General features: G+C 45.5%; 2 long non-coding RNA genes across 2 annotated transcripts; both read left to right on the top strand.

Moving 5' to 3' along the window:
* The first annotated feature begins 19,688 nt into the window (after positions 1-19,688).
* Positions 19,689-40,284, top strand: LOC120994195. Its single transcript, XR_005777357.1, has 3 exons — positions 19,689-19,700; positions 33,177-33,186; positions 40,142-40,284. It is a non-coding gene; the product is annotated as an uncharacterized LOC120994195 (long non-coding RNA).
* An 18,459-nt stretch (positions 40,285-58,743) lies between these two features.
* LOC120994194 lies at positions 58,744-71,631 on the top strand. Its single transcript, XR_005777356.1, has 3 exons — positions 58,744-58,760; positions 65,939-65,945; positions 71,448-71,631. It is a non-coding gene; the product is annotated as an uncharacterized LOC120994194 (long non-coding RNA).
* The last annotated feature ends 458 nt before the right edge of the window (positions 71,632-72,089 follow it).

Raw genomic sequence — 72,089 nt, 5'->3', positions numbered from 1 at the left:
GGATCTGCGGATGCCATCCCCAGATCCCCCATTAACAGTGCCATCCCCAGATCCCCCATTAACAGTGCCATCCCCATCTGGGGGGTTTCTTTGCTGGGCTGGACTTTTATAGTCCCCCCAAATTTTACTTGCATCCGTGTTCTCTAAAGGGCGGTTTTAGGAGGCGGTCCTAGGGGTGGGGAGGGGCATGGCCAGGGGAGGGGGGCTGAGTTCCACCACCTTTTCTCTGAGAAAAAAAGCCCTGCTGATAGATAAACTGCTTGTAGTCTGTAGGGGACTGGATCTCCATACAGGATCTGCTCCTTGCTGCTCTGAGGTGTTCACTCCTCAGCAGGCAGCCATAGACTCCAGGATCTTCCAGCCCTGACTAGCCTCATGGGACCTCCCCCTCCCTATACAACCATATGGGATTTTGCAGTACATGAACATAATACATGAAATCCAGTGATATTAACACGTTAAATGCTTTGCAGTGTGTTTCAGAACACTACAGATAGATAGGAAACAAATAGACATGGAATAGATAGATAGATAGATAGATAGATAGATAGATAGATAGATAGATAGATAGATAGATAATTCAGGGTGGAGTGTTCCTAATGTGCATCTCTCATCTCTATTTGCACTCTGCAGTCAGAACGCAGCTCAATAGATCACGGCATTTGTGTTTATTAGGTGTTTATTACTGTGAATATTACTTTCAATAATTCACAACTCTTCGACTTAATGAATGTGATTGAATGAGAACTTAGTATAGTGTCTGCGGAACAACCCATAGGTATCACAGAGCCTTAAGGTTAAATGTCTTCCTCCTTCAGAATATGGCGCAGTGTGATAGGATCTGCAGCACAGGATATCACACTTCCCCTCTTCAAGTCCTTGTCATATTTTCAAATGTTTACCGACTAAACAAATGAATCCAGTATATTAAGTGCAGCTCGCTATCTGCTGACAAGAAAATTAAACTATTAGTCATTTGGTGTTAGATGCCTTGCACAGAAAATTTCATATTAATGTAGATTAGTGGTCGGTTCAAAGAATTCTTGGTATCTGATATATTTTACAACCTGTGAATATAAAATACATCAGCAGCTTTGAGTGTGTTAACACTTTAATGCTTCCATTACCAAAGCTCGAAATGTGTCGACATAACTTTCTAATAACGCTTTCATTAGCAAACCTCAAAATGTGCCAGCCACACAATGTATTACTGGAACTCCTCCGTTACTAATAATCTTTTTCTCAATACAGAAAAAAAATTATTCCTGTCTGCAGTGGCGTACATAGAGAAGTAAGGGCCCCATAGCAATGATCAAATCAGACCCCCCACACAGGACAAAAGGGTTTCTGCCTAAACCCCTTTTAATGACCCGTGGGCCGTTTTTTCCACTGACTCATTTGCTAAAAGTTGTTCCTTTAGATTTAGAGGGTACAGCCTTGACCAAGTATTCACCTCCAGTAGAAGAGGGGATTATCCCAACTAAGACTGAGCCCCCTTTTGCCCTGGACCCCATAGCAGTTACATGGTCTGCCACTATGGTAGTTACGCCCATGCCTGTCTGCAACAGGAAGGCATTATTTTCCAGTTCTAGCATGTGACAAAAATTGGGCAACAGTAGCACAAAATGGAGTCAAATGTGTAGCACGAAAAGCTTCCACTATAGCTAATATTGTGAGTCCCAACCTTTTTCAAAGTAGGAAGTCTCGGACATCACAAGGTACATGGCTGTCGACAAAGGGAAACTACAAATGTGGGCACTCTATATGTACCTGTTGTAGATACATGAAAATCTCCCGAACCTTTGAGTCTAGTATCAATGGTCAGAGTTTTGTGATAAAATCCTTTTTGAATTGCAACACAACTTATGCTATTTATTTGATAACCTGCACTAAATGCACGTTGCAATACGTAGGATGTACTACCAATGCAATAAAAACACGAATCAGAAAACACATATCAGATGTGCCACACCATGAAAGCCGCAGTATTTCTGCGGCAAGTCTCCATTTCGCGATAATTCATGGTGGTGACACCTCTGATATGTCTCTGCAAGGCATTCAAAAGGTTAATAGACCAGTGAGAGGTGGCGATAGAAAAAGGAAACTTTTAAATAGAGAATCCTATTGGATTTTCCAGTTGGAAAGTCGCCAGCCCCAAGGTCTAAATAAAAGATTGGACCTAATCTTGCAATACTAACATCTATCTCCCTACTTCTTCAAGTTACCTAAATGATTTATATATGTTAATTTTAGTATGTTTTTACCTCTGTGCACCGATATAGGAGGGAGGGGCTCTTCCATACTTGATTACCCCAGGTGAGGTTCCCCCTTCCCCCTATAAAGGTAAATCTCTCAGTGTATCTGAAGCAGTCATGAGTAAGGGCTAAATTGTTTTCTGCCCGAAACGCGTAGACCTTGCATTCTGTACGTGGATGTTTTTACATCGAATACTAAATAAAGTGCCTTTGAATTACCAACAAGATGGGCTGAACAAACCTCTTTTCTTCATATTATCTTCGCTTGCTCCTAATCCGGGTGAAGGAGCTGTTCCATGCCTCAGCATTGGAATCCCAGGCAGGTGAGAGCCGCTCAAATAACTTTTACTTTTGAATGATTTAGATTTAGAGGGTACAGCCTTGACCAAGTATTCACCTCCAGTAGAAGAGGGGATAATCCCAACTAAGACTGAGCCCCCTTTTGCCCTGGACCCCATAGCAGTTACATGGTCTGCCACTATGGTAGTTACGCCCCCATGCCTGTCTGCAACAGGAAGGGATTAGATAACATCCCAATATTAACTCAAACCCAAAAATTAACTCAGACCCCTAAATGAACTTGGAACCCAGATCAAACTCACAAAAATGAATTCAGCTCCCAGACTGTGCCCCAAAATTAATTCATTGGGCATAAATAATTCACAGCCCAAACTAGAACAAAAATGAGGTCGCAAAATTCATTCAAACCAAAAAATTAATCAAACCCCAAATCAGACCTTAAAATAAAAATCAGATAGCTAATTACCCCTAAGTTCTTCACCAATGAACATTACAAGGCCAGATAAACTTAGCTGCTAGGAACCCAGGTTATGTCTGCGGAGTAAGGCAACAAAGAAAAGGTGTGAGCTCACTGATAGCAGATGTCTCAGAAGGGGTACAAAAGAGTAGTGAGTAAGCAAGGTCAAAATCAGGAGAGTCAATAGAAGCCAAACTAATAAACAAGAGGTTAATCCAGTAATAAGACAAAGTCAATATATGAATTCAGTAGGAGCCAAATTAGTAAACAATGGGTTAATCCAGAGACAAGCCAAAGTTTGTTCAAAGGAGAGTCAATAGAAACCAAATCAGCAGAGAAGAGTTTAATCCAAAGACAAGCCAAATTCAGTACATGAAGCTAATTTGTTGAAAGTAGCACAAAACACAAATGAAGTAACAGAAACCAGAACAAATATAAAATCACAGGAACTTATCTCAGCCTTCTGATCGGACGGCTTTGACTTCTAATTGGACATAAAACCAGACCTCGGAATGGCTCAGTGTTCCCTCTCTCTGATAGGCCACTCATCCGGGGCTTGGCTGGTCAGTATGGTGACCTTCTGGGTATGGCCATGCTACTGGCACACACATTGCTCCTAATTTCCTGGTGGCTCCTGGGAAGAGTAGAACATACCGCAGGATCATGGCTAATTAAACTCATAACACCAAAATTAATCCGTCTCCGGACCCGACCTCTACATTAATTCAGACCCAAGGCCAAGCTCAACATATAATTCAGGCTCTAAAAAACCATACCTCCAAAACAATTCAGATCTCAGACCAGACCCTAAAGTTAATCAGATAGCCTGGGCCCACCAGAGGATCTTCTGGTTCTCTCGTAGGAGAGTCTGATCATGAGTATAAGTTGATTGCCATCAGGAGCCATAGCAATAGCAGGGGACCAATGTGGTGGTCATTTACTCTCTCCAAGCCCTTAGATAAAGCCTGTCCTCACTGCGGATGGGGGGTAGGGGCACACCTCCTGTGCCTTTCCATGAGCACAGCTCTATGTCCTTTGTAGGAGCACATAACAAAAAACACTTTAAAGGGGTATTCCCATCTCAGACAATAGGGGCATATCGCTAAGATATGCCCCCATTGTCTGATAGGTGCGGACCCGCACCTACAATGAGAACAAATCAGGGAGCACTGTGGCTGGAGGACCCCGGATTTCCCGGGGTCCGTCCACCACCAAGTGCTGCTCCCATAGAAGTGAATGGGTGCTCCCATAGAAGTGAATGGGTGCTCCCATTCATTTCTATGGGGCAGAAGGCAATAGCCAAGCCAGTTTCTGGGCTATTTTTGGCGGTCCCATAGAAATGAATGGAGGGCGGCTGCGCATGCACAGTGTGCCCTCCGTTCATTTCCTCGCTCCGTTCTCATTGTAGTTGCGGGTCCCAGCGGTGGGACCCGCACCTATCAGACAATGGGGGCATTGGACATTCCCTCTTTTTTACAAGTTTTCCCTAATAATACAGCTATAACATGGTATTCTACTGCTGGAACTTCCAGCAATCGGTTGCAATCTCGGTGCAAGTCTTCAATTTCCCTGCAGCGCCACCACATGGGTAATGAGGTATTACAACATTTACCCTAAAATCAATGGGCTGTGTGTGTAAAATACAAACCTATTGGGCCCTCCAGAGAGCAAAGCACTCTTTCCCTCTGTATACAAGTGTCTATTAAAGAGGTTGTCCAGTATCATTTAATTTCCAAATGTGGCAGGACTGTGTTTAATAATAATTTTTAAAAATGGCCTCCAGTACGTGTAATGGACCAGAAGTGCGGAGGTCCCTTTTTGGTCACGGGGCTGCTGCAGCCACTCACTGGGCTTGCCAGTCATGTATGCAAGAATGACACGTCACTGTTCAGCCTTTTTAATCCTTCTAGAAATTCATGAGTAAATTCACAACTGGGTGTTACCATTTCCCTTGTCCGACTGTGCAGGGACACACACTCAACTAGTAACACCTATTTGTCAATGTAGTCATATAGTTCTAGGAGGAATAACATAGGAACACCAAGGAATAAAAAGAATTTAATGGGGAATACAATAGTATTTATTAAAATAAATAAATAAATAAATAAACATTTTAGGAGAGACAACCAGTCTTCTTTAACCCCTTAAGGACACAGCCTTTTTACACCTTAGGACCAGGCCATTTTTTGCAAATCTGACCAGTGTCACTTTAAGTGCTGATAACTTTAAAACGCTTTGACTTATCCAGGCCGTTCTGAGATAGTTTTTTCGTCACATATTGTACTTCATGACACTGGTAAAATGAAGTCAAAAAAAATATTTTTTTTGCACCAAAAAATACCAAATTTAACAAAAATTTGGAAAAATTTGCAAATTTCAAAGTTTCAGTTTCTCTACTTCTGTAATACATAGTAATACCCCCAAAAATTGTGATGACTTTACATTCCCTATATGTCTACTTTATGTTTGAATTATTTTGGGAATGATATTTTATTTTTTGGGGATGTTATAAGGCTTAGAAGTTTAGAAGCAAATCTTGAAATTTTTCAGCAATTTACAAAAACTAAATTTTTAGGGACCAGTTCAGGTCTGAAGTCACTTTGTGAGGCTTACATAATAGAAACCACCCAAAAGTGACCCCATCTAAGAAACTACACCCCTCAAGGTATTCAAAACTGATTTTACATATGTCGGTAACCCTTTAGGTGTTGCACAAGAGTTATTGGCAAATGGGGATGAAATTTGCAAATTTCATTTTTTTGTCTAATTTTCCATTTTAACCCATTTTTTCCACTAACAAAGCAAGGGTTAACAGCCAAACAAGACTGTATCTTTATTGCCCTGACTCTGCCGTTTACATAAACATCCAATATGTGGCCGTAAACTACTGTACGGCCACACAGCGGGGCGTAGAGGGAAAGGTGCGCCGTTTGGTTTTTGGAGGGCTGATTTTTATGGACTGGTTTATTTACACCATGTCCCATTCGAAGCCCCCCTGATGCACCCCTAGAGTAGAAACTCCCTAACAGTGACCCCATCTAAGAAACTACACCCCTCACGGTATCTAAAACTGATTTTACATACGTCGTTAACTCTTTAGGTGTTGCACAAGAGTTATTGGCAAATGGGGATGGAATTTGAACATTTCATTTTTTTGCCTTATTTTCCATTTTAACCCATTTTTTCCACTAACAAAGCAAGGGTTAACAGCCAAACAAGACTGTATCTTTATTTCCCTGACTCTGCCGTTTACAGAAACACCCAATATGTGGCCGTAAACTACTGTACGGCCACACAGCGGGGCGTAGAGGGAAAGGTGCGCCGTTTGGTTTTTGGAGGGCTGATTTTTATGGACCGTTTTTTTTAACACCGTGTCCTGTTTAAACCCCTCTGATGCACCCCTGAAGTAGAAACTCCCTAAAAGTGACCCCATTTTGGAAACTACGGGATAAGGTGGCATTTTTTTGGGGACTATTTTTAGGGTAAATATGATTTTTGGTTGCTCTATATTACATTTTTGTGAGGCAAGGTTACCAAAAATTGAAATTCTAAAATTTCATCTCCATTTGCCATTAACTGTTGAGGAACACCTAAAGGGTTAATAAAGTTTGTATAATCCGTTTTGAATACCTTGAGGGGTGTAGTTTCTTAGATGGGGTCAGTTTTGGGGAGTTTTTACTCTAGAGTGCATCAGGGGGGCTTCAAAAGGGACATGGTGTCAATAAAAAAGGCCATCAAAATCGGCCTTCCAGAAACCATGTCGGTCCTTTCCTTTTGCGGCCTCCCTTTTACTGATACAGCAGTTTACGACCACAAATGTGGTGTTTCTGTAAACTGAAGTATCAGGGTAATAAATATTAAGTTTTGTTTGGTTGTTAACCCTTGTTTTGTTACCGGAAAAAACGGATTGAAATGGAAAAGTGCCAAAAATAGCGGTTTTGGCACAGTTTTTTTTTTTTTTTTTTTAACCGTGTTAATCTAGGGGGTTAGGTCATGGGATATTTTTATAGAGGAGATTCTTACGGACGCAGCAATACCTAATAAGTCTACTTTTTTTTTTTACAATTATTTAGGTTTTTGACTGTATTATCTTTTTTGATACAAATCTTTTTTTGGGGTATCTCTAAAGTCTAAGGGTCATTTTTTTTTTTTTTTATCCAATTATCTCATGTGGGGGATCATTTTTTGCGGGATGAGCGGACGGTTTTATTATTTTGGGGGCTATATGACTTTTTGATCGCTTGCTATTAAACTTTTTATTATGTAAGGTGACAAAAAAAAAACTTTTTTTGCACCTTTTTTTTTTTTTTCCTTGACCGTGTTAAACTGGGGGGTTAGGTCATGGGGTAGTTTTATAGAGGAGATTATCACCGACGCGACGATACCTAATATGTCTACTTTTAATAAATTATTTTAGTTTTTTTGGGTGTCTCAAGTCTGAGAACCATTTTTTTTTATCCGATGTCAGTGCTAAATTGGGATATAAATTTAGTACTCCATGGAAGTGTGATACTCCCTGAAGCAACCGTCAATGCAGAGGCCCGGATGATCGGGGCACGTGTCGCACTGAGTAGTCGTGTCCTTCCGTATCCCCCTCCTGCGACGCACTTTTTTTGGGTTCGTCCCTTCTTTCCAGTATGGGGGACCACACCTGGAAAGTGTTGGCCAGGGACGATCCAGGCACCTACAGTTCCCGAGGTACTCCGGCCCCCCTGGGGGGTCTAGGGTCACACAGCTGTGCTGTGGACCCCAGACACCCTAACTTAGGGTGATGCAATAAAAGTTCAGAAAAGTTCAGAAACTAACTTTCCCTTTTTTTCCCCTGCCTAAACCAAACTTTCCCTATGCTGTCCCTATGTACCTGATGGGGGGTGCTGGGGCACAGATTGGGTCCTGGGGGCACAGATCGGGTCCTGGGGGTGCTGGCAGCGATGGTGGACAAACGTGCAGGCAGCTCCTCTCTCCTCCGGCTCCGGAACACAAAAGGAGGAGGAGAGGAGAGCCTGCCTCTTTTGAATCTGCCGCCGGACCGCCCACAGACCAATCAGAAAGCGATCCTGAGTGGTGATGTCACCATCACCACTCAGGATCGCTGGATGGTGATTGGTGGGGTGAAATCACACCACCATCACCATCCTGTTCCGGGTTATCGGGTCTTCAGAGACCCGAACAACCCGGAAACGCAGAAAACCGCAGGTCTGAATTGACCTGCGGTTTTCTGCGATCGCATACATGGGGTGGTCACCGGACCCCCCGGCGCATTAGCCCCAAGTGCCTGCTCAATGATTTGAGCAGGCACGGGGTTCCGATCACCGCCCGCCACGCGGCGGTGATCGAAAATACACAGGGCGTACATGTACGCTCTGTGTCCTTAAGTACCAGGGCACAAGGGCGTACCTGTACGCCCTATGTCCTTAAGAGGTTAAAGGTCTTATGCCATCATGGATGTAAAAAATGAAAATCATACATAATCTAGTACATGACAATGTCTTTCTAACAAAGCTAGAACCAGCCCTGTACCTCACATGGGTCCAGAGTTCTTCTTATCCACTGATCCAATTGCTCTGCTAGATCATCTTCAGTCTGGCAGCTCAGAGGTGTGTCCTTTCTTTAGTGGCATGTCCTTTCTGTTCAAGCTCGTTCCCAATAAATGCCACAGCTTCTAACAGAAGATGAGGCTAGTGAGAGTTGAAGAATTAAACTGAGTGCGTGCGACCACCTCAGTGAGGTGGGCCAAAAACAAGGAAACGAACAAACAGCAGGTGGCGCTATACAGATACATTTTATTGAATAACTCACTGGCTATACTACATTTTTAATTACAAAAATAATCTGATCCAGGTGCTAGTTTGAAAAATTTTGAATTTTGTTTGTAGCACAACCCCTTTAAATTCTTTTAATTGGTACCATTCACACCAAGTACTGTAGTTCTATGCTCTGATAACACATCAGTTAGTAAAATGTTAAATCCTTGAAATTTTGCTCTTTTCAGTATACAGATCTTATTTCTTGCTATTAGTACAGATGTGGCAGAGTTGAAACAGATTTAAATAGATTTCTCTGCTATGATTTATTGATCTGTTCAATGTCTCATATTCTCTTGTTATACAGTAGGTAGAGACGAGCGAATCGATTAAAAAAAATCTAATTCGTTTATAATTTCCCAAAAATTCATTGTCCAAAAGAAGCCAACATTTTTGTGATTTGATTCATACAGTACATCACAAGTATGTCAGTACAGAGGTGAGCAAAGCAGGGCAGGAGAGATGAAGATTGAGGTTGACATGACCCTGGGCAGGGCCCTGGCCAGCGAGGTCACCCATTACACATTGCATTAGGCCTCAGCCAATCAGGAGGGGCGATATAGAAATTATAGAAAGGAAATTATGTCATTCTGAGCTTGGACATTGATGAGGCAGGACGTCTCTGCCACACATATCTTTAGACACACAACCAATGCAGTGAATTCATGGTCTTATAGGGAAAGATTTAGGGATGTTTCACTAGATACATTTATTTATTAATTGAGTAGGGACAGAACATTTTGCGTATTAAATTCCAGTTTGCTGCAGCCAGCCATTGATTATCCTGTTTTCTAAAGCTACAGTACTCAAAGTTTTTTCAATTATTATTATTTTTTTTCATTTTTGCATCATCATGGTTAGCATATAATTTGGCTGCAGAATAGTGCAAGTGCACATTCGTTTCAATAAGCCTGCTGCAGTTTCCTCCTTTAACAATCAGTGCACTAAACCTGTGACTTCTCATTGTTAAAATAGGCTTTAAAATAAAATGAATTGAAAATTAAAGACCCGTCATCCGTAAGTGAGAATGTGGGTGGTTGTAGTAGTGAAAACAGCAGTAGCAGCCCAGTAGGCACTACCCATCCGGCCAGTAGGGGTAGTAGGCTACAGTTCTCTGTCTCTTCCGGTAGGTGCCAGTGCCACGGGCGTCTCCCCCCAGGGCCCTCTATATCGCGTCCCAGGTGAAGTAGGAATGCCCAGTGGTGTAATGCATCCTAAATGTCTCTTTATGTGTGTCACGGTGCTCCTACCTGGACAACTACTGGACTCCAGGCTTTGGCTTCGAAGCAATAAAAAGGGGGAATAATTGAGGAATTTGAAAGGATAACTTGAGTCCAGACCTTGAGATGAAGTTCAATGGCTGCTTTACTTGAACAAACGTTTCATCAAACAGTTTTCAGGCTTTGTCTTGGCTCCAGCAGGCTTTAGCATGAACTGGCAGGCAAACTCAACTCTGCTTTCTCTCTTTCTCTCTGTTGTACTAACAGGCTGTCTATCTATTTAAAATGTATCTATTTTTCTATCATCTATCTATCTCACATGTATCTATTTTTATCATCTATCTGTCTATCTATCTATGTACAGTATCTATCTATCTATCTATCTATCTAAAACAAAGAAAAACAGCAGCACAGCAAAAGTTTAAGGCCTCTTTCACACGGGCGTCATGGATTTGGGCTGGATAAGATGCGGGTGCGTCGCGGGAAAATGCACGATTTTTCCCCGCGAGTGTAAAACATTTTAATGCGTTTTGCTCTCGCATGAGAAAAATCGGCATGTTTGGTAGGTGTTGTGTAGATTGTGTAGATTGTATTATATTCCCTTATAACATGGTTAGAAGGGAAAATAATAGCATTCCTAATACAGAATGCTTAGTAAAATAGGGCTGGAGGGGTTAAAAAAAAAGAAAAAAAATTTAACTCACCTTAATTAGGGATGAGCGAACCCGAACTGTATAGTTCGGGTTCGTACCGAATTTTGGGGTGTCCGTGACACGGACCCGAACCCGAACATTTTCGTAAAAGTCCGGGTTTGGGTTCGGTGTTCGGCGCTTTCTTGGCGCTTTTTGAAAGGCTGCAAAGCAGCCAATCAACAAGCGTCATACTACTTGCCTACTATTGACCTTGCCTACTATTGGCATGGCTGTGATTGGCCAGTGCAGCATGTGACACAGCCTCTATATAAGCTTGGGTCACGTAGCGCTGCACGTCACTCTGCTGATTCAAGCATAGGGAGAGGTTGCTGCTGCGACGTTAGGGCGAGATTAGGCAGATTAACTCCTCCAAAAGACTTCATTCTGTGATCGATCTGCAGCTGTGGATCATTGAAGTGCTAATATCGACTTGCTCACTTTTTTTAGGCTGCCCAGAGCGTTTTTATATCACTTTGTTCTGGGGTGATCGGCAGCCATTTTGTGGCTTGTGGTGCGCCAGCACAAGCTATCACCAAGTGTATTTAACCATCAATAGTGTGGTTATTTTTTGCTATATCCTACATCAGCTGCAGGCTGAGCCTGTGTCACCGAAGTGCATTTAACCATCAACAGTCTGGTTATCCTCACTTTGAAGGAAATGGGGTTTGGACGGAGGATGATGGATTGGATTGCCACCCTATATAGGTCCCCCACGGCCAAAATAAAAATAAATGGTAGCCTCTCTCAAACCTTTTTAATGAAAAATGGAACAAGACAGGGGTGCCCTTTGTCGCCACTCCTGTTTGTGCTATCATTGGAACCCCTACTGGCCAGGATCCGTAATTGTCAAAAAATAAAGGGGGTCAAAATAGGAGAGGAGGAACACAAACTCGCTGCTTTCGCAGACGACGTCCTCTTCTATTTAGAGGAACCTAAAACATCAATCCCAAACCTATTAAACTTATGTAGCGACTATGGAGAATTCTCAAACTTCAAATTAAACATCACTAAAACGGAGATCATGAGTATAAACATAAGTAAGGTAGACGAGCAACTCCTGAAAGCGAAGTTCCAGTTTGCTTGGGTTAAAGAACTCAAATACTTAGGGATACTGTTAACCAAATCAATCAGGAAAACCTATGCGATAAACTTCATCCCCTTACTAAATGAAATTAAGACAGAAACAAAAAGGGTGGAAAATAGAGTAATATCATGGATAGGACGAATTAATTATTGTAAAATGGTCATCTTACCAAAAATTTTATATAAATTTCAGATGATCCCTATAGCCCTCCCAGGAACACTGTTCTCTGCTCTTAGAAAAGTAATTATGAATTACATATGGAGAAACAAGAAACACAGGATATCACTCCAGACGTTAAAACAACCAAAAAAAAGGGGGGGACTTGCGGTTCCGGACATTAAGGGATATTATGACGCAGTGGTACTGACAAGAGTGGTGGAGTGGGCCAGAGCCAACAAAGAAAAAAGGTGGGTAAGATTAGAAAATGAATTATCACAGGTGAGGTTGGATAAGATAATTTGGAACCCCCCAAAATTTAGGACACTAGAAAAAAATCTACACGAGATAACAAAAAATGCACTTAAAATATGGGACACTGTCTACAGGAAAACTGAGAAGGTATATAACTCACCTCTTATAGCACTGAAAAATAATGATTATTTTGCACCAGGCAAAACACAGGTAGGGGGAAATTGGATTAAAAAGGACACGGCACAATTAAGGGATATAATGAATGAAGGCCACATTAGAACACTACAGGAGTTAGGACTCCAAAAAAATTTAATGGAAATCAATGAATGGAGGTACCGGCAGCTAAACCATTTTATCCAAGAACTCCCACATCCATTGAGGCCAGGAGACCAGTTATCAGAACTGGAAAAAATATGCACCATGGATAGTTCTAAAGGAACTACCTCAAAGCTATATGGGATTTTACTAAAGACGGAGGAGCGGAGTATACCACCATTCATTGAAAAATGGGAAAGGGAACTTGGGACACAGCGAGATAAGGCCACAGTAGAGAAAATGTTGGCTCTGACACACTCCTCTGCGGTGGATAGCCGCACTGCGGAGATGAGCTTTAAATGCATAACCGGGTGGTATATGACACCAGATAAATTAAGAAAATTTAAAGAAGGGCAAACAGGGGACTGTTGGAGGGGATGCGGATCACTAGGAAATATGGCCCACCTTTGGTGGGGATGCCCTAAGGTTAAGAGGTACTGGGAAAAAATATTGTCCTGTGTGGAAGAGATCACAAAGAAAAAGATTGAGATGGACCCATGGGTTGTCTTATTCCACGGAGGGCAAGAAAGTATAAAAAACTATAGGAATACCCTTGTACCGCACCTATTGAACGCCGCAAAGAGATTAATCCCAAGGGGGTGGCAAGAGACAGAGTGCCCCCCAATTTGGGAATGGATCGATGCGGTTGAAGAAACCTATAAAATGGAAGAACTGAAAGAGGGAATAGAGGGCAACAACATTTTACATAGCACAAAATGGGACAACTGGAGAACCTTTAAGAAATCATGGAGCTACGCGGAAAAATTAAGGGAAGACTTTTAAAAAGTTATCCTAGGAAAAGTCAGAGAAAACCAGAGATACAAAGAGATTGTTTAAGGTGAGATAGGGAGGGGGGAGGGGAGGGGAGGACAAGGGGATAAAATTGTAACGGTATATTTTTTTTTTTTTGCCTTTTTCTTTCTTTGCCTTTTTAAGGTGAAGGGAGGAGAGGGATCAGAATAACAATATATATAAAAAAAAAAAAAAAAAAAAAAAAAAAGAAAATTTAATCACATAAGAAGAAGCAACACTAATGATGCGAAACCAAAATAGAGATGCAATGGGCTGGCATGCAGAACATGAGCATAAAATGCACACTCTATGAGGTAGAGTCTGAAGTGGAAAGAAAAAGTAAAAAGAAAAAAAAAAAAAAAAAAAAAAAAAAACAGTCTGGTTATTTTTTGGCCATATACTACATCAGCTGCAGGCTGAGCCTGTGTCACCGAAGTGCATTTAACCATCAACAGTCTGGTTATTTTTTGGCCATATACTACATCAGCTGCAGGCTGAGCCTGTGTCACCGAAGTGCATTTAACCATCAACAGTCTGGTTATTTTTTGGCCATATACTACATCTGGTGCAGGCTGAGCCTGTGTCACCCAAGTGCATTTAACCATCAATAGTGTGGTTATTTTTTGGCCATATACTACATCAGGGGCAAGTTGAGCCTGTCACCCGGCGCCTAAAAAATAGACGGCCTCTTGCCCCTGGATTATGGGCCATATACTAACTTTTAAACCCCTGAACCTATTCAAGTGAATTTTGGATAGGTTTGTCCCCAAGTTATACTGTTTAAATTTATATAAGTTATATGTATGGCCAATGTAAACTCACAAAGTTGTAACAATTTATAATAAGTGTAACTTGTCAGCTTGGGAGGAAATGCTGGGTGTGTTTCTATTGTGCCATTGTCCCATTGTGTGTTTAAAGGGTGATGTCTGTCCTATTGTCTGCACATGTGTATTGGTGACTTCTCTTTGTCTTGAGAGATAATTGGATTGCTCCTCAGGTTGTCTCCGGGACAGAGAGGAGGGAACCATGATGCATTGTGGGGATATGTTGTATTTGTCCTATGTCACAGTCTTCACTCTGGTCCTCTGGGGGTGTGAACGATTGGTTGCTGTAGTTACATTGTATGTGTTGTAAATTACTGATTGGTTGTATTTCAAACCCCCGTGGGCAGTACTATGTTTGTGGTTTATGAATAAAAGAGGCTGTACGTGAAGTACAGTCAGACCACTGCTTGACCCTCAACACGGAGCCTTGTCTCGTTATTGGGGGGATTCACTGTATGCTGTTAGAAGACCGATTGCCAGGAGTGTAAGCTGATCCCTGTTCGTCTGCTAGCAGCTATTCGTGAGGTTCCAGTTTGGAGTGCTATTTTGTATCCAGTTCGGGAGTTTGGTGTTCTGCAAGTAGCTGTGCCTGTCTCTCAGAAAGGGGCTTATCGCCTAAACGGATTTTAACCCCTTGTCTGCTGAAACGGTCCGTTACATTGGTGGCAGCAGTGGGATCGTTCCTACAGCCAGAAGAACAGCTACAGGAGACACCATTTCTGTGGATTCTACAATTTAAGGGCAACGCATGTCCCAGTACAGCGACCCTAAAAGCAGCAGGATGGAACCAGCAGTGTTATACGAGGAGGAGGACCTGGATGGCCGGGATGCATTAAGGAAAGGCATCTGGTACCAGGCCCTGGATAATCTACAATACCAGCAGGGTGAGAGTCTCCCCAGTGAAGAGCAGCGGTTGCAGAAGCAAGTGGCCCTGCGGATGCCCTTCCTGGGAGAGCAGCCCCTGGGGGAATGGGTGAAGGAACTAGATCATCGGGTATGGCTGGAGGATGCCTACCAGGCGCTTTGGTGGTATATGGCACAGTATATACCCTGGACAGCCGAACATGACAAGCCAGAGGGAGAGGAGTTTTATGGTCCTGGCTTGTTATGTTAGTCCTTTGCAGAGCCTGACTTCGGGAGCCCTGCACAGTCCAGACTTCAGGACATTTTTTATGAGAGGGAGGCTAGGCATGAGTGGGATGACCCCCATGAGGTAGAGCAAGACCTGGCTCACCTAGCAACCCTGGAGTGGGAACTGGAGCAGGACTACCGAGATCTCTTCCACTCCATTGAGAAGGCTTAGCAGGACGGTAAGGTGACAGACCCAGATCCAGACCCATTCAGCTGGGCAGATATTGTAGAGTGTTACTGGGAAGGACCCCAGGTGGCCGGTAGAGATGGGACTGAGGTCTCTCCACCGGTCCTGCAGGGAATTGGGAGCCCAGTCTCCATTCCCCAGCGGCAGTGTGAAGTGCAGGGAGAGGAGAGCAGCGTCCTCCCTCCTCAGCGGCATGCTGAGTTACAGGGGGCAGAGGTAGTTGTTCCTGACCCCCAGCAGCAGCATGATTTTTTTGGGAATTGGGAGCCCAGTCTCCATTCCCCAGCGGCAGGCGGAGTTACAGGGGGCAGAGACAGTCGGTCCTGTCCCCCAGCGGCAGAGTGTCCAGCAGGGAATAGAGAGCCCAGTCTCCTTTCCCCAGCAGCAGGACACTGTATTGGGAGCGGAGACGGTCGGTCGCCCTCCCCAGCGGCTGGAAGTATGTATGGGAGAGGAACTTGTTACCCCCTCTCCCCAGCGGCAGCTTAACGCACCAGGGGGAGACAGTAAGCCCCACAACAGTGCAGATGGGACCGTGGTCTCTGCACTTACAGCACAGGGGGTAGAGACAGTCGGTCTCCCCCTCCAACAACCAGGCTCCAACCAGGCTTCTTCCGTGGTAGCGCTGGCACCAGGGCAGAGTACCGCTGATCCCTGCCCACAAAGCAACCTCCACTCAAAGCCAGGGAGCAACACAGAGACCGGGAGTACCAGCTTCCAACATAACCTTGGTGGACTCTCTGGACAGAGACAGGCTACTAAATTCAACAGGTCCAGTATTGGGTTGTGGGTGGGCTGCCAGACTAACTCAGGTACCGACCGGCGTGAGGTCAGGTATCTGGTTAGTCTTCCCTGGGGGGGGGGGGAGATGTGTGGCGAAACCAACCTCGCCACTAGGTTTTGGAGAGGACTGGCTGCTGGCCTCTTGCCCCTGGATTATGGGCCATATACTAACTTTTAAACCCCTGAACCTATTCAAGAGAATTTTGGATAGGTTTGTCCCCAAGTTATACTGTTTAAATTTATATAAGTTATATGTATGGCCAATGTAAACTCACAAAGTTGTAACAATTTATAATAAGTGTAACTTGTCAGCTTGGGAGGAAATGCTGGGTGTGTTTCTATTGTGCCATTGTCCCATTGTGTGTTTAAAGGGTGATGTCTGTCCTATTGTCTGCACATGTGTATTGGTGACTTCTCTTTGTCTTGAGAGATAATTGGATTGCTCCTCAGGTTGTCTCCGGGACAGAGAGGAGGGAACCATGATGCATTGTGGGGATATGTTGTATTTGTCCTATGTCACAGTCTTCACTCTGGTTCTCTGGGGGTGTGAACGATTGGTTGCTGTAGTTACATTGTATGTGTTGTAAATTACTGATTGGTTGTATTTCAAACCCCTGTGGGCAGTACTATGTTTGTGGTTTATGAATAAAAGAGGCTGTACGTGAAGTACAGTCAGACCACTGCTTGACCCTCAACACGGAGCTTTGTCTCGTTATTGGGGGGATTCACTGTATGCTGTTAGAAGACCGATTGCCAGGAGTGTAAGCTGATCCCTGTTCGTCTGCTAGCAGCTATTCGTGAGGTTCCAGTTTGGAGTGCTATTTTGTATCCAGTTCGGGAGTTTGGTGTTCTGCAAGTAGCTGTGCCTGTCTCTCAGAAAGGGGCTTATCGCCTAAACGGATTTTAACCCCTTGTCTGCTGAAACGGTCCGTTACACTGATATTTCTATTCAACCAAATCTGTACTGTTTTAGCTGGTCAAGTTATTTGTAGTGACCGTAAAAGCACAGTTTTTGTTCTGGGTTGAAAAACTATTCCCAAATTTGCCATTTTCAAAATAAGTAGTTTCTGCTATATCAGGCCTACTTGAAATCTATCCCAAAAAGGATATCTTAGATTCAAGGTGCTGATAGTGTCATTCAGAAAAACTTAACACACACACTACCGTGCAGATACAAGTCTAATTCTGTGATTAAACCTATACCTGTCACACAGCGCAAAACAAAACAGGCCTCACATTTCTATTCAACTAAATCTGTACTGTTTTAGCTGGTCAAGTTATTTGTAGTCACCGTAAAAGCACAGTTTTTGTTCTGGGTTGAAAAACTATTCCCAAATTTGCCATTCTCAAAATTGTGGTGAACGGGAACAATGAGGAAAACATCTAATAAGGGACGCGGACGTGGACATGGTCGTGGTGGTGTTAGTGGACCCTCTGGTGCTCGGAGAGGACGTGGCCGTTCTGCCACAGCCACACGTCCTAGTGAACCAACTACCTCAGGTCCCAGTAGCCAGCAGAATTTCCAGCGATATTTGGTGGGGACCAATGCCGTTCTAAGGATGGTAAGGCCTGAGCAGGTACAGGCATTAGTCAATTGGGTGGCCGACAGTGGATCCAGCACGTTCACATTATCTCCCACCCAGTCTTCTGCAGAAAGCGCACAGATGGCGCATGAAAACCAAGCCCATCGGTCTGTCACATCACCCCCATGCATATCAGGGAAACTGTCTGAGCCTCAAGATATGCAGCAGTCTCTTATGCTGTTTGAAGACTCTGCTGCCAGGGTTTCCCAAGGGCATCCACCTAGCCCTTCCCCAGGGGTGGAAGAGATAGAATGCACTAACGCACAACCACTTATGTTTCCTGATGATGAGGACATGGGAATACCACCTCAGCACGTCTCTGATGATGATGAAACACAGGTGCCAACTGCTGCGTCTTTCTGCAGTGTGCAGACTGAACAGGAGGTCAGGGATCAAGACTGGGTGGAAGACGATGCAGGGGACGATGAGGTCCTAGACCCCACATGGAATGAAGGTCGTGCCACTGACTTTCACAGTTCGGAGGAAGAGGCAGTGGTAAGACCAAACCAACAGCGTAGCAAAAGAGGGAGCAGTGGGCAAAATCAGAACACCCGCCGCCAAGAGACTTCGCCTGCTACTGACCGCCGCCATCTGGGACCGAGCACCCCGAAGGCAGCTTCAAGGAGTTCCCTGGCATGGCACTTCTTCAAACAATGTGCTGACGACAAGACCCGAGTAGTTTGCACGCTGTGCCATCAGAGCCTGAAGCGAGGCATTAACGTTCTGAACCTTAGCACAACCTGCATGACCAGGCACCTGCATGCAAAGCATGAACTGCAGTGGAGTAAACACCTTAAAAACAAGGAAGTCACTCAGGCTCCCCCTGCTACCTCCTCTGCTGCTGCCGCCTCGGCCTCTTCTGCTGCTGCAGCCTCGGCCTCTTCCTCCGCCTCTGGAGGAACGTTGGCACCTGCCGCCCAGCAAACATGGGATGTACCACCAACACCACCACCTGCGTCACCAAGCATCTTAACCAAGTCACACGACAGCGTTCAGCTCTCCATCTCACAAACATTTGAGAGAAAGCGTAAATTCCCACCTAGCCACCCTCGATCCCTGGCCCTGAATGCCAGCATTTCTAAACTACTGGCCTATGAAATGCTGTCATTTAGGCTGGTGGACACAGACAGCTTCAAACAGCTCATGTCGCTTGCTGTCCCACAGTATGTTGTTCCCAGCCGGCACTACTTCTCCAAGAGAGCCGTGCCTTCCCTGCACAACCAAGTGTCCGATAAAATCAAGTGTGCACTGCGCAACGCCATCTGTGGCAAGGTCCACCTAACCACAGATACGTGGACCAGTAAGCACGGCCAGGGATGCTATATCTCCCTAACTGCACACTGGGTAAATGTAGTGGCGGCTGGGCCCCAGGCGGAGAGCTGTTTGGCGCACGTCCTTCCGCCGCCAAGGATCGCAGGGCAACATTCTATGCCTCCTGTCTCCTCCTCCTCCTACTCAGCTTCCTCCTCCTCTTCTTCCACCTGCTCATCCAGTCAGCCACACACCTTCACCACCAACTTCAGCACAGCCCGGGGTAAACGTCAGCAGGCCATTCTGAAACTCATATGTTTGGGGGACAGGCCCCACACCGCACAGGAGTTGTGGCGGGGTATAGAACAACAGACCGACGAGTGGTTGCTGCCGGTGAGCCTCAAGCCCGGCCTGGTGGTGTGCGATAATGGGCGAAATCTCGTTGCAGCTCTGGGACTAGCCGGTTTGACGCACATCCCTTGCCTGGCGCATGTGCTGAATTTGGTGGTGCAGAAGTTCATTCGCAACTACCCCGACATGTCAGAGCTGCTGCATAAAGTGCGGGCCATCTGTTCGCGCTTCCGGCGTTCACACCCTGCTGCTGCATGCCTGTCTGCGCTACAGCGTAACTTCGGCCTTCCCGCTCACCGCCTCATATGCGATGTGCCCACCAGGTGGAACTCCACCTTGCACATGCTGGACAGACTGTGCGAGCAGCAGCAGGCCATAGTGGAGTTTCAGCTGCAGCACGCACGGGTCAGTCGCACTGCGGAACAGCACCACTTCACCACCAATGACTGGGCCTCCATGCGAGACCTGTGTGCCCTGTTGCGCTGTTTCGAGTACTCCACCAACATGGCCAGTGGCGATGACGCCGTTATCAGCGTTACAATACCACTTCTATGTCTCCTTGAGAAAACACTTAGGGCGATGATGGAAGAGGAGGTGGCCCAGGAGGAAGAGGAGGAAGAGGGGTCATTTTTAGCACTTTCAGGCCAGTCTCTTCGAAGTGACTCAGAGGGAGGTTTTTTGCAACACCAGAGGCCAGGTACAAATGTCGCCAGACAGGGCCCACTACTGGAGGACGAGGATGAGGAGGAGGTGGAGGAGGATGAGGATGAAGCATGTTCACAGCGGGGTGGCACCCAAAGCAGCTCGGGCCCATCACTGGTGCGTGGCTGGGGGGAAACACAGGACGATGACGATACGCCTCCCACAGAGGACAGCTTGTCCTTACCTCTGGGCAGCCTGGCACACATGAGCGACTACATGCTGCAGTGCCTGCGCAACGACAGCAGAGTTGCCCACATTTTAACGTGTGCGGACTACTGGGTTGCCACCCTGCTGGATCCCCGGTACAAAGACAATGTGCCCACCTTACTTCCTACACTGGAGCGTGATAGGAAGATGCGCGAGTACAAGCGCACGTTGGTAGACGCGCTACTGAGAGCATTCCCAAATGTCACAGGGGAACTAGTGGAAGCCCAAGGCGAAGGCAGAGGAGGAGCAAGAGGTCGCCAACGCAGCTGTGTCACGGCCAGCTCCTCTGAGGGCAGGGTTAGCATGGCAGAGATGTGGAAAAGTTTTGTCACCACGCCACAGCTAACTGTACTACCACCTGATACGGAACGTGTTAGCAGGAGGCAACATTTCACTAACATGGTGGAACAGTACCTGTGCACACCCCTCCACGTACTGACTGATGGTTCGGCCCCATTCAACTTCTTGGTCTCCAAATTTTCCACGTGGCCAGAGCTAGCCTTTTATGCCTTGGAGGTGCTGGCCTGCCCGGCGGCCAGCGTTTTGTCTGAACGTGTATTCATCACGGCAGGGGGCGTCATTACAGACAAACGCAGCCGCCTGTCTACAGCCAATGTGGACAAGCTGACGTTCATAAAAATGAACCAGGCATGGATCCCACAGGACCTGTCCATCCCTTGTGCAGATTAGATATTAACTACCTCCCCTTAACAATATATTATTCTACTCCAGGGCACTTCCTCATTCAATCCTATTTTTATTTTCATTTTACCATTATATTGCGGGGCAACCCAAAGTTGAATGAACCTCTCCTCTGTCTGGGTGCCGGGGCCTAAATGTGTGACAGTGGCCTGTTCCAGTGGTGGGTGACATGAAGCATGATTCTCTGCTATGACATGAAGACAGATTCTGCGCTGACATAAGGCCAGATTCTCTGTTACGGGACCTCTCTCCTCTGTCTGGGTGCCGGGGCCTAAATATGTGACAGTGGCCTGTTCCAGTGGTGGGTGACGTGAAGCCTGATTCTCTGCTATGACATGAAGACAGATTCTGTGCTGACATAAGGCCAGATTCTCTGTTACGGGACCTCTCTCCTCTGCCTGGGTGCCGGGGCCTAAATGTGTGACAGTGGCCTGTTCCAGTGGTGGGTGACGTGAAGCCTGATTCTCTGCTATGACATGAAGACAGATTCTGTGCTGACATAAGGCCAGATTCTCTGTTACGGGACCTCTCTCCTCTGTCTGGGTACCGGGGCCTAAATATGTGACAGTGGCCTGTTCTAGTGGTGGGTGACGTGAAGCCTGATTCTCTGCTATGACATGAAGACTGATTCTGTGCTGACATAAGGCCAGATTCTCTGTTACGGGACCTCTCTCCTCTGTCTGGGTGCCGGGGCCTAAATATGTGACAGTGGCCTGTTCCAGTGGTGGGTGACGTGAAGCCTGATTCTCTGCTATGACATGAAGACTGATTCTGCGCTGACATGAAGCCAGATTCTCTGCTATGGCATGAAGAGACTGATTCTCTGCTGACATGATGCCAGATTCTTTGCTATGGCATGAAGAGACTGATTCTCTGCTGACGTGAAGCCAGATTCTCTGCTATGGGACCACTGTCCAATTGATATTGGTTAATTTTTATTTTTTTAATTTTTATTTTAATTCATTTCCCTATCCACATTTGTTTGCAGGGGATTTACCTACATGTTGCTGCCTTTTGCAGCACTCTAGCTCTTTCCTGGGCTGTTTTACAGCCTTTTTAGTGCCCAAAAGTTCGGGTCCCCATTGACTTCAATGGGGTTCGGGTTCGGGACGAAGTTCGGGTCGGGTTCGGATCCCGAACCCGAACATTTCCGGGAAGTTCGGCCGAACTTCTCGAACCCGAACATCCAGGTGTTCGCTCAACTCTAACCTTAATCCATTTGTTTGCGCAGCCCGGCTTCTCTTCTTTCTTCAGGACCTGGGTAAAGGACCTTTGATTACATCACTGCACTCATCACATGGTCCATCACATGATCCATCACCATGGTGATGGGTCATGTGATGGACCATGTGATGAGTGCAGTGACGTCACCAAAGGTCCTTTTCCTCCTGCACAGCAAAGAAGAAGACAGAAGACAAGCCAGGTTGCGCGAACAAGTGGATTAAGGTGAGTTAAATTATTTTTTATTTTTTTTAACCCCTCCATCCCTATTTTACTAAGCATTCTGTATTAAGAATGCTAATATTTTCCCTTATAACCATGTTATAAGGGAAAATAATAATGATCGGGTCCTCATCCCGATCGTCTCCTAGCAACCATGTGTGAAAATCGCACCGCATCTGCACTTGCTTGCGGATGCTTGCGATTTTCACGCAGCCCCATTCACTTCCATGGGGCCTGCGTTGAGTGAAAAACACACAAAATAGAGCATGCTGCGATTTTCACGCAATGCACAAGTGATGCGTGAAAATCACCGCTCATGTGCACAGCCCCATAGAAAGGAATGGGTCCGGATTCAGTGCGGGTGCAATGCGTTCACCTCACGCATTGCACCCGCGCGGAAATCTCTCCCGTGTGTAATTTATTTATCCGTCTGGCTATTTCCATGTATCATGTAATAGCTACCGGTAATTCTAGAAGTCACTGTGTCACATGCAGCCAAGGTGTTTTCAATGACTTCATTATCATTATATCTGTATATTTCTTACTTTCTGTTTCAGGTGGAGGCTTCTCCATGTGCTATCTAGAGCATCTGATTGTGGGGATGGTATTGAGCAGGAGACAGAGCTCTAAGCTGATGCGTTTCACGCTGTGCATAATGACATGATCTGGGATTGTGATTTGGATAAGGACGTCTTAGTGGAAGAATGTATTTAAACAGCAGCTACTAAGCATAATTCCTGCACTGAGGTACGGTAAGCTTGATAGCAGTGAATCATGTGCTTTTTGTAAAGGCTTTTGTTAAATCTATGGAGCCACAAAGCAGAACAATATCAGTCATAATAAAAACTTTATCCATATAGCAATATCAACAGTTACTGCTGTCTTTACTGCTCCTGGAGACATAGAGATGGGCATGAAACCCCCTGAGGGAAACATAATTAGGATACCTCCACCGGGGATGTAAATTTGTTAAAAACTAAAAAAATCCACAGCAGATATTGCAGATTAATCCATTACAAAATCTGATTAATTTACATGCAGATTAGTTGCAGATTTTGCAGCCAGCCATTGATAATCTTGTGTTTGCTTTGCTATTTAAAGCTACAGTATTCATTTTTTCGAATGTGTAGAAGCCAGCTAGAAGTTGGTTTGAAATGCTGTACGCTGATCACCTTGCTGACTAAAACATTGTAGTCTCTGTCCACTAATCTGGTGTGTGTAAGGTGTCTTAACTTGTTTCCCCTTTTCAGCAACAAAGTCTGTAATGCTTTATACTGTTTACCTTGCTGACTCTCTCCCTTGCTGTAGTCATAAAAATTCTCCAAAATGTTCCCTCTCACTCTGTGTGATGGTAGCGGAGGATACATAGGTATCTGCTAGTATATGGAAGCATCAAAGCTGAATGCCTGAGAAGCACATCATTTCTGCTTCCTGTCTCCTCTAGGCCTGTCCTCACACTGCTTACTCCTAGCACAAGTAGAGTCTTCTCATGAAACTAGGGTGTGGTGCCAGCCTAAACTCTAGAGAGGGCTGGACCAGGATTGTTAATCCTGGCAACATCTAGTTCATGCTGGAACATTCTGAGCATACAATACGTTACATTACATGAAGTGAAGAACATTACCTTAACAGCACATTATCAAACAACTGCAGATACCTCTTTTCACTGGGGTTGTGCACACCATTAATGGAAAAGGAAGCCATCCTCAGGTTGGTGCTGTACAGCACATATTTTCAAAGCCGCTCAGCTGGCTCTGTCACCTCCCTATACTGTGGTGAGAAAGAGGGTTAAGGGCAAATACACAACATTAAGAAATCAAAAATTCTTAGACTACCCCAGAGGCAAATATCAGGTGCTTATGTTCCGAGTGACAGTTCATGAGGTTGGTGTTGCCTATCTTACTAGCTAAAGTATGTAGAATAGACAGTTTAAAGTAAAAATAATAACAACTCTAATAGTCCCAGGTTACACTGCCATCTGGGTCCGTTAGAGTCCAAAGGAATGGGCACAGTTCCTTTAACATTGCAGATGAACAGGTCTCAAGAAACACAGCTGACATTTGAGTCTATTATTTTGGAACATGACTTAGAACAATAGCTAGAACACAGCTGAGTTTGGCTTAACCTGAGAAAGGAAGAAGAAAGTGCAACATGCACAACTTGGGATCTACACTGCGTGCAGAATTATTAGGCAAATGAGTATTTTGACCACATCATCCTCTTTATGCATGTTGTCTTACTCCAAGCTGTATAGGCTCGAAAGCCTACTACCAATTAAGCATATTAGGTGATGTGCATCTCTGTAATGAGAAGGGGTGTGGTCTAATGACATCAACACCCTATATTAGGTGTGCATAATTATTAGGCAACTTCCTTTCCTTTGGCAAAATGGGTCAAAAGAAGGACTTGACAGGCTCAGAAAAGTCAAAAATAGTGAGATATCTTGCAGAGGGATGCAGCACTCTTAAAATTGCAAAGCTTCTGAAGCGTGATCATCGAACAATCAAGCGTTTCATTCAAAATAGTCAACAGGGTCGCAAGAAGCGTGTGGAAAAACCAAGGCGCAAAATAACTGCCCATGAACTGAGAAAAGTCAAGCGTGCAGCTGCCAAGATGCCACTTGCCACCAGTTTGGCCATATTTCAGAGCTGCAACATCACTGGAGTGCCCAAAAGCACAAGGTGTGCAATACTCAGAGACATGGCCAAGGTAAGAAAGGTTGAAAGACGACCACCACTGAACAAGACACACAAGCTGAAACGTCAAGACTGGGCCAAGAAATATCTCAAGACTGATTTTTCTAAGGTTTTATGGACTGATGAAATGAGAGTGAGTCTTGATTGGGCCAGATGGATGGGCCCGTGGCTGGATTGGTAAAGGGCAGAGAGCTCCAGTCCGACTCAGACGCCAGCAAGGTGGAGGTGGAGTACTGGTTTGGGCTGGTATCATCAAAGATAAGCTTGTGGGGCCTTTTCGAGTTGAGGATGGAGTCAAGCTCAACTCCCAGTCCTACTGCCAGTTTCTGGAAGACACCTTCTTCAAGCAGTGGTACAGGAAGAAGTCTGCATCCTTCAAGAAAAACATGATTTTCATGCAGGACAATGCTCCATCACACGCGTCCAAGTACTCCACAGCGTGGCTGGCAAGAAAGGGTATAAAAGAAGAAAATCTAATGACATAGCCTCCTTGTTCACCTGATCTGAACCCCATTGAGAACCTGTGGTCCATCATCAAATGTGAGATTTACAAGGAGGGAAAACAGTACACCTCTCTGAACAGTGTCTGGGAGGCTGTGGTTGCTGCTGCACGCAATGTTGATGGTGAACAGATCAAAACACTGACAGAATCCATTGATGGCAGGCTTTTGAGTGTCCTTGCAAAGAAAGGTGGCTATATTGGTCACTGATTTATTTTTGTTTTGTTTTTGAATGTCAGAAATGTATATTTGTGAATGTTGAGATGTTATATTGGTTTCACTGGTAAAAATTAATAATTGAAATGGGTATATATTTGTTTTTTGTTAAGTTACCTAATAATTATGCACAGTAATAGTCACCTGCACACACAGATATCCCCCTAAAATAGCTAAAACTAAAAACAAACTAAAAACTACTTCCAAAAATATTCAGCTTTGATATTAATGAGTTTTTTGGGTTCATTGAGAACATGGTTGTTGTTCAATAATAAAATTAATCCTCAAAAATACAACTTGCCTAATAATTCTGCACTCCCTGTATACTAAAGAGCAGACTAGTTATGTTTAACAAAACAGACAAACAGGGCCAATTTGTCCCATCGGTGATGTCCCTGTAGATGCCTCAAAGGGTTTCGTATATGAGGTAGAATTCCTCCACTTCTCCTCTCAGATCCATTAATCGGCCCTCTGAAGAATCCCTTGCAGCTGTAGCTCTGCCTGTTGCACACATGAAGCATTGGTGGCCACAGGTGGAACTGCAAATGCTCTGGTGCTTGAGATGGTTATCCTCTTAGCCCAAATGGTACTGCTGGAGCATAAGGGTATAGAAACTCTGGTTCCAGTGGTGGTGGCAGATATGCTTCAAGAGGTAACCTAGTGCTATACTCCTTTTTCTACAGAGCCTGCCGATCAGATCAGATGTTGGGGCTCACTGTGACTGTTGCAGCTGCTGGTGTAGCAGTGGTTGTGGGCTCTGGCAACCCCGGAATTTAGAGGCTCCAGATTTGTCTGTTGTAGTGGCCCACAATGGAGAGTCCCATGGGCAGACTCCCACAAAGTCACATTTTCTAAAAAGAATAAATCATGTTATTATCGTTGTCTTTGTTTTTTTTTTATTTTTTATCAAAGATCCTTCATTTTTCACGTGAAATCTACAATTTTGTAGCTCCTACTTAATGTGCATAAAACATATTCAATGAAATGCAAATGACGGAACGTGAGTTCACATTCAATGGATTCCTTAGTTATTTACCGGAGGCAGGCGTTCATTCTCACACCTTGGGGGTTTGCAAAGTAACAAAAGTTCATTCCGACCCGCTTCACTATATTCAGTTTCTAAATATGATTGCGCTGATACCTGAGGGCGATGTTCTCCCACCATTGAACTGCGCCTAAACAACGAGCAGGGTCAATCAATACACAAATAAAAGCCTAATTGACAGAAAATTGATTTCTCCCTTTCATTCTGCATGGGAAACGGCACCACAGAAGAAATTTCCTCGGAGGGGAATCATTATCTGTATACGTCTTTGTTGAGCTTTAGTTTTTTTTGTTTCCTTATTTTTCTTTCTTATTATTTCTGGTATCAGAAAAACTTTCTTGAAGTCTACCAAGATTGATATATTAAATGCTAATACACTCTCTTAAAGGTACAGTAACATCAAAAGTGAGATTTATTGATTGATTGATAGGAACATGCACATTGCTTGACTTGGAAAGTAAGGTAGTTTGCTGTGGTCAGAATTTTTTATTTTTTTGCTTTTACATTTTTTTTTTTACAGATGTGTTTTTGGGGCAAAAGAGACACTTCCGGGTGTTAGCTGAAAGTCAATTGGAATTCTAAAACGCAGTACACACATGCATTTTTTTAATAGGTGCATTTTTTTTCAATTATGGTGCATTTTTTTTATCTGTGGTGCTCTTCTTAAACTCACTCATCATCTTGTACAGTGCCTATAGCGTTTTTCCATATTCTTGTCTATAGGGGGAAAAACAAAACACTTTTCACCCAATTAAATATCATGCTGGAAAACACATCATAAAAAATGCATGTGGCCAATAAAAAAAGAAAACGGCAGCACACATTTATGTGCATAGGAGCCCTAAAAGGACACCTGGTAGGTGGGGGTAACAACTTCTGGGAACATTAGCTGTGAGAAGAGGCTGTTATCCCTGTTTTGCAAGATGAAATAGCCGGCAATGCCCGAATCCAGCTTCGGTCTCAGGCCTCATGCACACGACCGTTGTTCGGCCGTTCCGTGCATTGGGTACCGCAATTTGAGATCCCCAATAGTGATGAGCGGCAGCGGTCATATTCGAATTCGCGATATTTCGCGAATATTTTGTAGAATATTCTCGAAAAATCGGAAAGGTAATGATTGTGTAATATGCAAATTTTCGGATTTAAATTTTTTATTGCAAATTTTTCAACTTACAACTTTCAGACGAAGATTATAGCACTATATTAGCTAAATTGCTCTATATTCGATTTTTTTTGAATATTCTCTATATTGCTATAACTTTGTTTTTTCGAATATTCGTAATATTCTAAAACAAGAATATTTAGCAATATAGAAAATATTTTAAAAAAACGAATATAGAGCAAAATTCGCAAACACTACTACTCCTAAAGTCAAGTATATTGCAGCCTTCTTATTGGCCCACAAGCTAGAAGCAGTGAGGGATCATGTGTACTGATTAAAAAAAAATAATAATAAAAATTTAAAAAATTAATTTGAATATTCGAAATTACAAATATATATAACTATATTAAAAATATTTGCGAATTTTCGAAGTACCTATATTCGCGATAAAAAATCGAAATTCGAATATTCGTGATCAACACTAATCCCCAATGAACGAGCACCATACGTGCGGCTGCCGCGACGGATCCAGCCCCATTTAACTTGAATGAGTCCGTGATCCGTCTGCACCGCAAAAAAAATAGAACAAGTTCTATTTTTTGGCGTTGTGGAGGCACGGACAGAAACCCCATGGAAGCACTCCATAGTGGTTCTGTGAGGTTTCGTGCCTCCGTTCCGCACCGCAGCCCCCGGATTGCGAACCTATTCAAGTGAATGTGTCCACATCCGTGATGCAGGGAGCACACAGCTGGTGCCCGCATATTGCTGATGCCCGCATATTGCAGACCTGCTGTTTGCGGGCCGCAATACGGGCCCCGGCCGGCAACAGCCGTGTGCACAAGGCCTCAACGGAAAGGTGGCCTCTTCTCTAATTCCCCTAGATTTTAATGGAGAGAGACACCCAAATACAAAACACCCGATTCCTTCTTCACAAAATGAGTCACTCCAAAAGCGGCATATTCGGCCTACATTTCTCTAATGTGCTCTCCGGCTTCAGATAAGATAATCTTTGACAGCCAGGACATTAAACTGCTGCCCTGTGTTATACTATGTTCAGCTGTTTGGCCACGAGATAATCGCAACTGACAGAACAAGTTCCAAGATCCCTGAGTGACGACTGCGCCTGTAGTGCACAGGTAAATGATGGATGATCATATCTATGTGCGGCATCATAAAGCCATCTATGTACACCATAAGAAAAGTCAAGCTGTTCTTCTTGTCGGCTCGGACCCTACACGATTGAGATATAGAAAGCATTGAAGATCAGTCAGTGACAGAATCTCTTCCGTCAGAACATTTCTGCTACGATGTGTCATCGTGACTTGACCTTTTCCAGTGATTGAGACTAAAAGAAAAGTAGCAAAAAAATTCTATATTTTTATTAGTTCTACTATAGTACTTGTTATAGGCTCATGCACACGACCGTATTTTCTTTCCGCGTCGGCTCCGTTTTTTTTGCAGCCCCTATGCGGAACCATTCACTTTAATGGGTCCGCCAAAAAAACGGTAATTACTTTGTGTGCTTTCCGTTTCTGTATATCCGCAAGCCCGTTCTGCAAAAAAAATAGAACATGTCCTATTCTTGTCTGTTTTGCGAACAAGGGCAGGCATTGTTACAATGGATCTACAAAAAAAATGGATGCAACATGGAAGACACATTGATGTCATCCATTTTTTGTGTGGATCTGTGTTTTGCGGACCGCAATACTTTGGAAGCAGAGACCCATTTTTAGCCCAGAATATTTTAGACAATCATATTTCAATAGCCAAAGGCTATATTAATTCTATTTATGGCCTATTGTCTTTCTAAAAAATAATCTTTATTTTTTAATATTAAAAGTAAAATAAGCAAAAGAAAATATGTGTTCATTTTTCCAAAAAGATTTTTAGTGACAATAAAATATTCAAAGCACATTAGTTGTTATTTCCTTTTTCTTTCTTTGCTTTTTACTTAGAGTTGAGCGAACCCGAACTGTAAAGTTCGGGTTTGTACCGAACTTTAGGTTTTTGGGCACCCGAACCCGAACATTTACGTAAAAGTTCGGTTTCAGGTTTGGTGTTCGGCGATTTTTATGGCGCTTTTTGAAAGGCTGCAAAGCAGCCAATCAACAAGCGTCATACTACTTGCCCCAAAAGGCCATCACAGCCATGCCTACTATTGGCATGGCTGTGATTGGCCAACTGCAGCATGTGACCCAGCCTCTATTTAAGCTGGAGTCACATAGCGCCGCCCGTCACTCTGCTCGGATTAGTGTAGGGAGAGGCTGCAGCTGCTGTGAGGGAGAGATCAGGGAGCGATCTTATCAAGAACTGGTTTATGTCCTCAGCGATCTACAGCAAAAGTGTTCTGTGGGTGCAGTGCACAATTTTTTTACGCCTGCCCTGAGCCAACTACTGCTGAAAACGAACATTTTTTTCTTCATTTCATCAATATCAATACATAATCGGCAGCCATTTTATGCAACGATAGTGCACCAGCATAGGCTATCTGCAAGTCCAGAAATACAGCTTTGGCATACTGGGGTGAAAAAAACCTCTAATATACTGCACATCTGGGATTAAACAAGCATAAGTGACTGTCACATTTAGGCCATAAATACGGCTTTGGCATACTGGGGTGAAAAAAGCCTCTCATATACAGCACATCTGGGATTACACGTGCATAAGTGACTGTCGCATTTAGGACAGAAATACAGCTTTTTGGTTAGGGTAAAAAAAAACTCTGATATACTGCAGATCTAGGATTAGACGTGCATAAGTGACTCACATTTAGGCCACAAATACCGCTCTCATAATGAGAAAAAATAAATAAATAGAGTGCAATACCCTACATCAGGGTTTATATTGGCGGTTAATAATTTTTAACATACTTAACCACTTTTTACTTTGCTTTGTGAACGCTAACTATGAGGCAAACATCTAATAAGGGACGCGGTCATGGTCGTGGTGGTGGTGTTGGTGGAGCCTCTGGTGCAGGGAGAGGACGTGGCCGTTCCGCCACAGCTACACGTCCTACTGAACCTACTACCTCAGGTCCCAGTAGCCGCCAGAATCTACAGCGATATTTGGTCAGGCCTAATGCCGTTCTAAGGATGGTAAGGCCTGAGCAAGTACAGGCGCTAGTCAATTGGGTGGCCGACAGTGGATCCAGCACGTTCACATTATCTCCCACCCAGTCTTCTGCAGAAAGCGCACAGGTGGCGCTTGAAACCCATGCCCATCAGTCTGTCACATCACCCCCGTGCATATCGGGGAACCTGTCTGAACCTCAAGTCATGCAGCAGTCTCTTATGCTGTTTGAAGACTCTGCTGGCAGGGTTTCCCAAGGGCATCCACCTAGCCCTTCCCCAGGGGTGGAAGACATAGAATGCACTAACGCACAACCACTTATGTTTCCTGATGAGGACATGGGAATACCACCTCAGCACGTCTCTGAAAGGGGCTCTAACTCCTCAGCAGACAAAGACGGCAAATGTTTTCGGTCTAGAAAGGAGTTTATATCTGTTGGGGATGGCTGTGATATGGGTGTGTCGTCTTTAAGGTTATATAGGCGAGAATAATATTCCCGAAACGCATTCGCTATATATCCCTGGAGGGCAGAGACTGTATTCCCAGTCACAGGGTGGCTTATACCTTGTATTCTCGATTTAAGTGCTAGTTGTTTAAGCCTATTATCTAGGAGTTTCCCGGATTTATTATCCTGGGCATAATACTGAAATTTGAGACGTTTTAGGGACCTTTCATAAGCATACTTGAGGAGGGATCTCAAATGCAGTCTGGCTTTAGTAAGCTTAGCTGTGCGGGCCTCAGAGAGGGACTGCTTATTCAGGGATTCGAGTTGTTGAATACATTGCATTGTATCTCAAATATCCTTGTCTCTTTTTTTCCGCCATATACTGCTCTGCTTCATTAAGACCCCCCCTCATGTACTCCTTCTGACAGTTCCACAAAGTATAGGGCTGGATGTCTGGGGAGCTATTCAAAGCGAAAAATTCACTTAGGGATGAGTCTATCTCCTTTTCTACCGATGGGAGAGTTAATAAGTAGGTGTTCAGTCTCCAAACATAGTCTGAGACTTTGGAGGGGCCCTCAGACAGAGTTAGTACCACTGGGGCATTATCCGACCACTGTATAGACCCGATTTCCACTGCCAGGAATTTATCAATCAAGGACCTGTCAACCCAGAACATGTCAGTACGTGAATGTCTTATGCACCCCTGAGTAGTATGTATAATCTTTTTCGTTAACATGCAGGAGACGCCATACATCATACACCTCCGAGGCCCAAGCCACCTTAGCGACCCCAATCCTGCGAGATTGAGGGTTTGCGGTAGAGTCAAGGGAAGGATTGCAAATGGAGTTGAAATCCCTGCAGATTACCAAATGTCCTTTTTGAACTTTCTTTAGCTTTGTAAGTGTGCGGTTTAGAAAACGTTCAGTATGAGAGTAAGGGGCGTAAAGGTTGAGAATAGTATATTCCACTGCATTCAATAGGCAGTGTACTTTAGGGGTCAATCCAAGTTTGGCAGATCTGAACCGCCACAGAGGCCCCGAAAGCTATGAGGACTCCTCTCTTTTTTTGAGGGAAAGATAAATGTATGATAGTGGGATAGTTTCTATGGTGAAGTTTAGGCGGATTGGAGGATGATACATGCGTCTCCTGTAAGCAAGCAATATCACATTTTTGGGAGCATAACTCCCTCCACATCACTGACCTCTTGAAGGGGCTGTTCAACCCCCTCACATTCATTGACAACATCTTAAGAACCATTGTGGGTAGGTACCTGGTGATATGTTACAACATAGGTACTATTTTTTCGTAGATAAGGGGGTTGCCTAGCGCCTTCAACGGCCTTACATCGTGAGGCATCGCCCTCCATTTCCCTGGCGTTGCAAAGTGCTGCAAAAAACAAATGGTAAGTGGAAAACAAAACATAACTACAAATGAACATTATGAACATTAGCTGTGCCCAGAACCAGAGAGAGTAGTTCCTATGAGGAGCACAGATGAGATTGGGGTTGAAAACAATGAACATTACAGTTCAACGGCTGAAAAATGACTGTCATCCTCACCCACAGTGAATCGGGGGAGGAAGAGGCAGATAGGCATGCAGGTCCAGCAGCTGCCGTACAGTCAAGTCGTAGGGACCTCCTGCCATTCTTTGGTCATCTTCACTGGGGGCGCCCTGTTATCCTGAGGGAGGTCGTCGTCCAGCGGGATGTTCCATTTGGATAACAACGCCATGCCCTCTGCAACAGATAATGCTGCGAAGAACTTTCCTTTCTTGTTGATGAGAATCTTGTTGATGAGAATCCCCAACGATAAGGAATAGCATGTTTCCTCAGGATGGATGTCATAGGGGCTAAGCGCCTACGCGCCTGCAGAGTGGCTGCTGATAGATCGGTAAATAATTTCAGAGCAGAATATGGCTCGGGAGTGGTTGCTGTTTTCGCGCTTTTTCCATAAGCTGCTCTTTGATGTGGTAGAAGGTGAACCGTGCAAGTACATCCCGCGGAACTGCGTCCCATGGGCGTCCGGAAGGTTGGGAGGCTTAGGTACTCGATGCGCACGATCAATACTAAGTTCATAGGCCGCGCAATCTTGGAGCAGATGCTTGGTAAATTGTTGCAGATATTCCCTAAGTTCTGAACCGGGAACTGACTCCGGGATATTGCGAAACTTAATATTGTTCCTGCGATTGCGGTCCTCGTATTCAACGAATTTAGCTTGTAGTGTGTCTACCTTCTCATCCAAACTGTTTTGAAAGTCAACCACTTCGTTATGGGCCTCTGCAAAGGCCACCATCTTTGATTCAACATGCGAGACCCTGTCTCCAATATCAGTGAGTTCCTTATAAAAGGGGGATATGATTTTAGTAAAGTCCGTATGTAAAGAGGAGCGTAATGCTGCTAACATATCTTTAAGGGTGCTCTCAGAGACCACGTTATCTCAGGCTTGGAAATTCGAAAATATATCTGAGTCCTCTAATTGAGGGATGAGCAGAGAGGGGATTTCAGCTTGCCACTTGATATGGTTTCTGCGTTTCTGCTGCTGTGGCCCTGCTAGCAGGCCGCCTGCTTCCTTCATGGGGGAGGAGGTGCGGTCGCCATTTTGCCCAGGGATCGGGGCTCGCCGATGCCTGCCTGAGGCTCCTAGTGAGGTGAGATCATCACCCTCCATACCGGAGGATTGCAGGGAGTCCCAGTTCCCATTCAGGGAAAATTGCTGGTCCGCTGGGGGGAGCGGGGAGGAAGCTGTAGCGAGGTGCGATGGTGAGGGCAGAAGGTTTAAAAAGACCAAACTTCTTACCCGCGCTTCTGATGCTGCACCATCTTTGCCTGCCCCGTCGGTGTGGAAAAAGTGCTCCAGCTGCAGCGAGCCTTTCCCCCTCGGCCCTTTTCTCTTCCCCATCGGTTTGGTCACCATTCGTGGTTTAATGAAGGCTGTTTATGTCGCTTTGGCCTCGCCCCCTGTTATGCTTTTTGATGACTCTTCTGGCAGGGTTTCTGTGGGCCATCCACATAGCCCTGCACCAGAAGTGGAAGAGATTGAGTGCACTGATGCCCAACCACTTATGTTTCAGGATGAAAACATTGGAAGACCACCGCAGCACGTCTCTGAGGATGACAAAACACAGGTGCCAACTGCTGTGGCTTTCTGCAGTATGCAGACCGACAAGGAGGGCAGGGGTAAAGAGTGGGTGGAAAATGATGTGGAGGATGATGAGATACTAGACCCCACATGGAATCAAGGGCATGCGAGGGACCTGTCTAGTTCGGAGGAAGAGGCGGTGGTTGCACAGAGGCACCAGCACAGCAAAAGAGGATGCAGGGTGCAAAAGTGTCTGTTACATTCTTGGGTGACATTTTTAAATTTTTGCTGTGAATAAACCCCTGCTCTGCATAGGTGACAGAGCAGGAGTAGATGACATCCTTATACTTTGGACATGTGTAAAGATCCAGTGCTACTGGAGGAATGTGAAAGAAAAAATAGAGAAATATCATCTGTTTAAACTTCCTCTTAGTTTTGAGGCATGTATATTGGGTGTGATGGATAAAATGGTTCCCTCCAAAGATCAAGAAGTAGCATCTAAATTGTTATTTATTTTACGCTAGAAAATGTGTTGTGACACACTGGGGAGACGGGACGGTACCTGCAGTTAAGGAATGGGAGAGGTTGACTAGATTCTCGCTTGCTGGAGAAGAATTTCACTTGGTGTCAATTAGGAAGAAAGATATCTTTGCAAAAAAGTGGCAGAGATGTCTGGCCTAGAAATGTGGGGTTAGTGGCGAACTCGGAGTGGGGATGGGCGATTGGGGTGGCAGTGTGGGGGCGGCCAGGACGGTTGGGGGAGCGTTGGAGGAGAGAGGGAGGGAAAGAGAGAAAAATAAATCCCCCCCACAGGAGTGAACTAAGCAGAAGAGGGGACGACGATAAGTTATTATTGCCAATGTTGTTAAGAAAAAGAGGAAAGTAAAATGGAATCGTTGAACTTTTGTAAATTATAAACAGCTAATAAAGATTATATATATTTTTTTTAAAAAGATTCTAAAATTCGTCTTTAATTGACGCGCGCCACCTCCTTTCATTCGATCCTTCCGCTTTAACAACTTGTCCCACATTTCCGCTTGATCACATTTCAGCCAATGACCTCCCTTGGATGTGGTCTCCCTTTCTCAGGCTCCCTCTCCAGTGTGGAACCCTGATTCGCCGAATAACCGTGATCAACATGGTAGGCGCAGAAGAGAACATCGAAAGTTGATAGAGAAGATATCCAAATGGATAGTAGACGTCACAGGGACGTGCGATCAGGCAGAAGTTATCTAGAGTCAACAAAGCGGCAGCAGGGCCTCTCCTGTCTAACGTTTCCAAATCCAAAATACCACAGTGACATTCCCTATATTTTTTTTATTAATCATTACAATAACAGGGCATCTTTAGAGTCCTGTATTGTTATTTATTGTCACTACCTTCCCGACTCAGGAGTGGGTAATTGCCGCGCGCCCCCTCCTTTACTTGGAAGGTTCGGCTTCAATCATTTGTCCTACATTTCCGCTCGATCACGTTTAATTTCATACATTGACCTCCCTTGGATGTGATATCTCTTTCTCACGCTCCCTCTCCGGCATGGAACCCTGATTCGCCGCTAACCATGATCAACATGGTAGGCGCATAAAAGAACATCTAAAGTTTATAGAGCACATATCTAATTGGATCATGTACATCACGGGGACGTGCGACATGGTGGAGCAGTATGTGTGCACACGCCTACACGTACTGACTGATGGGTCTGTTCCCTTCACCTTCTGGGTCTCCAAATTGGGCTCATGGCCTAGCTTGTCCTTTACGCCTTGGAGGTGCTGGCCTGCCCTGCAGCCAGTGTATTGTCTGAACATTTGTTTAGCACGACTGGAGGGGGTTATAACAGGTTATATTTCCCAATGTTTTGGGGTGTACCCTAATTTAAACAAAAAAATATAAAAATTTAAACTAAAAACCAGTGTTGGCTACCTCCAACTCTTCCACCGCCGCTTCCACCTTCACCGCCACATCCACTGCCTCCTCAACCCCTTACTCCATATCGACCTCGTCCTCCTAGATCAAGATTATTATTTTTTATTTTATGTTATTTTGAGTCATTTCACTATCCACATTTGTTTGCAGAGCACTTGCCATGCTCTTAACCACATTTTGCTGCCATTTTCAGCCCTCTAGCCCTCTCCATGACTTTTTTTAGAGCCAGTTTAGTGCTCCAAAGTTCAGGTCCCTATTGACTTCAATGGGGTTCGGGTTCGGGGTGAAGTTCGGGTCCCGAACTTGAACTTTTTTGTGAAGTTCGGCCGAACCCGTTGAACCCGAACATCCAGGTGTCCGCTCAACTCAAGATATGATACATGCGCACTGTGTTAGAGAAAGAACACAGCAGTCAATTTTGGAACTAAGTTCAAAGACATGCGCAGTGAGCAGACAAGAAAAAAGAACAAAGACCTGATACATGCGCTGTAAAACAGAAAGGATCCCGTCTCCCTCTAAATTCTAACGCAAGCGCAAGGTAGGAAAGCTGATAGGCTAAGCTAGCGCTTCTAATAGGAACAGAGACATAGCGATCTGTCTCTGTTAGGCTCTACATTGCTGTCAATACAGACACAAAGTGCTCTTAATGGACAACATAGAAGGAGGAGGGCTCGCCTCCTCCTTAAAGACATGAGAAATTGAGCACTCGTGTTAGATGCTCCCAACCCCTGAAGAGGCCACATAGGTGGCAAAACATGTCGGGGGAGCTTCTATTTTGTCTTTTAAAATAAAAAGCACATAAGTGATCCACAAGGGGAACGTACTGCAGACGCTTCCAAGATAAGATTGATACCGTGTTTCTCCGAAAATAAGACACCCCCCAAAAATAAGACCTACCCCTAGTTTTGCCTATCGCTGTAATATAAGGCATCCCCCCGAAAATAAGGCCTCCCCGATTATAAAGCATCGGCCGAACATACCGTAATGCCTCCCCGATTATAAAGCATCGGCCGGACATAATGCCTCCCCGATTATAAAGCAAGCCACCCCAGAATGTAAGGAGCTCACTGATTGGCCGCAGCCGCCGCCAGGACAAGCTGCCGCCTTTTTCCGCCCGCTGCTCGCTCTGCCCTGATGGAGTCTCACAACTTGGCTGGCACGGACACACAGGGGACGGGGTGACAGGTAGGGGGGGGGGGGGAATATCTGATGGAAGGTGGGGGATGTCTGGTGAAGATGGGGGGGGGGAGACTAAAAACTAAAATGACACAGGCTGATCAGAGGGGGGAATCAAAAAATTAAAATGACACAGGCTGATCAGAGGGGGGAATCAAAATGACACAGGGGGATCAGAAGGGGGTACTAAAATGCTATAGTAATCCCCCCTTCCTCTGATTCTCCTGTACCATTTTGATTCCCCCTTCTGATCCCCCTGTGTCATTTTAAGTGATCCCCCTCCCCACCCTGATACCCCTGTGTCATTTTGATTCCTTTCTCTGATCACCCTGTGCCATTTTAAGTGATCCCCCTCCCCACCTGGATTTCCTTTTTTTTTTTTTTCAACAATAAATGTGTACCGTATTTTTCTTCATGGAAAAATAAGAGATCCCCTGAAAATAAGACCTAGCGCATCTTTTGGAGCAAAAATTAATATAAGATACTGTCTTATTTTCGGGGAAACAGGGTAGTAGATATCAATGCAACATCTTTCAAGTGCAACTCTTTAAGTGCACATACCGAATTATACCAGAATCTAATATTATGGATATGGAATCTACTTTGTCATGACTGTCTACTGACCATCACCCAATTCTCTCCTCTCCAGGTATGTAATGCATTGAACCTAACTGCTGCACCCAACTTTTCTAGAGTCTGATATTGTCCACACCCCTCATCTTTCCTTCTCATCCCCTGGTATGTTTGCATTGAACCTACCTGCTACACCCAAATTTTCCAGGGTCTGATATTGTCCACCCCCCTCATCTTTCCCTCTCATCCCCATCCCCTGGTATGTCTGCATTGAACTTTTAATGTCTCTTTCCCTGCTAGATTTATTGAGTATTTTTTTACATTGACTATTTCACCCCTGTATCTGGTCCTCCCTTGATTAGGCCAAATGTAGCCCCTTCCCTCTTGTTTACACCTGATTGAACACTGAGTGGTATAAATCTAAGTCCTTAGGTCTTTCAGACCTTGGTAGTTTCAATGCAACATCTTTCAAGTGCAACTCTTTAAGTGCACATACTGAATTATACCAGAATTATACCAGAAAGGGACCAAAGGTAATTACAGAAATAGTTAATGCAAACAATGTTTCAATATTTCATCTTACTCTTCCCACTTTTCCAAAACCTCATGCAATACCCCCACATCCATTCACCCAGTGAGGAACTATTCATCTCTCCCTCCATCTTACCTTCTCATCTGACCGCTTGCACAAACCTGTTTGGCAATGTAAAACACTTCCTTCCCAAACACACACACAGATACCTCATGCACCTATCCACACTTTCTCTGCTTCTCCATATTGCTGGTGATATCTCTCCAAATCCAGGCCCCCCTCAGTAAATCTCCACTATCACCTACAGTACTACTGTAACTCCTACTAAAAATCTCCTTCTACAAATTTCTGCAACCCCTAAACCTAATAACCATTCCTCTGACCCCTGCTCCCTTGGTCCCTCTTGCAGGAGCATTATGGAATGCACGCTCTGTCTGTAACAAACTGTCCTACATTCATGACCTCTTCATCTCTCGAAAACTTTCCTTTCTGGGTCTCACAGAAACATGGCTGACACCCTCTGACACCTCCTCCCCTGCTGTACTTGCTTATAGTGGATTTCATTTCACTCACACTCCCCGCCCCGGCAACAAACATGGTGGAGGAGTTGGTCTTCTCCTATCAGACACCTGCTCCAACTCCACCAACTCCACTGCCACCCTCCAATACACTCACTTCATTTGAAGTACACTCTGTTCGCATCTACTCTCCCTCCAACCTCCAAGTAGCTGTCATTTAGCACCCCCCAGGCCCAGCCACCATTTTTCTTGACCACTTTAACACCTGGCTCCTACACTTTCTTACTGCCGACATCCCCACTACCAACATTGGTTGACTTCAACATCTCTATTGACACCTGCCACTCAGCCACTTCTAAACTCCTATCACTCTCTTCCTCCTTCAGCCTCTCACAGTGGTCTTCTATTCCCACCCACAGAGATGGTCATACTCTGGATATTATCTCCCTATATAACCTTTATAATTCACCTCTCCCCCTATCCAACCAAAACCTACTCACCTTCTCTTCACTGGTCTCTTCTGCTGCTCACCCGGTCCACACACTAACATCCCCCCCTTTCCCGCAGGAACCCTAAATATCTCAACTTTCGCTTGCTTTCTGACTCTCTTCTGCCACTCTCTACCATTTGTTCCCTCCAAGACCCAGATACTGCCACCACCCTATATAACACCACAATAAGTACAGCTCTGGACTTTGTTGCCCCCCTCACCCACAACAAAACCTGAAAAATCAACAGACAACCCTGGCACGCCAACCTGACCAAAAAACTCAGACAAGCTTCCAGGGCTGCTGAGCGGCGATGGATGAAATCCCACTCTAAGGATCACTTCACCACATATAAGCAATCCCTCCTCATTTTCAAATCCTCACTCGCTGATGCAAAACAGGCCTACTTCTCATCTCTCATATCTTCCCTGTCCCACGGTCCTTAACATCTTTTTAACACTTTTAACTCCCTTCTCCGTCCCCCAGCGCCCCCACCCTCTCCTCTCAGCTGAGGACTTTGCCACATACTTCAAACAAAAGATAGTTGACATCAGAGAAAGCTTTAATGCACAGTCCCCACAGACCCTCTACACAACTGCTCAGTCCTCTTCTCCCAAAACCCGCTTCTCCACCATTACAGAAGAAAAACTCTCCACTCTACTCTCCAGATCACATCTCACCACCTGTGCACTTGACCCAATCCCATCCCACCTCATCACTAACCTCACCACAGTATTTATCCCAGCCCTAACTCATCTCTTCAACCTATCATTAACCTCTGGTGTCTTCCCCTCTGGTTTTAAACAAGCTACCATTACGTCCTCAAAAAGCCTTCACTTGACCCATCTTCTTTGTCCAGTTATCGCCCCATATTACTTCTTCCATATGCCTCAAAGCTACTTGAGCAACATGTCCATTCTGAACTGTCCTCTCACCTCTCCTCCTGCTCCCTCTTTGACCAGCTATAATCTAGCTTCTGACCCCACCACTCTACTGAGGCTGCCCTAATCAAAGTCACCAATGACCTAACAACAGCCAAAAACAAAAATCATTACTCTGTCCTCCTTTTCCTTGACCTGTCCTCTGCCTTTGACACTGTCGACCACTCCCTTCTGTTACAAACTCTCTCATCTCTTGGCATCACTGACCTGGCCCTCTCCTGTATCAAATCATACCTCACAGAGTAAACATTTAGCGTCTTCCACTCTCACACCGCCTCCTAGTCTCATTCCCTCTCTATTGGTGTCCCGCAAGGCTCTGTGCTAGGACCCCTGCTCTTCTCCATCTACACTTTTGGCCTGGGACAGCTCATAGAGTCCCATGGCTTTCAGTATCACTTTTATGCTGACGACACACAAATCTACCTCTCTGGTCCAGACATCATCACCTTACTATCCAGAATCCCACAATGCCTATCTTCCATATCCTCCTTCTTCTCCTCTCGCTTTCTAAAACTTAACATGGATAAAACAGAATTCATCATCTTTCCCACCATCTTGCTCAACCTCCTCCCCCAACAGACCTATCTATCACGATAAATGGCTGCACACTCTCCCCGGTCAACCAAGTCCGCTGCCTTGGAGTGACCTTGGATTCTGCCCTCTCCAAGCCCTTTCTACCACCAGCCGCCTGTCACGGATGGTGTACAGGAAACAAGACAATACCATATAAACAATGTCTCTCTGGATCCACAACTAAGGAACAAAGGGAGACCCCTGCAATAGACCTGCCGCTCTCCCTCACTGCTCAGCCTATGCGAACACCCCAAAGGTGGATGGCCGCATATCCACGTTCCTCGGCTATCTATTACCTGAAGACCCTACAATAGTGAAGGGACACGACCACCGGCTCCCTACACTGACACGGAGGGAGTCAGGGTCACCTGGATCCAGAAAAGACAAAATCATAAATACATAAACAGCACTTATCTTGCAGACGACTGAGGACTGGGAACTGGGAACAGCATGCACACACACTCCAGGAAGTTGTATCAGCCGCACACTACTGCATTATGGGGAGGAACTTAAAGGGTAGCAATCAGTCCAACTGCATGACAGCTGAGATAGACTAACGAGATGAGAAACTAAACCAAAAAAAAGAAATTCAAGGAGGAGGATCTGAGAAGCTCCTGTGAGCGCTTCTCAGCTGTCTGGCTGTGACACCGCCTCCAACTCAAAAACATCTCCCCCATCCGCGCTTCCCTCAACTTTGAGTTTGTGAAAATACTTGTACATGCCCTCATCATCTCCCGCCTAGACTACTGCACCCCTCCAATATATCCTCAACTCTGCTGCCCGACTAATCCACCTCTCATCCTGTTACTCCTCTGCCAATCCCTTCACTGGCTCCCCATTGCCCAGCAAATTCAGTTCAAAATACATACAAGGCTGTCCACAACCTATCTCCTCCCTACATCTCTGAGCTACTTTCCCAATACATCCCCACTCGCAATCTCCGATCCTCACAAGACTTCATTCTCTCCTCTCCTCTTATCACCTCTTCCCACAATCGCCTCCAAGATTTCTCTCGTGCATCCCCCACACTCTGGAACTCGCTACCCCAACATACCAGACTCTCACCTACAGTGGAATCCTTCAAAAGAAACCTAAAAACCCACCTTTTCAGACAAGCCTACAACCAGTGACCCTGCTGCCTCTATACCGCCATGACCAACTTTAGCCTCTTTTACTGTTTCCTTTTCCCATACCATGTAGATTGTAAGCCCTGACGGGCAGGGCCCTCTCTCCTTCTGTACCAGTTTGTAACTCGTCTTGTTCATGCTTAGTGCAATTGTCTGTATAATGTATTTATACCCCTTTTCATATGTTCAGCGCTATGGAATGAATGGTGCTTTAATAATAAATAAAAATAATAATAATATACCAGACTTACCAAAGTAAATAGATAGAGATAGTGTGTTTTGGGAAAAGTCCTGTTAATTAAGTGATACTTGCAGCAGAGTAACACTCTGTTACAGACACATAGGAGAACTATTAACATAGAAAACCTCCCAGGCTGTGAGCTCTGCGCTGCATTTGGCCAGCACTACAGCCTGGGAGAAGGAGACGCCCAGGAGAACAAGGGCAGTCTCCTCCTACTATAACCAAGTGACCGAACATACCGGAGGGCATAGCAGGAGAACGGAGCGGTGCCCAGGGATAATAGTAAGTGCAGTGAGATCCCTGGGCGCCGCTGTACATATCATGACACTTAGTTCACAATTTTTTGCCAGATGAAAGGTCCTCTTTAATGTATTTTCTAACAGGTACACTAGTAAGAAACGGTTATCTCTCTGTGTGTATAATCTACATAAATAATATTAAATGATTAACGAAAACTTACAATCTAATAACAGAGATCGTGTGAAAGAAAACATATCTACTGTTTAGACACAGAATTGATACACCACTATCTGTAGAAGTCAGTAAAAACTAAGAAAGAAAAAGGAAATAACAACACTAATGTGCTTTGAATATTTTATTGTCACTAAAAGGCTTTTTGGAAAAATGAACACAAATTTTCTTTTGCTTATTTTACTTTTACATAAATCACTGTAAAGGGTGCACCACAATGATATGCAACTGACAATACTGGCGAATCCCTCAGGCTGATGTTAAAAACTGGGTTTCAGCCAATGTATTCCAGTCAGGAACACATCGGAGCCCTTTTGCACCACTGTCAAGGTATCTCAGTGTGGTATGGGTCCTACCACTAGACTACCTATGGTATGTGAACACGGTCTGACATCCTCCATTGTATGCATTTTTTGCTGGGGATTGCCGCTAGCAACGGATCACATGTGGAGGAATTGCTCCCCCAGTTATAAACACGCTACAGTGTTTGGCTAAAGTCTCAGTTTTTAACATCAGCCTGAGGGATTAGCCAGTATTGTCAGTTGCATATCATTGTGGTGCACCTTTTGCACTGATTTATGTATTTGTATATTTTCATCCACACACTACTCCATCTTGTGTAGGATGCCTTTGTGGTGCATGTGGTCCGCTGCCGACATCCTCCATTGTATGCATTTTTTGCTGGATCACATGCGGAGGAATTGCTCCCCCGGTTATAAAAACGCTACAGTGTTTGGGGTCCATTTAGACCACTTTATTTTAGTGATTTTTCTTTATTTTACTTTTAATATAAAAATAAATAAAGGTTATTTTTTAGAAAGACAATAGGCCATAAACAGAATAATATAGACTTTGGCTATTGAAATATGATTGCGGACCGTAAAATACATACGGTCGTGTGCATAAGCTCTAATATTGTTCCTTTTGTATCAATTTTTAATGCATACTCCATTCACATCTGTAAAAGGAAGCAAGGAATTGTCTCATGAAGGCAACCCCTACACATATGCCCTACTACTGCATATGAATGGTTAAACCCCTGTACTAACCTCAGTGTAGAGATATAAGGGGTGGCTCCTGGTCTGAGATCTCATCCTGGACATGTAATATATATATATATATATATATATATATATATATATATATATATTGTTTTTCACTCTTTAGAATAAATTTAATAGAGGAGGTTCTCTAGTTAGGTGCCCTTATCCATTAGGAAGAACAGAGAGTGACTACAGATAATGGTTGTTTCTCCCTGGATGTCCTGGCGTGTCCATGATCTCAATTAGAACTGTGTAATGCCATATTTGTCCTGTGGGGGTGCAGCAGGAAATTGAACACTTGCTGCTAGGACAGCCTGTATTCAGCCTATGATCAGGGTAAAGTAGACAACCCCTTTAACATCATAAGGACTGGGTCAATGTTGGCCATTGGGACCAATTTTTTTTAAAATTTTGTAAACAGTGTTGAGCAAAGCATTCGAAGAGGAAGACAAATCCAAATTTCCTCACGCTTGGTGGCAATGAATCAGGTTTTCCTAAAATGCTGGCTGCTCATGTTACAAAGCAAAAGTAAGTGTAGAGGATACAAGCCCGGGAATGTGAGATCAGCCATCATGCCATGCAGCCAGCCATTCCACAGATAGCCACCCCCTGTGATGTCACAGCCCAATAAAACCCTCATCCCGCACGGTCTCCACCATTGTCCTGTGAGCTGAGCGAAGGGAGAGATGTGACAAGCGCTAATGTGCTAGGGACAGTGTTGCTGAAAACGATTAATATTGGAGAGGGAGAGTGCAGGGAGACTTATTCTGAGTCAATTTTATTTATTCCTACATTTACTTATTCCTACATCAGCCATAAACTAAGATATGTAATTCAATAGCAAAAAGATAGAAGCCTTTATTATTCTACTGCCAGCGTGCCAACCAATACCATCCAGTCTGAACCCCTCAGAGGGACCAGGTCTTAATGATGACCATCCTCATCTTTTGCTGGCTTTACTTCTTTCAAATCATCCTTCAAAGTCTCCATGTCCTAGAAAAGTCAGCAAGATGCAGAGAGAGGAGGAGCTGGATGTTCCTGATGACATATTCTCATCCATATTAGATGATGTGGAAAAGGAGGAAAAGCAGACGGTAGAAGAAGGCCTCCCACCTGTAGGGCAAGAGAGCGCTGGGGTTGGAGAAGTGGGTAAAACCCCTGTTTAAAAGTGCATTAAAGGTGCTGCACGGCCATTAAAAATGAAGAAGGACTATACAGTGTGGTCTTTATTATTAAATAAAAAGCAGCTGCAGACTAATTGGCTGCGCAGTTCTTCACCACAGCATGGCCGCAACTCGCCAGCAGAATGACTACTCCGTGTGGCCGTACCCTAAGGCAGAGTGGCCTGGGTATACCTGATTTATAATAATTCGTAATGAATCGAATTTCTTGTGGAACTTTGGCAAAGCTGACGAATCGAACTTTTTTAAAACTTCACTCATCTCTATTCATAAACCATAGCTTTTTGTTGTAGCTGTATGGGACCTTGCATTTTGCAAGATGAGCTGTATTTTATTTAAGTACCATTTTTGGTACAAATTTATTATCATTTAATCACGCCTTTGGAGCCATTTGTATTGATTACCATGTATTTTTTAGCTAAATAATGTTTTTGTAATAGATTGTTATTTAAAAATGTTGCTTTGTTTTACTTCTGAAGCCTCTCTTTTCCCAGTATGTAGCAAACTTCTGAATGCTCAAAGGGATATGGGGAAGGGTAGTACTATAGTGTTGAGCGAGCATGCTCGGCCAAACACCAGTTCGGCTCGAGCATCGCGATGCTCGGCTGAATACCGTGTGTGCGATGCTCAAGTTAGTGTATTTAAATCCAATTAAGCCTCTATTTCTGGAAAGTTTCTGCTGGGTCTTGAACTCACAACCTTCTACATTAGAGGCAAAGACTATAAGCACTCAGCTATAAAGCTGAATGATATACTGTGTCTGATAAACTGTGTCAGAAAAACCTCATAGTAGTTTGTCAAGTAGTAAGTATTCCTATGCAGCAGAAGTATCATTTCATATTTCAATGCAGGTTAACATGTAGCTATATAGCATAGTGGTTAAGGTCTTGGCTCTACTGTAAAAGGTTATATGTGTGTGTGTGTGTGTGTGTGTGTGTGTGTTTTTAGCCATAATATGTTTACATATATTATTATATATTTAGTTAATATAATATATTATAATATATGTAAATACACTGCTCTTCCCAAAAAAAAGTCGCCACCAAAAATATTTAATTAGAGCGCCTTTAGCTTTGATTGAGGCACGCATTCACTGTGGCCTTGTTTCGATAAGCTTCTGCAATGTCACAAGATTTATTTCCATTCTGTGTTGCATTCATTTTTCACCAAGATCTTGCATTGATGATGGTAGAGTCTGACTGCTGCGCAAAGCCTTCTCCAGCACATCCCAAAGATTCTCAATGGGGTTAAGGTCTGGACTCTGTGGTGGCCAATCCATGTGTGAAAATGATGTCTCATGCTCCCTGAACCACTCTTTCACAATTTGAGTCTGATGAATTCTGGCATTGTCATCTTGGAATATGCCTGTACCATCAGAGAAGAAAAAATCCATTGATGGTATAACCTGGTCATTCAGTATGTTCAGGTAGTCAGCTGACCTCATTGTTGGAGCACATACTGTTGCTGAACCTAGACCTGACCAACTGCAGCAACCCCAGATCATAGCACTGCCCCCACAGGCTTGTACAGTAGGCACTAGGCATGATGGGTACATCACTTCATCTGCCTCTCTTCTTACCCTGATGCGCCCATCACTCTGGAACAGGGTAAATCTGGACTCATCAGCCCACATGACCTTATTCCATTGCTCCAGAGTCCAATCTTTATGCTCCCTAGCAAATTGAAGCCTTTTTTCCTGGTTTGCCTCACTGATTAGTGGTTTTCTTACGGCTACACAGCTGTTCAGTCCCAATCCCTTGAGTTCCCTTCGCATTGTGCGCGTGGCAATGCTCTTACTTTCACTATTAAACATAGCCCTGAGTTCTACTTTTGTTTTTCTGCTATTTGATTTCACCAAACGTTTAAGTGATCGCCGATCATGATCATTCAGGATTTTTTTCCCGCCACATTTCTTCCTCGAATACGATGGGTCCCCACTTTCCTTCCAGTTTTTAATGTTGCGTTGGACAGTTTTTAACCCAATTTTTGTAGTTTCTGCAATCTCCTTAGATGTTTTCTCTGCTTGATGCATGCCAATGATTTGACCCTTCTCAAACAGACTAACATCTTTTCCACGACCACGAGATGTGTCTTTCGACATGGTTGTTTAAGAAATGAGAAGCAACTCATTGCACCAGTTGGGGTTAAATAACTTGCTGCTAGCTGAAAGATAATTGCCAATGCAGTAATTATCCAATAAGAGGCTCAAAACTATTTGCTTAGTTAAATCCAGGTGGCGACTTTTTCTTTTGGACAGGCAGTGTATATTATGGCTAAAAACATCAGTATTAGTTTCCCACATATTATGCATTCATATATATCAGAAGTATCCCCTGACATCACTTACCACAGAGGTCCCCGCACACCAGCAGGAGGCACCAAAACCGGCCACCCAGCCGCAACAGCAGGTAGAAGTAGTCCCGCTCCCTGAGGCCCCAGTTCAGCCTGTAGCTGCCCCTGCACTGCGCCTGGTGGTCCCCAACACTACTACTAGGCCCAGAGAGGCCCCGTTCCGCACGCACGCTGGCGCGGCGGAGGCGGCTGGAGCTTCCACTCCGCCACTCAGCCAGACTGAACCCAGGCCCAGTCACCTCAATCCCGAGGTCCCATTTGAAATCACCTGTCATGCCCAGAGCCAGTGGGAGTACAAGACAGAGGTTGAGGAATGGGTGAAACAAGTCCTGGATGACCCCCAGCCAGGGGACCCCAAGCTTACCAGATGCACTGGGACAGTACTCTGGTTCTCAGTGGAGAGAGGCGTTGGATTCCTGCAAGACAATCATAGTGGGGAGGAATTGTTTGTGGGCCGCCGCTCTGTTAAGCGGACCTACCTGCCTCAGGTCCGACACAACCTGTATGTGGGCGACCAGGTGGAATATACGTCATGCGGTCCATTCAAGGCCCCTTTGCCGCAGGAGTGACTCTTTTGGCCAAACCATTATCCCTTGCATTTACCCCTGAGACCTGTCAGGAAGACCCAGGCTTTGCAGGGAGGGTCAGATGTTTACAGGAGACCCCAGATGGCAAATTAAGGTTCAGGAAACAGGCCCAGCCAGAAACAGAGCCCCTGATCCCTGACCTCGCAGCACCCCCAACACTACGGGTGGGCCAAATAAATAGCTCAGTGTTGACATTCAACCCCAGGGTGCAACCTTATGTTCTGCCATGGAAGCTTCCACAGGCACCCCCAGTCTGTGTTCCAGAGCCTCTCCAGCCAGAGGTTTTGTCCACCACTGCACCGGCTAGGGATCCCAGTTTGCAGCATGTTGCAGCAGCATTCTCTAAATTAACTGCTCAGACAGTACCTAAAACTGGCGCACCACTACAGCTGCTAAAATGAGCTATCAGAGGCAAGAGCGCCCCCTGATGAGCTTCAGCAGCTCCAGCAGTGAGGAGGACCTGCAAGTCCTTCTCTAAATGTCCTTTCCAGCTTAAAATTAAAACTATTTTGAGCCACAGTGTGGACTGGTCCTGAAGACTGAGAGACTGTTGGCCAGTTCTGTTTTAATCTGTTGCTGTAAGTTACAGCCTCAGCTGGATTGCCACTTATGTGAGGACTCCCCCCCATCTTCAATAACCTTTTATACCCCAGTTTATACATTGTTTTACCCTCTTTCTCAGGTTACTTGAGAGCCTCATGGGAATATGGTTCTCATCATGCTGCTATGTGATATATGTTTTATATAACATTTTATACCTCCTATTGGATTACAATTGACTCTATTGTTTCCGTGGATTACAAGTGACTTTTATCTGTTTCCAAAGGATTCTACATCAAGCACTTCAAAGCAAAAGAACTCAAGTCATATTTGAGCGTATTATTGATTATTGATTGCACTAATAAATGCACTATGTTTTTGCTAATGTTTACAGGTTAAGCAACATTCAAGTAACATATGCCCATTGCAGGGATTTTTTTTTATAGATGCCGCAATGTGAATTCATGCACTTTTTGTGAAACTGCACTTAACCTTTGCACTTAGCTGGATCAGTAGCACCTTACTTCTGTGTGCCTTGCTTTTCAGCTCTCGTCTCTTCCCCCTTTATACGGACTGCCTATTTGGACGCTTAATACTAATGGCCTACACCCGGTGTTATATGCCCATAGGTACCCAGTGTAGGACAAAGTGGTAAGTCCCAGGCAGGTCCAGAAACTACACGAGTAACCCCGCTGCTTCGGGAATGGTTAGAGGAGTTTTTGACCACTTCTTCCCGTTTGTTATTTGTTCAGGATTGCTCCCATCCTGAGGTGTTTTCCAGCAGTTTCATGGGATTATTATACCCTCCTCCTGTGACATTGCCAGAAGCGCATGGAGGAGCTGATGCCTCCCCCTTCTGTGCCTTTGCCTAAGGTATGGTGCCTTAACCTTAGAGGCTTTTTTGCTACCCATAGTCACCATAGTGATCGTGCTATAAGCCTTATATTTTGACTTTGGTGCAGGGAAGGGAATACAGGATAAAGCCACCCTTCCATTTGCGGGCATTTCATTACACAATGGTGGAACTACCGAGTAAAGACACCCCCATGCTTCCTTTGGTGTTTACAGAGCTCAGAACACTTCAAAGTTAGTCAGTAGTGATTGCTTAGTGCAGACCTTTGGTTCACTGGGTATACCGAGAGGGAAACTGTTAATTAGGACACCTACTCATGCGGGCAGGAACCTTAGGGTAGCCGTTATATGTTTCTCTCCATTTGTCTTTATGTGTATCACATGCAGCACTTTGTATTAAATTGGGTACCCCAGAGCTTATTCCTCTCACCCTAAGCATAAGCCGAGGGCGCCTTAACTCGAAGTAAGGGGGAATGTAACACCCCAGAGTTGTGTTACTACACGCCTCTCCCCCACTACTATCTTCTAACAGCCTTTACATTGTCATCAGATGTAATTTACATTATGTCTTCACAAATGTGCATGTAAAACCATGTTAAAAGCCATAGTTCTTGTAATTTTCCATGTTTACCAGCAGGTGGCAGCAATGTATTGGTAAGGTACAAGTCCTAGTTTAGTATATCTAAGCTGGAATGGATTATTCCAGCTTAGCTCCCCCTCTGTGAGCAAAATGGGCTGTTCCCACATCCTGCAGCATGGGTGTAGAAGGAAGTTAGGGTCAGTGTAGCCTCCTTCCTGCTAGGGGAAGGCTGTGTGATAGTGTTCAGGAGATCCCCTGCATAGGGAAGACAGCAAGGATCTTGTCTCGGCTGAGACATGATCATATGCCCAGCCTGAGCTCCTTCAGCCTCAGCTGGATGAAGAAGCAGAAAGCTACAGACAACCTCCAGAGTTCCAGGAAGAAAGCATCACCTGAGAATCCTTCTGTGAGTTAAGTCCAGAGACCTAGGAGAAGCCATTCCTCCTCAGCTAGCCTGTCCCCACAAAGCAGAAGGTACAGAAAAGTGCAGAAGATTAATTCCTTCCACAGTTACAGAGCTACCAAGCAGATGTCCTATAATGCAACCTCCCCACATATCAAGCAGAAGCATTTATTTCTGCCAATGATTGCTAAAACCTGCTGGGACCAGAGATCAAAGCTGTATACTGCTTGGATACAAGTTATCTTCAGTAAAGAACGTTTGAACTTCATCTAAAGGTCTGGACATCATTTCTGCTGCAAAATTCCTCTATTACTCCTACTATCTCCACACTTAAATTTATTGCAAGTGAGCCAGGAGCCAGGAGTCCAGCCATACCCAGGTAGGAGACACCGTTGACACAATTATCACAATCCTACAGAGACATTATAGGCCATTACATCACTCTGGCATTCCTAATCTGGGACGTGCGTTATAACACCTTGGAAGGGCCCTTGGGTAGTACCCTGCGCACGCTGCAATTGGCTTCACGAACAAATACAGACTATTATCCACCCGTATCTTGGCCCACTGCATAAGTGGCATCAGCATACCCGTTCCTGGTCACTGAAGACATAGCTATATATGGAGTCAGAGCAGGGACTCCTAAGCTGCAGACTCACACTGGAGGATTCCCTCAGTGTACAGCGATCTTCTGCATAGACCTCAGTGCAGGGGGTGCCTGGTTTAATGCTCGGTTTCTTTCATTGTGCTCGGGTGCTCTGTAGAGCACCTGAGCACTTTGGTGCTCGATCAACACTATAGTACTACAGTGATGAGTTACCAGGGAGAACTGACAGAGGGACAAAGATGTTTTAGTGTCTGGATGACAGATCTTGGTTAAAGATCTTTGTGTGAAGTTATACATGTATGGAACCACAGATCGTGTACAGAGGATGAAGGGAGTTTGGTTGCTCAAATTATTAGTTGCCCTTTTGCAGATGTAATTTAGTGCACGGGACAAGTTTATGGCCAGTTTATCTAGAAGCAATGTTTTGTACTTTGTTCCAGTCCAATCAATTATAGTGTTCTGTCTCAACAGGGCTCTAAAATAGCAATGCTTGATATATACACATAATCATAACGTTGTGAGCAATAGGGATCTTCCTGTTGCTTCGTGTTCACCTGATTACTTTGTTTGGGCAGTTGCTATGCGATTGCCTTGCACGTGAATCTGGGTTTAGTTGTTGCCTAATCTTTCTTGGTTACTTAGGGAGGAGTTGCTGACTGTTGAGCCTATTGTTAAGCCTTGAGCCTTACTCCATTCTGGTAGCTGGGCATAGCTTCTGCAATGTGTTTCCTCCCAGATTCTGCTGTTCACATCTTGTTCTACTGTAGCTTGTTTTCTGTGTATTCTGGGACTTGCAGTTCCATATAGTTTAGTGTGTTTTCTTTGTATTCTGGGATCTGTAGTTCCTTGGTCTTTCTGATGTTTCGGATGTGTGCAGTATTTGCTGCATTGAGATTAGAGTACCAGTGGCGTAACGATCGCGGTCGCCCGGTGGGGGTGGGTGGGGGGTCGGGCGCAAGTGCTTTTAGCCAGCTTAGTCTCCCTCCGCTTTGTCTATTTAAAAATATGCATAGGGATGTGCGGCTGCGTACATCCCCATACATACACCATTTCTGCTCAATGTCAGCGAGACCCGGCGCTGGAGGTCATGGGTCTCGCAAGAAGACGTGATGATGCTGCTAGTGAGACGGGACGACCGAATGTGGAACAGAGCAGAGGTAAGTATTTTTATTTCTTTTTTTTAGGTACACGCTGCACACCATACTGGGGGCACCCGTCACTCTATGAATTAAATTTAGAAAGGGCCGGGGGGGGGTCACAAAAATAAAATAAAATCTATACAGAGAGGGTGGCAGCCTGGTAGGGGCTGTGCCATACTGGGGGCACCTGGCAGTGGCCCTATGAACTGAATTTAGAAAGGGGGGCTTGCACCAGCCATATAAGAGGAGACCACAAAAAAATATAATCTATACAAAATTAGAGGGGGGGGGGCAGGGGCAGCCAATCATTCAATTATATACAGGGATCAAAATTAAATATATACAGTCTGGGTGGGGGCCAAATGAAATATATACAGTCTGGGTGGGGGCCAAATGAAATATATACAGTCTGGGGGCCAAATGAAATATATACAGTCTGGGTGGGGGCCAAATGAAATATATACAGTCCGGGGGCCAAATGAAATATATACAGTCTGGATGGGGGCCAAGTGAAATATATATAGTCTGGGTGGGGGCCAAATTATATATATACAGAGCAAGTGGCGGGGAGGGGGTGGGGTAATGGGGTTGCGGGTTAAAGGGGGTGGGGGGCCGCAATCCAAAGTTTGCCCTGGGGCCCATAGACCTCTAGTTACGCCACTGGTGAGTACCAACAGCCATTGTCAGGACCTGGGCAAATTGACTGCTGTAGGTGAAGTCCAGTTCTGATACCTTCTTGTCATCAACTGATGGTGTTAAACATAACCTGTGTTACAGTCACATGGCCCATGGTGTCAAATTAATCTTGAAAAACAGCAAATCTTTCCCCATAAGTGACTAATGGATGTCTCTGATTTTAGAATCCCCCCCGTACACACACACACACAAATTATAGCAACTAATGCATTATGGAGGTATTCTCCACCTACAAGTAACGGCTCTCATGGATTTCACATGGAGGCACAACATGACTGTTTTCGAGTCGATATTTCAAGGTCTCATTGGATTTATTCCACCTGTCCCTTGAGACCATTATCTATCATTTAAAGGTACAAGTGAATATTTTTCCCACTTTTTCTTAGGATTTTCTGACTAGCATTTCATGGATTTCTTGAGGCAGGAGATCACTGGTAGCTCTTTTCCAGGTAGAGAGGTCAAATGAGGTCATGGGCTATGAGGTTTGGCAATTATCCATCCCCTTTCAGTGGAAATGAATCCTAGTTTGTAATTTCTCCTTTCATATCTACTGGGTCTTACTCTTTATCTGTGTCATTATCTTTAGCTAAGGCAATGATTACTACTTTCATGGTGTCCTGCATGCAACTTAATCTTTAAGAATGTATTGTATATCACTCCTTCCTTTATCTTAGCTATGAAGATTGCCCTTCAAAATTTTCCTATATCTTCTTTTATTTATATTTTCTACCTTTTTTGGCATTTTTTTTTACTTATATCAGTGTATGATAAATTTATTTTAGCATGCAGCCACCTCTAGGGGGAGTTTATGAGCCTACTGAAGACAAATGTATTGTTTAGTACCATAGCTGTTTTTTTTCTGCCATTTTTGGCTCCTCCTTGTGGTGGTTACAGGAAATGTACACTGCTCAAAAAAAATAAAGGGAACACTTAAACAACACAATGTAACTCCAAGTCAATCACACTTCTGTGAAATCAAACTGTCCACTTAGGAAGCAACACTGAGTGACAATCAATTTCACATGCTGTTGTGCAAATGGGATAGACAACACGTAGAAATTATAGGCAATTAGCAAGACATCGCCAATAAAGGAGTGGTTCTGCAGGTGGTGACCACAGACCACTTCTCAGTTCCTATGCTTCCTGGCTGATGTTTTGGTCACTTTTGAATGCTGGCGGTGCTTTCACTCTAGTGGTAGCATGAGACGGAGTCTACAACCCACACAAGTGGCTCAGGTAGTGCAGCTTATCCAGGATGGCACATCATTGCGAGCTGTGGCAAGAAGGTTTGCTGTGTCTGTCAGCGTAGTGTCCAGAGCATGGAGGCGCTACCAGGAGACAGGCCAGTACATCAGGAGACGTGGAGGAGGCCGTAGAAGGGGAACAACCCAGCAGCAGGACCGCTACCTCCGCCTTTGTGCAAGGAGGAACAGGAGGAGCACTGCCAGAGCCCTGCAAAATGACCTACAGCAGGCCACAAATGTGCATGTGTCTGCTCAAACGGTCAGAAACAGACTCCATGAGGGTGATATGAGGGCCCGACGTCCACAGGTGGTTACAGCCCAACACCGTGCAGGACGTTTGGCATTTGCCAGAGAACACCAAGATTGGCAAATTCGCCACTGGCGCCCTGTGCTCTTCACAGATGAAAGCAGGTTCACACTGAGCACATGTGACTGACGTGACAGAGTTTTGAGACGCCGTGGAGAACGTTCTGCTGCCTGCAACATCCTCCAGCATGACCGGTTTGGCATTGGGTCAGTAATGGTGTGGGGTGGCATTTCTTTGGAGGGCCGCACAGCCCTCCATGTGCTCGCCAGAGGTAGCCTGACTGCCATTAGGTACCGAGATGAGATCCTCAGACCCCTTGTGAGACCATATGCTGGTGCAGTTGGCCCTGGGTTCCTCCTAATGCAAGACAATGCTAGACCTCATGTGGCTGGAGTGTGTCAGCAGTTCCTGCAAGACGAAGGCATTAATGCTATGGACTGGCCCGCCCGTTCCCCAGACCTGAATCCAATTGAGCACATCTGGGACATCATGTCTCGCTCTATCCACCAACGTCACGTTGCACCACAGACTGTCCAGGAGTTGGCAGATGCTTTAGTCCAGGTCTGGGAGGAGATCCCTCAGGAGACCGTCCGCCACCTCATCAGGAGCATGCACAGGCGTTGTAGGGAGGTCATACAGGCACGTGGAGGCCACACACTCCTGAGCCTCATTTTGACTTGTTTTAAGGACATTACATCAAAGTTGGATCAGCCTGTAGTGTGTTTTTCCACTTTAATTTTGAGTGTGACTCCAAATCCAGACCTCCATGGGTTGAAAAATTAGATTTCCATTTTTAAATTTTCGTGTGATTTAGTTGTCAGCACTAGAGTTGAGCGAACACCTGGATGTTCGGGTTCGAGAAGTTCGGCCGAACTTCCCGGAAATGTTCGGGTTCGGGGTCCGAACCCGACCTTCGTCCCGAACCCAAACCCCATTGAAGTCAATGGGGACCCGAACTTTTTGGCACTAAAAAGGCTGTAAAACAGCCCAGGAAAGAGCTAGAGGGCTGCAAAAGGCAGCAACATGTAGGTAAATCCCCTGCAAACAAATGTGGATAGGGAAATGAATAAAAAATAAAAATAAAAAAAAATAATTAACCAATATCAATTGGAGAGAGGTCCCATAGCAGAGAATCTGGCTTCACGTCAGCAGAGAATCAGTCTCTTCATGCCATAGCAGAGAATCTGGCTTCACGTCACCCAACACTGTAACAGTCCATTGTCATATATTTAGGCCCCGGCACCCAGGCAGAGGAGAGAGGTCCCGTAACAGAGAATCTGGTTTCATGTCAGCAGAGAATCAGTCTGCATGTCATAGCAGAGAATCAGGCTTTACGTCACCCAACACTGGAACAGTCCATTGTCACATATTTAGGCCCAGGCACCCAGGCAGAGGAGAGAGGTCCCGTAACAGAGAATCTGGCTTCATATCAGCAGAGAATCAGTCTGCATGTCATAGCAGAGAATCATGCTTTACGTCACCCAACACTGGAACAGTCCATTGTCAGATATTTAGGCCCAGGCACCCAGGCAGAGGAGAGAGGTCCGGCAACAGAGAATGTGGCTTCATGTCAGCAGAGAATCAGTCTGCATGTCATAGCAGAGAATCAGGCTTTACGTCACCCAACACTGGAACAGTCCATTGTCAGATATTTAGGCCCAGGCACCCAGGCAGAGGAGAGAGGTCCCGTAACAGAGATTCAGGCTTCATGTCAGCAGAGAATCAGTCTTCATGTCATAGCAGACAATCAGGCTTCACGTCACCCACCACTAGAACAGGCCACTGTCAGATATTTAGGCCCTGGCAACCAGGCAGAGGAGAGAGGTCCCATAACAGAGATTCATGCTTCATGTCAGCAGAGAATCAGTCTTCATGTCATAGCAGAGAATCAGGCTTCACGTCACCCACTGCGGTACGCCAGACCTGCAGGGTAATGCGATTGTGAGGTCACGGTCAATGGCAAGCGAGAGTCACTCACAGTTATATATGGGAACCCTGGGCAGGCATACAGCAGTGAAGGAGAGGCTGGCACAAAAGTCCTCTGGGGCACACTCTGTATTTAGGGACCGGGCCTGGTGTTGGATGAGGTGCCCTGGATGTTGCAGGTGTTTTATGTGCCTGGGGCAAGGTCCCTTTAAAGTACGTGACGCCAGTGCCAATTGAACGGTGGCACGCCGTATAGAGACAGATGGAATAATGGAGGAATCAGTAGATAAACCAAATGTCTTTTTACTTGAAGTTCACGGTGCAAACTTTATACATACAGTTCAGTTGATGAATGGTTGTGATGCAGTTCCTCGGACAATACTTTTAAACAGGTAGACGTCAGATGGCGGCAAGAAATAAACAGGCAAGATACTTGGAGGAACACAAAAGTGATTGCTTTACAGTGCAACATTGCTCTATCCCCTTCAGCTATTTTAGCTGGCTGGATGCCAAGGCCCGGATGCCTAAATGCTGGCTTTTATCCTTGGTATATCGTTCCTTTCTCCAATATCGGCACTTGCTGTATTCTATATAACCTCTGTCCATCATGGTACTTATCTGACCTGGTGCTGACTTGAATTGACTGGAGGCTGACTGCTGGCTTTCTCCCAGGAGGTGCTATCCTGCTACTGGGCGTCTTCAGAGCTAACCTAGGCTCTCTTTATCCTCAGGTAGGCTAGGATCCCTCTACTAGCCCCCTGGTTACAACTAACAGCCTGGGCTGTCCAGCTGCATGTCAGGGGGAGGCTCTAGCTTGTGCCTCCTCACTGGTCTCAACAGACCCCTGACCTTGAACTCCCAGAACTCGAACCCCCTTCTCCTGTCTGGGCCTAAATACTTATACCAGGGCTACTCTAGCTCCCTCTAGCGTCTAGGATGACTAACTACAGAGACTAGGCCTGATACTACCTAATACAGGGAAAAACATTACATATAAAAAACAATACTTTACATTTTACATAAAATATGCACAATTGGAAATGACACTCCTGTCCCTAGTGAAGAGAAGTCACGCACACCCCAATTGACCCTCGTGTAGTGCCCACGCTTAGTCCGTGAGGCCACTACATACCCCCACGCTTTAACGTTGCCCGACCTCGGCGCAACCTGGAGGGGCCCTGCCCAGCTGGATACTGCACCTGAAAAAGAGACCAAAAAGCAAAGCAGGAAACACATCTACATTTGCAGAAGCATAATATACTGTATGCACATATCAGGCAGTTCCAACTGGCTTAGGAACAAGTACTGGTGAAAAGGGGCGTCGTTCTCTTCTCACAGGATCATATGAGGGAACAGGGGCGCTGACCTGGCACAGCGTAACATTATGACCAGGATAGTCCATATGTGCAAATTGTCCTTAGGAGAACAGCAGAACACGGTAAAACAATTTAAAAGTTCTTGGAGGCTCAAAGAACAATTATGAGTCCGTACCCAGGTTCCTTTCTTATAAATCACAGAGGCTCACGTGCAGTGGAGTCCATCTCTGGGCACATTCCTTTAAAAACAAAGATCTCAGAGGCTCAGGTACTTTTGAGTCTATCACTGGGCACGTATCCTTGGAATTCCGTTGCACAATAAAAATGACAGCTAAAAACAAGTGCTGTAATACCCCTGATCAACCTGAAAAGGGGGTTAAGGGTAAAAGGTGCAACACGGAACAGGCACAACTTGGTGTGTGATAGTAGAAGCAGGCAGGAGGTCCTGGAAGCAAACATGGCTTTGCTGACTTTATTATTTCAGTGGGTGACCACTACTACTGAGCCGTGGGTAAACTGGCAGCAGCAACAAAGGACCATAACACGAGGACTCCTGTCCTGGAAGGGTTAAATTTTCAAAAGTCATCCCTTGGCAAAACAAATCAAAGGCCTAGAAGGCTAATTCACAAGGGCATATCATAGTTACCCGGCTCTGCTGGCAAATAAGGCCTGTAGTAATCCTCCACAGGTGGATGTGCCCACATTACAGTGTTAGGGGGCAGCTGCAGCATGAAGGGACCCCTAATAGGTATTGGCCCCATAGGCCTAGGGGTGCTGACGTTTGGGGACCGCACCGGTCCAGGCATAATTATGGTAGGCTGTGGAATGACTGACTCTGCGCAGCAAGTCACAGGGTTAGAGGGCCGTCTTGGGGGCACCGACGGAGCGGAGGTAGTAGAAGGTGGTCTACAGGTGGTGACAGGCACCCTTACCTCGTCCTTCTTAGGCGGCGTCTGGATCCTGGCGGTGGCAATCCTGCGCAGCTCCCGCAACTTTTCTTCCAGACGGACGATCTGGTCACCTATGCTTTCAGTCTCAGAATCGCTGTCCTCTGCTGTCACCGCCGGCGCAGGTACAGTGCAGGATGCATCGGACGCGGCCGCTGCAGGTTCCGGTGGCGCATCGGGTCTCCTACCCTTCCGGATATTCTCCAGGGTAACGCGGAGTCCTTTTAGATTCTCCATATCCTGGATGGTTTTCTCCCGGCGAGGCAGCTCGGGGGATGGATAGGGACTCACCCATTTCTCTAACACGGTTGGCTGCCAAAATACGTTAGGACCAATGAAAGAGCCCCGCTCCTGGAATGCGTGATGGGCCGGTTCTGGAGAGCGCACAGGTTTGCACTCGCAGCCAGAGTAGTCCTCATCTGCCTCCCAGTCCTCCGGTTCCTTCTTGGGACGGGTCACGGCAGTAGCATATGGGCCTCTCAGGCTCTCGGCAGGGGTGAATTCCACTTCCTCTCCCTCGCGGAGGTTATGCAGATGCTCAGGGAGGTAACCTCTTTTGACAGACCTCCGGTTGACATATACGTCTCTGCCAGTAATGTGGTCTTGTATGAACCCGTAGCCACGGGTCTTGTCAAAGGACAGCACCAACCCCTTTCTCCTTTCCAGGCGGGGTTGGGTATTAGTGTGACGTTCGTGAATGGACTTGGTCAGTTCTTCATAGTATATTTTAGTTTTAGTATTCCTCTTTATAGCGGCCTCCTGGATCTCTGCCATTAGCGCGGACCACTTGAACGAGGGCTGAAAGAAGTCTCTCCAGGAGCCGTAGTAGTGCTCCGGTTCTTTCCCCAGTGGCGGGCAGGCGGGTCTCTCCGGTCCCGGAGAGTAGGCCGGTGGAGCCTCCTCTGGCTCGACACCAACGACATCCGTTTTCAATAGCTCAGGCGCAGACATCTCAGCAGAGCAGTCTTCACTCTCCAACATGCTCTATCCTTCTCTGAAGAGCGACAGGGTGGAGCCAATAAGTTCAGACAGATCCTCCCATTGCACTGGGAGGCCGCCCCCCAGGTACTCCAGTATGGGGGAGGCGGAGTCCATTTCTGCAGACATGCAAATGTCCAGACAGGCGGCGGCGCCGACTTGGAGCTTTTTCCCGCTCTCCTCAGCAAAAAGGCGCCAACTTTTACCGCCAATTCAGGATGAAGATGACGCAGCAGTAAATTCAAGCAAGTTCAGCGGCCATCTTTAGCAAAACGCTGTCTATTCACTGACAGCAAGCGGTGGCTTAAACAAGCAGCAAACAGTCCATAAAACACTATTTTCACACCGCTACTTAGGACAGTCCTTTGGGCCCAGTAATTTTCAATAAAACAATTAGGGCTTGTCACTTTAAGGTAGTCTTTAGCACACAGTTTTATATCCGCAATGGCGCAGGAATGTCCGTTATCCTGTTCGTGACGCCAAAAAGAGCGATGCAGTATCCCAGGGGGTCAGTAGAGCAGCTTTAGGTAAGCGGGGAGTCGTAGTGCAGGGCAACCCACTAACCTGGGATTCACTGTCGTCTTCAATCCGGGTCAGTACTGGAACAGGCAGTTAATAAATGTGGTGACGCCAGTGTCAATTGAACGGTGACACACCGTGTAGTGATAGGTGGAATAATGGAGCAGTCCAGATATTCATATAACAGGTCAACTTTACTGGATGAAGTTATAGTAGGACGAACAGCCAGTGAATACAGTTCCAGAGTTATTCCACACTTTACCATACAGTTAACAGTAGTGGTTCAGGCTTTTACTTACAAAAGGACTAACTTCAAGACAGGCCTCCTAGGATCAGGGATTCCCTCTTATGCTACTTGCAGCAATACCCTCAAGGTCCAGACACCTAAATCCTGGTGATAACCCTTGAGCAAGGACTTGGTAGAGGTCTTCTTCCCTCCTGATGGCAGGCTCTATCTTTTGAGTACCTCAGGTATAATTAACCTGGAAACTGGGTGGGAATGACCCTCCACACCAGTAGTGCAAGCTCTGCACTCTTGACTGAGCGCTGAATCTCTCAGAACTGACTCTAGAAACTTCTAACTAACTTCCTAGGCTAGGCCCTAGCATATTTATACTGAACTGAGGGCTCCCTCTGCTGACTAGTATAAGGATTGCCTGCAACAGGCCTAACTGGCTTAAAGGGAAATACACATTACAATCTAGCAGTGTCGGGTAACCTACCCGTATGCTGCACCACCACTGGAACAGGCCACTGTCACATATTTAGGCCCAGGCACCCAGGCAGAGGAGAGAGGTCCCATAACAGAGATTCAGGCTTCATGTCAGCAGAGAATCAGTCTTCATGTCATAGCAGAGAATCAGGCTTCACGTCACCCACCACTGGAACAGGCCACTGTCACATATTTAGGCCCTGGCACCCAGGCAGAGGAGAGAGGTCCCATAACAGAGATTCAGGCTTCATGTCAGCAGAGAATCAGTCTTCATGTCATAGCAGAGAATCAGGCTTCACGTCACCCACCACTGGAACAGGCCACTGTTACATATTTAGGCCCAGGCATCCAGGCAGAGGAGAGAGGTCCCATAGCAGAGAATCAGTCTTCATGTCATAGCAGAGAATCAGGATTCATGTCACCCACCACTGGAACAGGCCACTGTCAGATATTTTTAGGACCCGGCACCCAGACAGAGGAGAGGTTCATTCAACTTTGGGTTGCCCCGCAATATAATGGTAAAATGAAAATAAAAATAGGATTGAATGAGGAAGTGCCCTGGAGTACAATAATATATTGTTAAGGGGAAGTAGTTAATGTCTAATCTGCACAAGGGATGGACAGGTCCTGTGGGATCCATGCCTGGTTCATTTTTATGAACGTCAGCTTGTCCACATTGGCTGTAGACAGGCGGCTGCGTTTGTCTGTAATGACGCCCCCTGCCGTTCTGAATACACGTTCAGACAAAACGCTGGCCGCCGGGCAGGCCAGCACCTCCAAGGCATAAAAGGCTAGCTCTGGCCACGTGGACAATTTGGAGACCCAGAAGTTGAATGGGGCCGAACCATCAGTCAGTACGTGGAGGGGTGTGCACAGGTACTGTTCCACCATGTTATTGAAATGTTGCCTCCTGCTAACACGTTCCGTATCAGGTGGTGGTGCAGTTAGCTGTGGCGTGGTGACAAAACTTTTCCACATCTCTGCCATGCTAACCCTGCCCTCAGAGGAGCTGGCCGTGACACAGCTGCGTTGGCGACCTCTTGCTCCTCCTCTGCCTTCGCCTTGGGCTTCCACTTGTTCCCGTGTGACATTTGGGAATGCTCTCAGTAGCGCGTCTACCAACGTGCGCTTGTATTTGCGCATCTTACTATCACGCTCCAGTGCATGAAGTAAGGTGGGCACATTGTCTTTGTACCGTGGATCCAGCAGGGTGGCAACCCAGTAGTCCGCACACGTTAAAATGTGGGCAACTCTGCTGTCGTTGCGCAGGCACTGCAGCATGTAGTCGCTCATGTGTGCCAGGCTGCCCAGAGGTAAGGACAAGCTGTCCTCTGTGGGAGGCGTATCGTCATCGTCCTGTGTTTCCCCCCAGCCACGCACCAGTGATGGTCCCGAGCTGCGTTGGGTGCCAGCCCGCTGTGAATCTGCTTCATCCTCATCCTCCTCCACCTCCTCCTCATCCTCGTCCTCCTCGTCCTCCAGTAGTGGGCCCTGTCTGGCCACATTTGTACCTGGCCTCTGCTGTTGCAAAAAAACTCCCTCTGAGTCACTTCTAAGAGACTGGCCTGAAAGTGCTAAAAATGACCCCTCTTCCTCCTCCTCCTCCTGGGCCACCTCCTCTTCCATCATCGCCCTAAGTGTTTTCTCAAGGAGACATAGAAGTGGTATTGTAACGCTGATAATGGCGTCATCGCCACTGGCCATGTTGGTGGAGTACTCGAAACAGTGCAACAGGGCACACAGGTCTCGCATGGAGGCCCAGTCATTGGTGGTGAAGTGGTGCTGTTCCGCAGTGCGACTGACCCGTGCGTGCTGCAACTGAAACTCCACTATGGCCTGCTGCTGCTCGCACAGTCTGTCCAGCATATGCAAGGTGGAGTTCCACCTGGTGGGTACGTCGCATATGAGGCGGTGAGCGGGATGGCCGAAGTTACGCTGTAGCGCAGACAGGCGAGCAGCGGCAGGGTGTGAACACCGGCCCACACTTTATGCAGCAGCTCTGACATGTCGGGGTAGTTGTGAATGAACTTCTGCACCACCAAATTCAGCACATGCGCCAGGCAAGGGATGTGCGTCAAACCGGCTAGTCCCAGAGCTGCAACGAGATTTCGCCCATTATCGCACACCACCAGGCCAGGCTTGAGGCTCACCGGCAGCAACCACTCGTCGGTCTGTTGTTCTATACCCCGCCACAACTCCTGCGCGGTGTGGGGCCTGCCCCCCAAACATATGAGTATCAGAACGGCCTGCTGACGTTTACCCCGTGCTGAAGTTGGTGGTGAAGGTGTGTGGCTGACTGGATGAGCAGGTGGAAGAAGAGGAGGAGGAAGCTGAGTAGGAGGAGGAGGAGACAGGAGGCAAAGAATGTTGCCCTGCAATCCTTGGCGGCGGAAGGACGTGCGCCAAACAGCTCTCCGCCTGGGGCCCAGCCGCCACTACATTTACCCAGTGTGCAGTTAGAGAGATATAGCGTCCCTGGCCGTGCTTACTGGTCCACGTATCTGTGGTTAGGTGGACCTTGCCACAGATGGCGTTGCGCAGTGCACACTTGATTTTATCGGATACTTGGTTGTGCAGGGCTCTCTTGGAGAAGTAGTGCCGGCTGGGAACAACATACTGTGGGACAGCAAGCGAAATGACAGCATTTCATAGGCCAGTAGTTTAGAAATGCTGGCATTCAGGGCCAGAGATCGAGGGTGGCTAGGTGGGAATTTACGCTTTCTCTCAAATGTTTGTGAGATGGAGAGCTGAACGCTGCCGTGTGACATGGTTGAGATTCTTGGTGACGCAGGTGGTGGTGTTGGTGGTACATCCCATGTTTGCTGGGCGGCAGGTGCCAACGTTCCTCCAGAGGCGGAGGAAGAGGCCGAGGCGGCGGCAGCAGCAGAAGAGGCCGAGGCGGCAGCAGCAGAAGAGGTAGCAGGGGGAGCCTGAGTGACTTCCTTGTTTTTAAGGTGTTTACTCCACTGCAGTTCATGCTTTGCATGCAGGTGCCTGGTCATGCAGGTTGTGCTAAGGTTCAGAACGTTAATGACTCGCTTCAGGCTCTGATGGCACAGCGTGCAAACCACTCGGGTCTTGTCGTCAGCACATTGTTTGAAGAAGTGCCATGCCAGGGAACTCCTTGAAGCTGCCTTTGGGGTGCTCGGTCCCAGATGGCGGCGGTCAGTAGCAGGCGGAGTCTCTTGGCGGCGGGTGTTCTGCTTTTGCCCACTGCTCCCTCTTTGTCTTTTGCTACGCTGTTGGCTCGGTCTCACGACTGCCTCTTCCTCCGAACTGTGAAAGTCAGTGGCACGACCTTCATTCCATGTGGGGTCTAGGACCTCATCGTCCCCTGAATCGTCTTCCACCCAGTCTTGATCCCTGACCTCATGTTCAGTCTGCACACTGCAGAAAGACGCAGCAGTTGGCACCTGTGTTGCGTCATCATCAGAGACGTGCTGAGGTGGTATTCCCATGTCCTCATCATCAGGAAACATAAGTGGTTGTGCGTTAGTGCATTCTATCTCTTCCACCCCTGGGGAAGGGCTAGGTGGATGCCCTTGGGAAACCCTGCCAGCAGAGTCTTCAAACAGCATAAGAGACTGCTGCATAACTTGAGGCTCAGACAGTTTCCCTGATATGCATGGGGGTGATGTGACAGACTGATGGGCTTGGTTTTAATGCGCCATCTGTGCGCTTTCTGCAGAAGACTGGGTGGGAGATAATGTGAACGTGCTGGATGCACTGTCGGCACCCAATTGACTAATGCCTGTACCTGCTCAGGCCTTACCATCCTTAGAACGGCATTGGGCCCCACCAAATATGGCTGTAAATTCTGGCGGCTACTGGGACCTGAGGTAGTTGGTACACTAGGACGTGTGGCTGTGGCAGAACGGCCACGTCCTCTCCCAGCACCAGAGGGTCCACTAACACCACCACGACCATGTCCACGTCCGCGTCCGCGTCCCTTACTAGATGTTTTCCTCATTGTTACCGTTCACCACAATAAGAAAAATATTATTCGGGCCAATGTATTGAATTAAAATTCAGGCCTTTTTTTTACAGACACCTAACACTGTCTGGCTATCTATTTAGGTACCGTATTACACTAATACAGGCACACCAGTAATGACAGATTTAGCTGAATATAAATTTGAGGCCTATTATTTAGGCGCTGGGTGACAGGTATACGTTTAATCACAGAATTAGACTTGGATATGCACAGTAGCGTGTGTGTGAAGTTATTGAGAATTACCCTATCAGCACCTTGAATCTAATATACCCTTTTAGGGATAGATTTAAAGTAGGCCTGATACAGCAGAAACCACTAATTTTGAGAATTGCAAATTTGGGAATTGTTTTTCAACCCAGAACAAAAACTGTGCTTTGACGGTCACTAAAAAACCCTTTACCAGCTAAAGCAGTAATGACAGATTTGGATTAATATAAATGTGAGGCCTATTTTTTAGGCGCTGGGTGACAGGCTCAACTTGCCCCTGATGTAGGATATAGCAAAAAATAACCACACTATTGATGGTTAAATGTACTTGGTGGCAGCTTGTGCTGGTGCACCACAAGCCACAAAATGGCCGCCGATCACCCCAGAAAAAAGTGACTAAAAAACGCTCTGGGCATCCTAAAAACACTGAGCAATTGAATAGCAGCAGTTCAATGATCCACAGCTGTAGATCGATCACTGAATGAAGTCTTTTGGAGGAGTTAATCTGCCTAATCTCGCCCTAACGTCGCAGCTGCAACCTCTCCCTATACTGATCATAGCAGAGTGACGTGCGGCGCTACGTGACTCCAGCTTATATAGAGGCTGGGTCACATGCTGCACTGGCCAATCACAGCCATGCCAATAGTAGGCAAGGCTGTGATGGCCTCTTGGGGCAAGTAGTATGACGCTTGTTGATTGGCTGCTTTGCAGCCTTTCAAAAAGCGCCAAGAAAGCGCCGAACACCGAACCCAAACACGGACTTTTACGAAAATGTTCGGGTCCGTGTCACGGACACCCCAAAATTCGGTACGAACCCGAACTATACAGTTCGGGTTCGCTCATCCCTAATCAGCACATTCAACTATGTAAAGAACAAAGTATTTCAGAAGAATATTTAATTAATTCAGATCTAGGATGTGTTATTTTTGTGTTCCTTTTTTTTTTTGAGCAGTGTATTATTTAATTAGCCTTATCGCTTTACCCTAACTCCCCGAGCTTCAGCAACTCATCTTGCTAATCAAATAAGTTTTGCATTCAGGTGCATAGGGCTTCAGAGCCACATATGTGCACTGTGCAGTGCTGGCCCACAGGGGAAGGACGTGGAGTGGAGAGGAGTATAGTAATGATGGTGGTGGCAACAAGAGTGGTAGCATGCCTTAACCTTTACAGAAGTGAATGATTATGTTACAGCATTAACCCTTTTAGCAGTGAACCCCCGGGTCACTGCAAGTGCAATTATAAGTACTGCATTGCTTTCCTCTTTGCCTTGTGTTTGTTTGCCACCTGAGTTTGAGCCTGAATTTGACATGTTCCAATTCGGCTTTCCTCACTACCCCTTGGATATTCCACTGTACAGCATCTTGATTCTATTTGACCTCCATTACTCCATCCTTGGCTTGCTCAACTATACTTAAAGGGGTTGTCCATGATTAGGAAAAAAAATGGACGGTTTCTTCCAAAAACAACACCACTCCTGTCCACAGTATACCAGACACAACCCATGTGCTGACATTTGTAATTTAAAAAAAAATCCTGACATCTGGTCTACAGTAGGTCATTAAGTCTAGAATCTTTAAATGAGATGTGCAACAAAATCACTTTATCCTCTATCAACAGGATAGGGGATAAGCCTCTGATTGGCTGGAACCCATATGGATGAATCAGCAGGTCGAACATGCATGCCAATGATTTCATGTGTCAAGAGGGAACAGGAAGTGGGAGATCCAGGAGATGCTGGACAGAGCCTTGTGGATTATGTGTAAGGTAATACCGTACTTTAAGTTATACCATACTGCCCTTTTTTAAAAATCATTCTCAATCAGACCACCCCTTTAACTATGCTCCATTGTACTATCCTCACTAGTATGTTCTTATATTAAAGACAATGTCCAGTTAAAAAGAAGGGTAGATGGAATGGAACAGGGTTAAATCAATTTTAAAAAGTTCATCTTGCCGTTTCCAAACACCTCTATTTCAACCTCGATCCTCCTGGATGGGCTTTGTTTATATGACTGCAGTGGTGGAATGCCCATATACCACACCCCTTAATGCCCTCCACAGTCTCATAGGGCCAGAGGTCACATGATGTATATGGGACATGATTGCAGCAGCCAAGAACTTAATGTCATGGCCACAGCAGCAGAGTTGAGTGGAGCGTGGTGGCATTGGGTGGAGAGAGTTCACAAATAGAAAGTAGTAAACCTGGCGCTTGCTCTCCCCTCTGCATCGATAGCTGCAGTGCCACAGCAGAATCGCACAAACTGCTATTAAATGTCAAAGTGAAAACTCAATATCAAAGGCACCGCGCTTACCCCAATCCACTACGGTACACTTGCTACACGCTGGAGCTGTTTTTTTTTTTTTTATGAGATTAATAAAAATTTGTTTTTTTTTAGATTTTACTCCAACTTTTAGTAAGAAAAGAATTTAATTTCTTAGATCTGACTGTTTTTATTGAGGACAACAAGATACGTACTAAAACTTTTAATAAACCTACTGATGCCAACAGTTTTATCTCTAAAGAGAGTTGCCATCTGCCTCGGTGGTTAGATAACATACCAAGAAGTCAGTTCTTACGTATTAAAAGAAACTGCACCGAATTAGCGGAATATGAAAGGGAAGCGGAAGATCTACAGAAAAAAATTCGACATAAAAGGATATAACGTGCCAAAACTGATAACCCAAAAGAAAGAAGTGGGACAGCTTGATAGAGAAACATTATTGGAGAGAAGAGGGAAATCCTAAATGAAGGAGGAAGAGGATATAACAATCCCACCGCTTATTTTACCGTACAATGGCCAAGTGAACCTTTTTAAAAAGATTTTGAGTAAACATTGGGATGTTCTGATGGAAGATAAAATAGTGGGGGAATTAATCCCAAAGGAGCCTAGGTTCATTTGCCGGAAAGCCAGAAACCTAGGGAATATGTTGGCAGCTACCAATAGTTGTATTACTAAACAAGAGAAAAATGCAAAAATAAATAAAAATAATAAAAATAAAAATGGAAAGAACATAAATGAGGATAATAAAGATCTATTTAAAAGCTTAGGCCAACATAATGTTTTTTTTTTTTCCCGTGCAAGAAATGTATAGGCTGCAGGACATCCAATAACAACAAAACACAAATGAATATAAAAAATACTAACAGTACCTACAAAGAAGATATTAAAGGGTTCATTACATGTAACAGCTGGGGGGTAATATAAGCCATCACATGCCCCTGCAACAAGATGTACATTGGTCGTACTAAAAGACTCCTAAAAAAGAGGGTGGGTGAACACATATACAATATCAATATAAAATTTGAAGGACATCCACTTTCTAGGCACTATAAGGAAAATTTAACGGGTCCACCTTTTGTGGAGTAGAATTAGTGAGATTACCAAAAAGAGGGGGAAATTTGATAAAAAGCATGTCCCAAGTGGAAACTAGATGGATTTTCAATATGGAGACTTTGGCACCTGGAGGGTTAAACTCGGAGATAGAGTTGTTTGCATTTGAATGAGAAAAACATCACAGCAACTAATAACAGTAGATTTTTATTACAAGCAAAGCAGAACCCATGACAGATTAGAAAGAGTTAAGGTGGGACCACTATAGGGTATAAGTACCGAGCACTCAGGGACATTACCACATTCCTCTTTACCTGATGAAGGACAGCGTACTGTCCAAAACGCGTTGTTAGGAATTCTGGTACCAGCCACGACCCGTAGCTGGAATAGTGACGTCACTATCCGCTCGTGAGTGCGCAAAGTACTAGTTGTAGAAACGGCATCGTGCCACCGGCCGGGGGAACGCACCATGAAACAGATAACTACAACCAATTACCCGGTATTACCTTCAACTAAAGTCTACAGGAGTAAGCAGCCACGGAACGAGCATTAGGAGACAGGTACGGCAGTTCCTTCTCAGGGAGTACGGCAGTATTCAGCCAACTATTCTGTGACTGCTCCAGCGTGAAGCAAGTGTACCTGTCACGGATGATGTTGCAGATAGCTGGAACTAATGAATAAACGTCTGACTGGCTTGATCCCAAACTAAGGAGCATATAGGTGAGCCCTATAAAACCCTAAGAGCTCTCCCTGACTGCTATGCCCATGCAAGGGTCTCAATGGTAGCCGATTGCATACCTATGTACCTAGACTGTGTGACACCTGAAAACCCTATAATAGTGAGGGGACACGACCACCGGCTCCCTGCACTTAATACAGAAGGAGTCAGGGTCACCTAGAATCAAGCCAGCAAGGAAACACAATACATGAAAGGACTTATCTGAGTAAACAGCAGCAGCAGCCTCCAGCAGTGAACACTTCATCCAGGAAGTAGTATAAACCGCAAAGTGAGGCAGTATGGGAGGGAATATAAAAGGGAGACAATTAGTCTAAATAGGTGACACCTGGGAGAAGGAAAGGAGATGACAAAGTGAAACCAAAACAAAGAACATCATGCAAGAGGTAGAGAAGGACATCTGCCAGACCTTCTCACAGAACTGGCGGTGACAGTACCATAGTAGATTGGAGTAAGCTCGATGCCTTTGATATTGAGAGTTCACTAATGTTGAGTACACATTATTTTGTTGTTTTAATACCTTCCCATGATTGTAACCAAGTATGTAGTTGTTGCCTTATTAAGCATACCTGAAACCCATGTAAATTCAGGTTCCTTCTTCACTTATCCAGGGAGTCAAAAACCAGAGGAGCTTAGGACACCAACATTCTGGAGTCTGCCAGTCTAAAGGCTGTATTAGACTGGCAGATATGTTGTTACTACAAACGCTCATTAGCGATGATCTGGCAGTGCTGTGATTACCTGATGAATTAGCAAAAGCTCGTTCATCTTATAATCTAGATTTTTAAACTGGTTTAAAAATTATTGTTTGCTAGCAGCAGATCAGCTACTCAGTATGGGGACACAACCAGTCAAAAACCAGAGTAGCTTAGGACACCAAGGTTCTGGAGTGAGCTGAGTACCTTGACCCAAACAGCAGTCATGGGAATGGGGGGGTCCTATAGGTGATATTATGCCATCTGGTTGGTATTGAGAGCATCAAATTTGCTCACATTCAGAACGGAAGCCATGAGAATGTTCTGAATTTGTCTTATGATGGATCCAAACAGTTTTTAGTGGAGCCAATGGACATATCAGGAGGACCATTGGGATTTTGTTGAGGTTTCTATCATTTTGATGAGAAGAATAGTGCCACGTGCTGCACTCTTCTTGCTGTCAAAGGTGAGAGAACTGCCAATTGAACCCCCTGAAGGTCAGCGTGAGCTCAGCCTCACTTCTTTACATGCATGAAGAGAAGAATATAGACTTTCTATAACAAGCTACAATTTGCCCCGATCAATGACAACACATAAATTCCAGGCTTTGAACCTGGCTGTTACTATTTTTGAATTTTGCTTGAATAAGTGATGAGAAGTATTTTGATGTGATTGACGTGCAGAGATAAGTCAATTGAGGATAATTTTCCAGAGATTAACCTTAGTGATAAGTGCTGAAAACTGTCAGCAGCGTCGCATGATGGACGGAGTTAAATACGCTCACAAGTAAAAGCATGCATGCTGTGGTGGGTTCAGGCAAGGAGGAAAAATCTCAAATATGGACAAGTGATATGAAAGTTAAATATGGCATCGTTCTGAGCTGACAGTGATGACATGATCCAAGAATGTACAGTATAGACTAAGGGCAGGGGCATAGCTAGAAATGACTGGGCCCCATAGCAAAAAAAAATTATGCCCCCCCCTCCCGGTTCTCCCACCCCCACACACCTCTCGGACCTCACCGCCACATCCGCAGCTCCTCATGCACTTGCGACGGTTACGCGTAGGACTGAGCACAGACAGTTGGTCACTGGCAACGCATTTGTGCCAGTGTAGGAAATGTATGAATCTAAATGTCTGTGTATTAAAGAAAGTACATATCGTGGGGTGTGTATGCACATTAGACAGAAGGTAGGGATATGTATCTTGTGTAGTTTGGGTATTAGGGAGAGTAAGGGGTATATATCTAGTGCTGATACACGTGTAGGTGAAGAGCCGCTTTGACATAATTCGTCTCTTTCATATTATAAGCTCCCCTTATATATAATTTACTTACAGTTCTGAAGACTCAGGGGTGCTGGCAGGCTTGGTCTCAGGGGTACTGGCAGGCTTGGTCTCAGGGGTGCTGGTAGGCTTGGACGGGCAGAAGGAGTGTGGGAGACTGTGAGGCCTTTTTTCTCCAAGCTGCTCCGGAAAAAAAATATTTTTCATTATACCTCAGGTCAGACCACCAATCAGACCCCCAATGTTAATCAGACCTCAGCTAACAGCCCCAATAAGATCCCCAATGGTAATAAGACCCCAATAAGACCTCAGATCACACCTCAGCTCAGACACCAATATGAATGACCCCCAATCAGACCTCAGATAAGAGCCCTCAGTAGCCTCATAGCAGCCCCCAGTAGCCTCTCCATCAGCCCCCAGTAGCCTCTCCATCAGCCCCCAGTAGCCTCTCCATCAGCCCCCAGTAGCCTCTCCATCAGCCCCCAGTGCCTCTCACCAGCCCCCAGTGCCTCTCACCAGCCCCCAGTGCCTCTCACCAGCCCCCTGTGCCTCTCACCAGCCCCCAGTACCCTCTCCATCAGCCCCCAGTGCCTCTCACCAGCCCCCAGTACCATCTTCATCAGCCCCCAGTGCGCCCTCCCCGGTATTAAAATCATTGGTGGGCAGTGTGTTCCCTGCCCTTCCCTGTATTAAAATCATTCATT

This window comes from Bufo bufo, chromosome 3 (genome assembly GCF_905171765.1).
Source record: "Bufo bufo chromosome 3, aBufBuf1.1, whole genome shotgun sequence".
Classification (NCBI taxonomy): domain Eukaryota; kingdom Metazoa; phylum Chordata; class Amphibia; order Anura; family Bufonidae; genus Bufo; species Bufo bufo.
This window is presented reverse-complemented; position numbering and strand designations above follow the sequence as displayed.